This window comes from Staurois parvus, unplaced genomic scaffold, assembly GCF_062004578.1.
Source record: "Staurois parvus isolate SC_StPar_1 unplaced genomic scaffold, SC_StPar_1.0 ptg000761l, whole genome shotgun sequence".
NCBI lineage: Eukaryota > Metazoa > Chordata > Amphibia > Anura > Ranidae > Staurois > Staurois parvus.
The window spans coordinates 605763-677851 of NW_028318557.1; the positions used below are offsets into that span (position 1 = coordinate 605763).

General features: G+C 43.5%; 2 protein-coding genes across 5 annotated transcripts in view; both read right to left on the reverse strand.

The window, feature by feature from the left end:
- Positions 1–7608: 7608 nt before the first annotated feature.
- On the reverse strand, positions 7609–10641 carry MLNR (motilin receptor). The gene is made up of 2 exons (XM_089654376.1): positions 9858–10641; positions 7609–8153 (listed from the first exon to the last, which is right to left on the reverse strand). Exons 1-2 carry the CDS (start codon positions 10639–10641, stop codon positions 7837–7839), a joined length of 1101 nt encoding a protein of 366 aa, XP_089510502.1. The 3' UTR covers positions 7609–7836.
- A 38790-nt stretch (positions 10642–49431) lies between these two features.
- The window catches only part of FNDC3A (fibronectin type III domain containing 3A), a 341321-nt gene continuing 318663 nt past the window's right edge, over positions 49432–72089 (reverse strand). For 3 of the 4 annotated variants that reach the window (XM_089654386.1, XM_089654387.1, XM_089654389.1), the window contains 3 exons: positions 67969–68135; positions 66866–66993; positions 49432–56724 (listed from right to left, as the gene is read on the reverse strand). In XM_089654386.1, coding sequence (XP_089510512.1) covers positions 56410–56724; positions 66866–66993; positions 67969–68135 — 610 coding nt within the window. In that variant the 3' untranslated portion in view covers positions 49432–56409. Of the gene's footprint in view, positions 56725–66439; positions 66784–66865; positions 66994–67968; positions 68136–72089 lie in introns of those variants that run through there. The other variant, XM_089654388.1, reaches the window with a different exon arrangement.

Here is a 72089-nt window from a genome sequence, read left to right on the forward strand (position 1 = left end):
GTGCCAAGTGTAAAGTTTGGTGGAGGGGGGATTATGGTGTGGGGTTGGTTTTCAGGGGTTGGGCTTGGCCCCCTAGTTCTAGTGAAGGGAACTCTTAAGGCATCAGCATACCAAGACATTTTGGACGATTTCATGCTCCCAACTTTGTGGGAACAGTTTGGGGATGGCACTTTTGAGATGAATTAAACTGCGAGCCAGGCCTTCTCATCCATCATCAGTGCCTGACCTCACAAATGCCCTTCTGGAAGAATGGTCAAACTTTCCCTTAGACACACTACTAAACCTTGGGGACAGTCTTCTCTACGGACTAAGACTGGGATGCCATTAAAGTTCATGTTTGTGTAAAAGCACGCATCCCAATATTTTTGGCAATATAATGTATGTGTGTGTGTGGGTATATAACAGATAAAGAAAATATATTGAGCTATGAAACGTATTCTTTCTCCCAATTAAACAAGGTTGGGGAGGTTCAGCCCATAAGTGGTTACAAGTGAAGGATACGTTCCTGGATGTCCTCCGTCACATTCAATGGAATTATAATTGTAACAGGAGATTACATTGAGCACAGTGAAGCGTTTACTGTAGAATACAATGAATAATGAAAAGAATGTGCATTCATCATGTCTAGGCCTGGTTTTCTTTAGTGCCCGGCCAAAAGATGTACACAAGTAGAATCATTTTCCTAATCTATTATTCTATAGAGGAGAATATGTTGTTTGCCTCAACAACTGACATTTCTTTTCTCATCAAGAACTTAACCCTGGTTCACACCAAATGCAGCTCTAAAATCGCGCTACTCAGTGTGATTTTATGTGCGGCTTGCCGACACCTGTGCAACTTCATGCACAGATGTCAATACAAGCAGAACATGAAATTGCCAAAAACAGTGCAGGAACCTTTTTCAAAATTGGTGAAAGTCAGAGTTGCACTGATTTGAACAATTCCATAGGCATAAATAGGGTGTGACTTTGAACTGGCAAATCGCATTGGTGTGACTGGAGGCTTACATGCCTGTCACAGCTGACCCACAGATGTCCCCGGCTTTATATATCATCTTTGGAAACACATTTTAGGTATCTTTAATGTAGATCAATAGACTGTTGCAATGCTTCTATTTAAAAAGGTACCCAGATCTATACTAAAAAAATCCCAACCTGTAAGATATTTGAGGAATTGTACTTAAGGAATTGTAAGAGACCACATACAAGAATATTTGGTGGATTTACTAAAGGCCAATAGAGTGCTCGCTTTGCAAGGGAATTTTCTCCTAAGCTTAGTGAATGAGTTGAAACTATTGACTTCCATCATTCAATTATGAGTAAGCAGAAATGCTGTTTTTTTTATTTTCCTTGCATATGATTGGGTATTCTTTGCAAAGAGAAATTTGACCTCATTCAATAAAATTCCCTTGCAAAATGAACAGCCTATCATCCCCAATGTGTTAGAAAAACTCAAGTGGTACAACAGGTGGTAGGAATCATGGCTTTATGAAAGACCAAGGTGAAACAAATCTACATGTAGAGACCAACAGATCCATTTAATACAACCACCCCCTTCCCCAGTCATCGGGAACCTAGAGAAATGGATGGTACTTCCAGGAATGGTAAGGAATGTGAATTGTTCCCGCATCACAGTGCAGGTACTTGAGATTTGTTCAGTGCTCTAACATGGTGGGAGGGGGCATGTGTGTCCACAGTTCTATGTAAGCCCACTAAATAAACCTGTTGCTTTGCCTTGCATGAGCAAAGCATAGGTTACAGCTATAGACACCAGGGTACCTTTGTGGTTGCAAGAGGAAAAAAAAATGCATTTCCAGCTGTAAAAAGGGTTCTTTATGTATGAGCAGTGAAAATGTGGATCCAGCAGATAAATGACATACTTCCCTAAAGGAACAAAATATAAAGTGTGATATTAAAAAAAAACATATAGTGGAACATTTATCTGATTTGTTTTACATGTAAAAGTTGAAGTTGCACATATATTTTTTAGTCTTAGCATGTGTAAGTGTTTTGACACCTGTCATATAAATGAAGATATGGATAGTAACTACAGTATCTAGATCAGAGGTTCCAAATCTTTCTACAATTACAGACCCCCAATGGATTGCCCAATTGGTAATATAAAACAAACTAGCTACAACTTAAAGAATGGAAGTATGGTTGCTGACAATGTTTTACACATGTCATCTGACACATTGGGGTTGATTTACTAAAACTAAAAGGGCCAGCTTTATAAGGGGCACACTGTGGCCAGTAGGAGTAGAAAATGTCCTGGCATCAGTAACAATGCTCCATCACTGGTGTCTAAGGAGAAATAGTGTCCCATTGTTGGTGTCTGTGAGGAGAATAGTGTCTCATCATTGGTATCAGTGAGAGAAATAGTGTCTCATCATTGGTATCAGTGAGAGGAATAGTGCCCAATTGTTGGTGTCAGTGGAAGGAATAGTGCCCCATCATTGGTGTCAGTGGGAGGAATAGTGCCCCATCACTGGTGTCTGTGAAAGGAATAGTGCCCCATCATTGGTGTCTGTGAGAGGAATAGTGCCCCATCATTGGTGTCAGTGGGAGGAATAGTGCCCCATCACTGGTGTCTGTGAAAGGAATAGTGCCCCATCACTGGTGTCTGTGAAAGGAATAGTGTCCCATCATTGGTGTCTGTGAAAGCAATAGTGCCCCATCATTGGTGTCTGTGAGAGGAATAGTGTCCCATCATTGGTAAATGTGAGAGGAATATTGCCCCATCATTGGTAAATGTGAGAGGAATAGTGTCCCATCATTGGTGTCTATGAGAGGAATAGTGCCCCATCATTGGTGTCAATGGGTAGAATAGTGTTCTAAAATTGGTATCAGTGAGCGGAATAGTGCCCCATCATTGGTATCAGTGAGATGAATAGTGTCTCATCATTGGTGTCCGTGAGAGGAATAGTGTCCCATCATTGGTGTCTGTGAGAGGAATAGTGTCCCATCGGTGTCAATGGGAAGAATAGTGTTCTATAATTGGTATCAGTGAGAGGAGTAGTGCCCAATAGTTGGTGTTTATGAGAGGAATAGTATCCCATTGTTTGTGTCAATGAGAGGATTAGTGTCCTATAATTGGGATCAGTGGGAGGGATAGGACCCCATCATTGGTGTCAGTGGGAGGGAAAGGGCCCCATCATTGGTGTCAGTGGGAGGGATAGGGCCCCATCATTGGTGTCAGTGGGAAGGATAGGGCCCCATCATTGGTGTCAGTGGGAGGAATTATGCCCCATTGTTAAGGTCAGTGGGAGGAGTAGTGCCCCAGGGCCCAGATAAATGCAAGCAAAGGGCCGCTGTTTGGAAACTGCTGGTTTAATATTACAGAGAACCTCTTTTGTTTTTTTTATTTATTCAGATATCCATTCCCATACCCCATCATTTGGTTTTCAAACTCCCAGGGGGTATCAATACTCTAAAATTACGAATCCCCGATCTGGATGATGATACAGTAAGCATGCAAGCTACAGTATAATGACTATGTGCAACACTGAAGAAGCCAATTCTGCTTTTAAACCCCAGCATTTAGATGTTTAAATAACAGTCACCTCCTGGTATGCCATGGCATAAAGCACTTCTTTGGAATTTGGTGCACAGATATTTATCTATAAATATCACTCACACACTAATTACCCCTATAGACTTTGACTAGAATGATTACCACTGACATACTGAACAAGTTGCATATTACCAGACTATTACAGTACTAAATATTACATATTCTATATGTCTCTTTTGTCTAATATCATCAAATTACTTTAACACTGAAAGACAAGACCACTATATTACATTGACACATAAGATTATTTTAGCCCTCTTGGTTGGTACTATACACAAAGACACATTAATGTATTAAATACTGACAATATTACACATGAATTATAATTACAAATAAAAATATTAACACCACTGTTACTTTAATTTAAAAAATGGGCTAATGTATAAAACAATCGAAGAGCCACTGCCCAAAGCAACCAATCAGAATGCTAAATTAATTACCAAAAAAATTTGTACTTGTTTTGTGGTTGTGGTTTCCAATTGTTACACTTTTCATTAACCATACCCATTAATCCACATATTTTTCTTTGCTTTCAGAAAAAAAAGAAAAACTTGAAAGACCAAAGAAGACTACATACCCCATACACATGATAAGAAAATTGTCAGAAAAAATTTGCAGAACCACTGATCGAACGATTTTCTCTTCGTTGATGAGCAGGATGTTTGAACCGATACTGATATTGTGAACGAAAAAATCCAGTTGAACAACAGTGAAAAATGTTGTCGTTTCGCATACGAACGACCGATTTTCTATGAGGTGGTATGACGGTCGTATGAAAAAAAAACTATCAAGCGCTATCACACATGAGCGGAAACAGAAGATGACCCGGATGTTTATGTCCAAGGAATCTTCGTAAACACGAACGAAAAATCCAAAATGTTAAAAGTAGATTGGCCCAATGAGATAATGAAACCAGAATGATGCATATTATATTTTATGTATCACTACTTATGTACATAGGTAATGTAATAAACTATATTATACTCATTGCTGGTAATTGTTGTGTATATCGCTCGTTCTGGGCGTGGCTACAAGGTCACACGCACACTGCATCACTTCCACTTGTATAGAAGAAGTCAACACTACGTATTGCCCCACGAACGATTTTTTTTTTAGATTGGTTAATGTGGGCCAAGATTTCGACCAACAAACGAACGCCTCTCAGTCGTCGGATGACCGATCGGCCAATATTCTAATTGTTTATTCCCACCTTTAGGATGGCGTTGTACTAAACATTCACTGCAGATGAATCACGTCCATTTAAAAACACATGAACTAGGAAGATTCATCTACAGTGAACATTTGTTTAAATTTACTGCTGTATAATTATGTCGCTTAGTCACCACCCCTTCTTGCCAACATTTGGGGGGTTATTTACTAAAACTGCATGAGCCAAAATCTGCTGCAGTTCTTCACAGAAACCAATCAGCTTCCAGCTTTTATTGTTAAAGCTTAACTGAACAAGATGAAGTAAGAAGCTGATTGGTTACTCTGCACAGCCGCACCAGATTCTGAGTGCTCTAGTTTTAGTCAATCTCCCTCTTGGTGTTGTAACACTGATGTGTGTTTTCTAATAGTTACCAATACTCTTTACTCCACTAGTGTGACTAAGCTTGCCAAGTTCTGTCCTAGAGGACTGCTAAGAATTACTAGCACATATCTCTTAGATTGTAAGTTCTTAGGAGCAGGGCCCTCCTAACCCTCTTGTCTTGAATTATATTGTGACAACTGTTGGTGTTATACAAATTCAGTATTATGATATTAATATTAGTAATATAACAATATGAACATTTATAATGGTATATTCGTTATCAGTGCTGTTCTTGGCATCAGAAATTATTACTATCAACAGTGTAACAATGCCCTAAGTGTTTAACTTAAACCAAACATTAAAGTGAACCCTTCATCTGAAATGAACATTTAAACAAAGCCTGGAAATGGTGATAACAAGGCGCCACCATAATTTTCCTCTTTAACATATAAAAATTGTTTATTTAGATATAAAAAAAGTATATAAAAAGAAGTATAGCAAAAAATCACATCCAATACCCACACAATTAAAAAAAATAACCTTGTTTATTATGGTATGGGTTTTGATTTTTAATACTCTTTATATTTCTAAATATTTTTGTATTTTAAAGAAGTAAATTATTGTGGCGTCTTGTTATCTCCTTTTACAGTTCTTGTTTGTTTAATGTGGTTAGAACATGCATTAATAAGCATTGCGGTAACATGAGTGTTACCACAAATGGATGGTGTGAACAGGCCATGAATGAAACCCATAAAACTAGGTACACTGTAGGGCACTAGAAGAATCAGCACAGAAAGCGCACAGTCCCGCACTGAGATGTGACTGTGCCCAATTCCTGAGACTGATCTTCATATAGAATATTCTTCAAACACACAAAAGCTTGGATGTAACTAATCACATGCTTGCTATAATTACAAAACAATTGAATCTTAAAGTAGCAATAGAAAATTTTTCAAATGTTCTTTTTTAAATTTTTTTATGGAAAGCCAAATGTCTAAGTCACACTGAGATGTGACTGTGCCCAATTCCTGAGACTGATCGTCATACAGAATATTCTTCAAAACACACAAAAGCTTGGATGTAACTAATCACACGCTTGCAATAATTACAACACAACAATTGAATCTTAAAGTAGCAATAGAACATTTTTCAAATGTTCTTTTTACATTTTTTTTATGGAAAGCCAAATGTCTAAGCCGCTAGCCCTTGGAGTCCATATTCTATCCACCAATTTCATCAGGAAATGTGCAGCAAGGAGATGTGGGAATATGCTAATCAAACAAAACAATGGCATGTAGACTCAGTTATTATGCTTTTTTGGTCATGTAGTAAGTTACATATTTAGTAGGTGGATATTGTTTGTTTTTATCTCTTTTTATGCTTAGAAGACTATCTAAACCCAAAAGCAAATCCAATCGTTAAATATTGTGGCTGCTTTAGTTTTCTTTAAGGCTGTTGTCACCTGGTGATCTAGCCAGTAAGTCCACTATTTTTCATATGCTTTTAACAGATCAAGCTGCCCAGCAAGGCCTCATTCACATGGGCATACCAATCTGTACATCCATGCAAAAGGCATCTACACCCACACGGGATGCATAGGTGTTCTTGGCATCCAAGTGCAGCCAGTCCCATTTAGGTGTATTGGGATGCAGCAGCTGTATGGACAGGCAGGCTTTTATATACAGAAAAGATATACTATGTCTCTTCTGCATTAAAGTATTCTTACCTGCCTGTTCGTAATGCACACTGAGCTTCACACGCACAGCAATTTCTGCATATGCCCAGATGAATGTACTCCTGCGCATGTTGGGGGAGTGATACCATCTCAGCCAGGCTAATGAAAATGACAAATCTCTGCAGGTTAACTATGCTGCTGTCCAAGAGTGGCTTCATTGCTCCTCCATCCAGAGTGAAGACATCCTACGACAGGAGGGAAAAAAGCCTAAAAAAGAAAACTAATGCATCCAACACATCTAAGGATTGGTAAACTACTTTTGTTTTTGGAATTAGATACACTGTAAGCAATGTCACTTTGATCCACTGTAAGCTATGTTTCACTTATGTTTAGTCCCTTTACTTATATTTTAATAACTAAAAATACTACTCCTATCAACGACTATGTAAACACACGTGTCATGTTTAGAACATTTAAAGTATATGTAAACCCAATAAATAAAATCTCAATGTGAATTAAAAAGTCGCTTGAAAACGTCAGCTTCCCTTAAAATCATTCCTGGTGATTTTGCAATGAAGTTCCTTGTTGAGGTACTTCCTGTTACTGGGTGACAATACTCTGTCCCTGCCTCCTACTTGTCCTTCTGTGTTGTTACGTGGGCTCCTGAGGGAGACTACAAGTGACCATTTCAGCACACATTACCCAGGCACGGTCCACTGTTGTCACCATCAGGAAACCCATCCTGTGAAATGCCATGCAGCCATTGCTGGAGTGTAGACAGGAAGTGGCCGCAAACAGGCCATTGGAGATTAGCAGACATGCTACAAGGTGAAAACAATATTTTATTTCGCAATGGCATTGTTTATGATGCACAGTAATTTAGCAAACTAAATGTCCCTTTATTTAGGGTTTACATCTACTTTAACGTCGTCTTATGGAACCAGAAATATTTACAACACAATACATGGCATTTCATTTTACCCTGAATTTTAGAGATAGAGGAGAGACCTTGTACAGTAATGTCCCTCCTTACAATCATGCAGTGTTACCATCTCCATCAGATTTGGGTACTATACTCATTGTGAGTAAACGTGCTGATCTCTGTGTGACCTCCAGTTTCATCCTTGATGACATTGTAAGCCCGCTCATCAGGCCTGGCCAGTCGGAGAAGCCTGTAAGCCGCAGTCCTGTATTTCTTGGAGATAAGATTGTACAGGATGGGGTTGATGGAGGCATTCAAGTAGAAGAGTAGCATGGCGACAATATTGAAGTACTGGGAAATTCTCATCACCTCCATGTTAGTGGTGTGCACAAAGATAAGCCTCCCAATGTGAAAAGGCAGCCAACAGATGACAAAAGCCAGCACGACCACCGCTTAAAGACGAACAGGGAAGAAAAAAGACACCGCAATCAGGTTCATCGAATGAAACTTCAGAGTTGTCATATTCATAGTACTACATAAAACAGTATTAAACCCAAAACATTTATATATTGCAGCTTATCAATCATTAGATGTGGTGACTGCATTAGCTTTGGGTTTTTTTAGGCCTTTCCCCTCTGTTTTCACCTGGTGGTCTGGCCAGTAACACCTCTTGTATTGGAGTGCTCCCACTCTGGATGAAGGAGCAACAGAGACTCCTGTGTACAGCCTGTGGGGAGGAGAGTGTTAGATTTACTTGCAGATTTAGATACACTAACAAACTGAAGCCAAGCTCCAGCTATCATTTTATTAGCAGTTACAGCTGCTTGTTTTTCCCTTTTGGGATAAAGGTTTTACATAAAAAAAAAATCAAATCTGACCATGGTAAGCACCCCAGTCAGTGGTATATCATCATGTGTCTCAACCTTCTAACTGCTTCATCTGCAGGGCAGCTTGGTTTGTTGAAAAATAACAGATTTACTGGATGGATCAAAAAGGTAAAAAGAAAGGAAAGAAAACCTAAAAAAGAAAACTAATGTAGCCACCACATCGCAGAGTTGCTAAGCCACAATATAATAGATGTTTGCTTTTGGGTTTAATAATACTTGAAATGTACGTCTAATATCTGATTGGTTACTATGAGAAACAGAATTGATTTCTGCTAATGAGCAACAAAGGATAATTAGCACACACAGTTTAGGGGTTTCTTACATGTAAAATTACAAACATTTTTCATTTCTATGGGTGTCATCCTGTGCTTGTTTTGCATTTCAGTAAATGCAACATGTCCTATCTGGGTACATTTCAGGTGGAAATAGATGAGGCAAGGTGATAGAAGTGTTTGGAATTGGAAGATTTATTATACACATTGAACACTGCGCTGAAAATGGATGAATTGATGGTCTTGTTTGCACTTTATAGGACACTTTTTACAAAGGTACACTTTAGTGGTGTATATAGATTAACTGTTTATATAATTGTTTTAGAAGAATTATTTTGACACTTTAGCACAATTTGAAAACCTGGCTGCACTTTATCGATGTATATATATTAATTGTATAGACATTTTAAAAGGTAAATCACTTTGGTGCTTAACATAATTGTTTTTTACACATTTAGTTATCTATTAATTAGAATATTAGAAGGATTTGGGGATTGCATGGTTATACTGTATGCACTTTATATTAGGCTTGCTTTTTATGGAGATTAAAGTAGAACTATAGGCAAAACCTTTTTGCCATTTTGGATGGAGTAAGGGAGGGTTAAAACCCTTGTCAGTTTTTTTTTTGCCATCTGTATCCCTTTGGGGAGATTTGCCTTCATGTCCTATCACATACCCAAAACAGGAAGTGAGAGATAATCCCCATAAATTAAGGGCATTCCTTGGGGACCAAGAAGAGTGGCAGGAGACTGTAGACATGTTGGAGCAGACAGTCTAAGTCTGGGGACATATTATATGAGACAGCTAGGGATCACTGTCATCAAGGTTCTTTTACAAATTAATGCTTCAACTCCTATTACTGATAGCTGGGAGTCAGGGACAACACAAGTATCAAAGGGCCATGGGTTGGGCACCAGGGAACTAGGTAATCTATAAAGATTTGTTGGTGTCACTAAAATATGCCAATATCTAGAAGGGGAGTAGGTTGGACACTTACCTAGAATCTTAACTGTTTGTCGGTGACTTCTTTCCCGATTTGCAGCATTAGGACCTCTAATGGAATTTCTGCTTTTCCACAGCGTTTTACCAATAAAGCCATAGAGAACAGTCAGGCAGAACATGGGGAAGAAAAAGTACACTGTGGTCACCCACATCATGATCTTAAGGTGACCAGATGCAAAAGCGTCCTCTGTGTATCGGCACTGCCAGCTGGTGTTGAAGGGTCCAGTGTCATTAAATACTTCTATATAATCAAACATGTTATAAAGTGGAGAAGCAGACAGGAGTGCTACAACCCACAAAAATACAATCACAATCTTTACCCTCCTCTTGGTAATAAAGACTTTGGCTTTCAGAGGAAAGCAGATAGCTAAATATCTTTCAATGCTCAGTGCTGTGATATGAAGAATGGTGGAATAGGTACAAGCTTCACTAATCAAGCTCAAAGATTTACAAAGAAAAATCCCAAAGATCCAAGGCTTAGACCTCCAAAGACGGTACAAGTCAACTGGCAAGCACAATAAAATGATCATATCTGACACAGCCATGCTGGATAAGTAGAAATTTGTGGTTGTCTTCATTTCTTTGTATTTTTTGATTATAAGAATTGTAATGGTATTCCCTATGATTCCAGCGACCATTATAACAAGGCAGACAGTTGTAGTAGGGATGAGAATTTTGATGGAAAAAATGGAACATATAGTCTCTGTACATGGAGGAAAGAGATTACTGTCATAGAAGTCTGGTGAGCTTTCATCGTCATATACAGAAATATTCTTCATTATTTAGTGCTCATTCATCCAGAAAATCAATCAAAAAACATTTTATGGGGTGTCTTTCCTGGTGGACTTCAACTCAAAAACTTATTTTGTTGGTAATGGAAAAAGCTCTACAATGCAATTTTCATTAATCTTCAATATTCCAAGTACTGGGTGACAACCTGTGATCCAAAAGCATCTTAGAATGGGAACAAAAGACCAGTTGTCCATAGGGAGAATCCAGGTTTGTCACAAAGATTATTTCAAGAGCACTGAAACTGTAAAAAAATGTTGAGCTTGATTCCAAGTGAGCACATTATTTTCAGTTGAAGAAAGTGGGACTATGTGTAAAAAAAGAGGATGCACTCACCAGTCAAATAGTACTTGGCTTCATGTAACTGGTGTGAAGAAGACCATCTCCTGCTAACAGCTGCTCTGCACTTCTTCAGGTCACTGCATAATGGGTCTCTATAACCAACAGACCTCCCAATCAAATGAGGATGCACGCTGTGCTGTTCTGTGCTTTTGTTGGTCTTAACACTGATGCTTATGGTAGCAACAATCTCTCCACCTTCAGCTTTATCTGCTCCTTACAAAATAGGCTTCCTGCTCTGGTGTCTGTGTTTCAGAAACTACAATCTAGTGATGCCACTCCCATTAAAATAACACACAGTAGGAGATGTAGACTGATTATGTACAAGTGCACTCAGCAGCGTTGGATTTATTTTTCTATCATAAACTATCCCAAAAAAAAAATGGCAGGCAACAAGAAATTGTCATCACAACACAAAGGCCACTCTATATTTAAAATGTTGAACTCAGCAGCTCCTTTTATACTTTCTGATTACTTCTTTTCAGGTTTTTGATTGCTCCAGCTGTGATTTGTACTTAGCCAGTGTGGTCTAGGGTACAGCAATACTAGCTGCCTGCTATTGTCTGGCACTGTGGACCATCCTGACCTGCATTCTGGACATACCAGCAGAAAGTTACATATTTGTTCTCTGTTCTTCTTTCAGCACGGCTGTAAATCTAGATGATTGTGGGCTGGGATGCAACATTGCTGTGCCTAAAAAGGTTGGTTCACTTTTTTAGAAAAAAAAAAAAAATTAAAAAGGTGAACTAATGCTGTACATCCTCCCCACTCCCTGCAGTACTTACCTCCATGGGTAATGAACTAACAGTGCCCATGCAGCCAGTGTAGCAGTCTGGGGATCTGAAACCCCTACAGTTCCTTTCATACAGATTTCAGGATGTATCAGAGCGCTTCTGATTGGTCAAATTGGTTACGTGCCAACACTGATCAACTGGAATTGATCTGGTCCATCCCGGAAATCCCGCAGATAGAAGAGGGTAAGAAGCTGGGATTTCTAAGTCCCCGAACCACTACACTGGCTGTATGGGCACTGACAGCTCATCACCCACAGAAGTAAGAACAGCGGGAACTGAGGGAGTGGGGAGGGAGTATGGTATTAGTTCACCTTTTAATTTTTTCTGAAAAGGTGAACTTATACTTGTAAGTACATAAAGCCCAACTATTTTTTTTTTTTTAGTTTTGGAGGGAGTGTTGAAGAAATTGTCATGCCTTGGGAGATTCACCCAATTTGTCCAGGTGACTCTTGTCACTGGGGCAGAATGTAAAGGGAACTCAAAACTATTACAGTTGTCCTTAGAACTGAAGTATTGTAAAAGGGGAATGAGGACACATGTTCTAGTTGCAAATAAGGGGGGAACATCCCTCATTTTGTAATTCCTGCCACTTTTATTAAAGTGTTAGTTCACCTTTACAGAAAATCTGAAACACTGGACTCCTTCCCCTACCACCCCCCACTGTACTTACCTCCCATGATCCTAAGGTGTCAGGACTCCCAGAAGCCGTTCCACTGGTCTGGGGATTTGAAATCCCTGCTGCTTTCTCTCCTCTCTGTCCAGCACCGCAAGGACGGACCAGACAGATTCTGACTGGTCAGCACCATCCATGTGAATCCCTCTAGAAGAGTATAGAACACAGCTACTTTTAATTATCCTCAAACAGCATGCCTCACAGTAAAGTCTAGGTTAGCGGTGGAAAGAAGGCGAACAGCTTGGGGGATCCTATGCCTGCAGACACAGGGGTTCACCCACTGGAACTAGAGTACTTTGGGGGGGAATTGGGGGAAGTACTCCCCACAGTGGCTGGGTCTTCTGGAGAAGTTGCGTGCTATCAGGCTCTGGCCTGCCTGCCTACATGCTGGTTCTGACAGCGGAGAACTTCTCACCTGGTAGCAGATCACTTGCCCAGCTATGTCTGCCTCATCAAAAAGGTTCTCTCTAAGTTGCTGAAGAGGGAACAGAAGAATTTATCCTTTCTTAACCCTTTGGTGCTGGCACCTCCCGGTCCTTAAAGAGGTTTCAGATGCCAGGAGGCGGGGTTTATGATCATGTGACCGTCATGATTGGCTGTCATAGTATTCACATAATCGGAAAGCTCCCGATCGCAAGTAGGGACTGTGCTGGAATAGCCACCAAACCCAATCCCACCACATCTGGTGTCAATGTACCTTTACAGATGTTGAGGGGTAAAAATGTCACTTTGTCAGAACTCTGTATCACAAATAACCAAGAAACAGTATAACATGAATGCATATGTAACTGTAATACAAATATTGAGGGTGTGATGGAACGCGGCGCCCGACCCCGGCCCTTCTCACCAACTCGTGACAAAGAACCAGCCAATCTCACACCACGTTGCCACTTGTGTAACAATGCCACTCTCAGCTGCACCCTGCACAAAGATTTTCCAGCTCGTGGGACCACAATCTATGTGCCAGCAGCCTGAGAGCGATTGTTACTGGGTCAGGTTAATTACACAATTAACCCTTCACACTGCCACAACCGCCTTTTTACAGAGAAGGAGGAAACTCACAAATTCTAGCAATAACACAATGATTTTAGCATAAGCGTCTGTAACACACACTGTCACCCCAGACAGTGATATTCAGATGATTATTACATACAGTAGCACTCTTCAAGAGACAGGGATTCTTAAGTTTACATTAAAAGCTTTAGAGACAGTTTCAACACTTTTCAAAATAGGGTTTATTACTAAAAAGGTCAAAATGGTGCAATAAAAATATTTACAGAAAAAGATGTTAGAAAGATATAAAGAGAACAATAAAGTAAAAGAAAAATAGCAGAAAGGAGTTAAGAAAGAAGAATGCTTGCAAAGTCCTCATTTAGTAAAATCCAATTGTCCGAGCAAAAATGTTGCCTTGACTCTCAAGTCCGTTAAGATGTTTCTTGATTGATGTTAAACGAGAGCTCCCTTCACCAGACCTGTCAGTCCTTTTCTAGGATATTAAAGGGGTGTCGCCTGAGAACAAGTAAACAATCATCCAGTTTGAGGATGGGTTCTAGGAGGTCACCAAGTTTACGACCGAGTCGCAACTACAATTTCATACTAATGTTAATAACTTCCAGTATGTGTAGGTGGTATTCTAGCAACTGACAGATTAAGAAGAATCGCGATCGGGAATGCACATGCGCATAGCAATTCCAGCAGAAGAATTGCCAGTTGTGCGCATGCGCGCAGGAACACGTGATCGCACATGGCAAAGATTGGCGCCAGACAGCCCATTTAAGGAGTGCCTCTGCTCAGGTTCAGTGCTGACTGGTCTTCAGCTCCCCCTGTGTCCTGCTTGTTCCTGTACGATTCCTCCGTTACCAACCTGGCTTGTTCCTGACCTAACTTCGATTACTCTCCTGCTACCGGTTCCTGACTTCGGCTCTGCTCCTGACTTTGGCTTTTCCTTCTGATTCTGTACCGCGCTGCCCAACTGTTGATGACCCTGGCTATCCCATGACTCTGCTCCAGTCTCTTGTCCTCACTGCCTACCTTGCTCTGCTGCACGTCTGGCAATCCACAGAACCTGCTCTGTCTATTATTACGGTGTCCAAATCAGAGGATCATCCGCCCTCCAAAGTCAACATCTGCAAGAGCTGCAAGCAACAACCACTGGCGCTCTGGTCCCCCTGGTCCCGACTCCCTCTGTTCCAACATCAGCGGGGTCAGGGCTAGTGACACAAGTGAGGCCAACCTCGTCAATTCAGTCTCAATTCAGTCGTGACAGCTTTCTTCCCCTTCCTATGTACAAACATAGTCATGTATGACCTTGTTTGGCTTGGCATGAAATGCCCTATTCAAATATATACCTAATGTTAATGAGCCCAGTTCCTGTTGGAAGCTATGAACTGTATGTGAAATTTTGACATGTGGAATGGACATTTTATGGCATGCTCTGCATTCTTAAAGCCCTAACAGGTCAAGTGTGATGGCTGACTGAGTTATTGTTTTATGATAGGGCACAGAAAAGTATCTTTGCAATCTAGACATCCTGTCAAGCCTAATTAGCAGTGTACAGCTCTGGAGCTGGCCTCTATTTGTGTTTTATTTAAGAGAATCGGCTCTTTTGAAGTTTTGTTAGAATTTACAACTACAAATTCAATTTTCAAGAGGAGGGGGGAGGGGAGAAAGGTGATTGTTCTTGAAAAACAAAATGGCTGAAACCTTAACAAGATGGCAGATTCCATGTCTCTATTGCGCTAGTTGTTACAGAGGGGTCAAAATGTTTCTGCACATATATACAGTGGGGCAAAAAAGTATTTAGTCAGCCACCAATTGTGCAAGTTCTCCCACTTAAAAAGATGAGAGGCCTGTAATTGGCATCATAGGTAGACCTCAACTATGAGAGACAAAATGAGAAAAAAAATCCAGACAATCACATTGGCTGATTTGGAAAGAATTTATTTGCAAATTGTGGTGGTAAATAAGTATTTGGTCAATATCAAAAGTTAATCTCAATACTTTGTTATATATCCTTTGTTGGCAATGACAGAGGTCAAACGTTTTCTGTAAGTCTTCACAAGGTTTGCACACACTGTTGCTGGTATGTTGGCCCATTCCTCCATGCAGATCTCCTCTAGAGCAGTGATGTTTTGGGGCTGTCGCTGGGCAACACGGACTTTCAACTCCCTCCAAAGGTTTTCTATGGGGTTGAGATCTGGAGACTGGCTAGGCCACTCCAGGACCTTGAAATGCTTCTTACGAAGCCACTTCTTCGTTGCCCAGGCGGTATGTTTGGGATCATTGTCATGTTGGAAGACCCAGCCACGTTTCATCTTCAATGCCCTTGCTGATGGAAGGAAGTTTGCACTCAAAATCTCACAATACATGGCCCCATTCATTCTGTCCTGTACATTGATCAGTCGTCCTGGTCCCTTTGCGGAGAAACAGCCCCAAAGCATGATGTTGCCACCCCCATGCTTCACAGTAGGTATGGTGTTCTTTGGATGCAACTCAGCATTCTCTCTCCTCCAAACACGACGAGTTGTTTCTCTACCAAACAGTTCTATTTTGGTTTCATCTGACCATATGACATTCTCCCAATCCTCTTCTGGATCATCCAAATGTTCTCTAGCAAACTTCAGACGGGCCCGGACATGTACTGGCTTAAGCAGGGGGACACGTCTGGCACTGCAGGATCTGAGTCCCTGGCGCGTAGTGTGTTACTGATGGTAGCCTTTGTTACGTTGGTCCCAGCTCTCTGCAGGTCATTCACTAGGCCCCCCCGTGTGGTCCTGGGATTTTTGCTCACCGTTCTTGTGATCATTTTGACCCCACGGGGTGAGATCTTGCGTGGAGCCCCAGATCGAGGGAGATTATCAGTAGTCTTGTATGTCTTCCATTTTCTAATTATTGCTCCCACAGTTGATTTGTTCACACCAAGCTGCTTGCCTATTGCAGATTCAGTCTCCCCAGCCTGGTGCAGGTCTACAATTTTGTTTGTGGTGTCCTTCGACAGCTCTTTGGTCTTCACCATAGTGGAGTTTGGACTGTTTGAGGTTGTGGACAGGTGTCTTTTATACTGATAACAAGTTCAAACAGGTGCCATTGATACATGTAATGAGTGCAGGACAGAGGAGCCTCTTAAAAAAGAAGGTACAGGTCTGTGAGAGCCAGAAATCTTGCTTGTTTGTAGATGACCAAATACTTATTTTCCACCATAATTTGCAAATAAATTCTTTCCAAATCAGCCAATGTGATTGTCTGGATTTGTTTTCTCATTTTGTCTCTCATAGTTGAGGTCTACCTATGATGCCAGTTACAGTTCTCTATCATCTTTTTAAGTGGGAGAACTTGCACAATTGGTGGCTGACTAAATACTTTTTTGCCCCACTGTATATATACACACAGTATATACAGGCAGTCCCAGGGTTACGAACAAGATAGGTTCTGTAGGATTGTTCTCAAGCTGAATTTGTATGCAAGTTGGAACAGGAACATTGTTTGAGTGTAAAAGTAATTTTTAAGTTTTTTGGATAGCATAGGGAAGGGTTAACACCCAATTTTTTTGCTGTCTGTGCCCCTGTTCAGAAGATTTCACCTCACTTTCTGTTCCTGTGACAACTGTATTTTGACATTTTTTGGTTGTCGTGGAAACAAGGATTGGTCATAAAGCTTCAGTGGAGACACCTTTTTCCCATGTTAACTCTTGAGGAGTGAATTTCCCTTCCTAGGGGTAGATTTTCTCTCACTTAATGTTGTCTTGCTCCATTTGTAAGTATGAGTCATATGTATGTAACTCTGGGACTGCCCGTATATGTTAAAAAAAAATGCAGAAACTTTTTGAAAAATCCTTGTGTGTAGTCTATTTAGCAAGGGCATTGAAATGTAATATACAATACATGGGATCTACTACACACCCCCTGAAGAAAAGGGGGAATATATCTCAGGAGTCAAATGTCTCCAAGAATTTCTTTAATAATATTAATCTAATATTCCCTTAGAATATAGATTTTGAGATATTAAAATACCAAGTATCTATGCGATACATATATCAATGTAGATTTTTTTTTTCTATTTCTCCTGAGTGGTGCTCTCTTTTCCTATAAAGGTTGGTCGGATCATTTGTTTCATGTCTTGAAGAAGACCCTGTTTGGGTCGAAATGTGTAGTCAAGGATTTTTCCAAGGATTTACAATAACAAGCTGCTAGCATGAGAATACATGATCCCCAAGCATGTGAAACATCAAGATGCAGATAAGTACTTGTACATACCATTTGAATGAAACACAGAGTCTGCATAAGATTTTTGGAATGGGGCCTTGACATCTTTGAACTGAGCTACTGTTGTGTACCTGCGTTAGAAAGATATGGTGCTGGACTGTGTTACAAATCTTCAGATTTTTGGATGATACCACCTAATAGACTATATAGATTTTATGGATTTCACAAATGATACCTAATAAAATGTGGATTTTTTATTTCTTGTGAAATGCTGATAACTTATTTGGTACTGTACGAGGAGATACCCAGTACATGCACTCACTCACCTGACAGGTGGAGATGTGAAATATGCTGGAATTAGGAATATTAGCATATAAACCAATAGGTTCATGACACACACAGACATACAGTGAGGAACAGAAGTATTTGAACACCCTGCGATTTTGCAAGTTCTCCCACTTAGAAATCATGGAGGGGTCTGAAATTCACATTGTAAGTGCATTCCCACTCTGAGACAGATTTAAAAAAAAAAAAAAAATTCAGGAAATCACATTGTATGATTTTTAAAGAATTTATTTGTCTTGCACTGCTGAACATAAGTATTTGAACACCTAAGAAACAGCAAGAATTCTGGCTCTCAAAGACCTGTTACTGTGCCTTTAAAAAGTCCACCTCTACTCCACTCATTAATCTAACTTAGTAGTACCTGTCTGAGCTCTTTAAAGACACCTGTCCACCCCACAGTCAGTCAGACGCCAACTACTACCATGGGCAAGACCAAAGAGCTGTCAAAAGACACCAGAGACAAAACTGTGGACCTCCACAAGGCTGGAAAGGGCTACGGGGCAATTGCCAAGCAGCTTGGTGAAAATAGATCAACTGTTGGAGCGATTGTTAGAAAATGGAAGAGGCTAAAGATGACTGTCAGTCTCCCTCGGACTGGGGCTCCATGCAAGATCTCACCTCGTGGGGTAACACTGATAAGAAAGGTGAGGAATCAGCCCAGAACTAAAAGGGAGGAGCTGGTCAATGACATGCAGAGAGCTGGGACCACAGTTTCAAAGGTCACTGTCGGTAGAACACTACGCCGTCATGCTTTCAAATCATGCATTGCACGGAAGGTTCCCCTGCTCAAATCATCACATGTCCAGGTCCGTCTGAAGTTTGCCAATGGCCATCTGGATGATCCAGAGGAGGTATGGGAGAAAGTCATGTGGTCAGATGAGACCAAAGTAGAACGTTTTGGTCTAAACTTCACTAGTCGTGTTTGGAGGAAAAAGAAGGATGAGTTGCATCCCAAGAACACCATCCCTACTGTGAAGCATGGGGGTGGCAACATCATGCTTTGGGGGTGCTTTTCGGCAAAGGGGACAGGACGACTGCACTATATTAAGGAGAGGATGAATGGGGCCATTTATTGTGAGATTTTGAGCAACAGCCTCCTTCCCTCAGTCAGAGCATTGAAGATGGGTCGTGGCTGGGTCTTCCAACATGACAACAACCTGAAGCACACAGTCAGGATAACCAAGGAATGGCTCCATAAGAAGCATATCAAGGTTCTGGAGTGGCCTAGCCAGTCTCCAGACCTAAATCCAATAGAACATCTTTGGAGGGAGCTGAAACTCCGTGTTGCTCAGCGACAGCCCCGAAACCTGACAGATCTAGAGGAGATCTGTGTGGAGGAGTGGGCCAAAATCCCTGTTGCAGTGCAAACCGGGTCAAGAACTACAGGAAACGTTTGACCTCTGTAATTGCAAACAAAGGCTTCTGTACCAAATATTAACAATGATTTTCTCAGGTGTTCAAATACTGATGTTCAGCAGTGCAAGACAAATAAATTCTTTAAAAATCATACAATGTGATTTCCTGAATAATTTTTTAAATTCTGTCTCTGAGTGGGAATGTACCTACAATGTGAATTTCAGACCCCTCCATGATTTCTAAGTGGGAGAACTTCCAAAATCGCAGGGTGTTCAAATACTTCTGTTCCTCACTGTATCTGATCTCTATCACTTTCGGATACAATGATTTTCCTTAATTTGAGAAAACATGCAGAAGGACATAAATGCTCTAATTGGAATATTAGGAGTCCACTTATACTGTAGTGTGTAACACCACATTATCTTTAATGTGGTAAAAGCATGTCATTGCTGTGTACAGCATATTGCGGTAACATTTCAATGGAACTCCACGTTGTGTTTACTCTAAGTATGAATTACATGTTTATCATCTGTGGGACCGTTCCTCCTGACAGCAGAGATTTTTGTGTTCAGCGGAAGAGATTACATAATATATGTGAAGGTGAACATAATCCACTTTGCGCATCCATTGAAGAAAAAAAAAAAAAAAAAGACAAAACAATTATTTCTAGCCAGCACAAACAGGTACTCTGGCAGGTCTGGCATTTACTAGAAGGAAAGCTCTGTTTGTACATTTATAAAGGCCTGTGTGGTCTACTATGGGCTGTTCAAGTATACATAGTTACATAGTTAGTCTGGCTGAAAAAAAAGACAAAAGTCAATCCAGTTCAACCATTAAAAAAAAAAAAAAGTTATAATCCCATACCCACAGTTGATCCAGAGAAAGGCAAAAAAACCCAGCAAACCATGATCCAATCTGCTCCTGCAGGGGAAAATAAATCCTTCCTGATCCCCCGAGAGGCAATCAAATATTTCCTGGATCAACTTTACCTATAAATGTTAGTATCCAGTTATATTCTGTGTATCTAAGAAAGATTCCAGGCCTTTTTTAAAGCAATCCACTGAGCTGGTCAGAACCAACTCTTGAGGGAGTCTATTCCACATTTTCACAGCTCTCACTGTGAAGAAACCTTTCCGTGTTTGGAGATTACATTTCTTTTCCTCCAGATGTAAAGAGTGCCACCTTGTCCTCTGATGACCTCAGGGTGAATAGCTGTACACAGAGTTCACTATATGAACCACTGATGTATTTATACATGTTGATCATATCCCCCCTTAATCTCCTCTTCTCAAGAGAGAATAAATTCAGTTCCTCTAATCTTTCCTCATAGCTGAGCTCCTCCACGCCTCTTATCAGTTTGGTTGCCCCTCTCTGTACTTTCTCCAGTTCCCCACTGTTCTTTTTGTGAATTGGTGCCCAAAACTGAACTGCATATTCCAGATGAGGTATTACTAATGCTTGCACAGATCAAAAAGGCTGCAAGGGCTGGGGCTGTGATAATAATGGGGGATTTTAACTGCCCGGAAATTGACAGCATAATGATTTGTACCGGGGTAATATGATCTCTCTCTCTCTCTGGAGTCTATACCTCTTTTAATACAAGAGAGGATTTTGCTCACTTTAGAAACCGCCGCTTGGCATTGCAAAGATTTTGACCCCTTTTTAAATATTGGCACCACATTGGCCTTACACCAATCCAGTGGTACTATGCCAGTCATTAAAGAGTCCCTAAAAATGAGAAACAATGGCTTTGAAATGACAGACTCAATTCTTTAAGGACCCGTGGGTGTATGCCATCCGGTCCAGGTGCTTTATTCACTTTTATACTGTCTAAATATTTTTGGGTCATATCAATTGTGAGCCAATGTGGATCATCTGGAGCTGTGTCAATACCATGCCCATTATGGACAAGAGCTCCCCATGCTTCTTTGTATACACAGAGCTGAAGAAGGTATTTAATACATTTCCCTTCTTTGTCCCCAGTCACCCACTCTAGATTATTTTGTAAAGGGCCTGCATGCTCGGACCAGACCTTTTTACTATTAATATATTTGAAGAATGTTTTTGGGGGTTGGTCCTGCTATTTTTTTGCAATCTGTCGTTCGTTTTCAATTGTTGCGGCCTTTATTTCCTTTTTGCATATTCTATTATATTTTGTAATGTTTAAACGATGATAGTGTTCCTTCATTTTTATATTTAATAAAAGATCTTTTATTATTATCTATTGCTTTTTTAACTTTGACAGTAAGCCACATAAGTTTGATTTTTAGCATTTTAAACTTGTTGCCCATGGGAATATATTTTGCAGTGTGTTCACATACAGTCTTTTTGAAGAACTCCCATTTCTGTTTTGTGTTCATTGATGCCTATATTCCCTCCCAGTCTTAAGTCTTGGAGAGCAGCTCTTAGCCTTGGAAAATTAGCTCTCTTAAAATTGACTGTTTTTATTTTTCCCATATGTGCTCGCTGTTTACAGCTAACAATAAATGAAATCATGTTATCGTCATTGCTACCCAGATGTTCTTTTATATGGACATTCGTAATAAGCTCTGCCTGGTTTGAGATTACAAGGTCCAGCAGAGCATCATTCTATGAACTGTACCATAAAATTGTACTGTAGTAGGTTTAAACATTTTTGCCATTTAACTGTTCTTTCAGTACCATTTCTCCAGTCAATTTCCGGGCAGTTAAAATCCCCCATTATTATCAAAGTCCCAGCCCTTGCAGCCCTTTTGATCTGTGCAAGGATCGGAGTTTCCACCTCCTAATTAACACTGGGAGGCCTATAGCAAACTCCAATGATTACCTTTGTAGTACGCACCCCATGTGCAGTTCCACCCATCATACTTCAGCCTCATCACACTCACCATCAACTAGGTTCTCTTTCACACTTGCTCTGAGATCACTTCTCACATAGAGACAGACACCACCACCTTTCCTATTTACCCTGTCTCTCCGAGAGAACATAGCCAGGAATATGAATAGCCCAGTCATGTGAAGAATGAAGCCAAGATTCAGCAATACCAATTAAATAATAGTTCTCTTCATGCACCAAAGCTTCCAACTCACCTATTTTGCTTGGCAGACTTCTGGTATTGGTGAACAAACACTTTAATGCATTGACACCTTCTTCACATGTATTTTGCATATTTTTTATTTTCATACAAATGGTCCACTGGATGCTTGTAACATGGAAACCTTATCTGCCATAGCCTTCCCCCCCCATCTGTCCTCATTCCACCCACCAATAAGTACTGACCCTTGTCTGATCTGTCTACCTCTTTATTATTATTATACAGGATTTATAAAGCGCCAATAGTTCGCTCAGCGCTGTACATTACAAAGGGGGACAGAACATGTGACAGAACAATACCAATACAATGCAAAACATGAGGGGATTGAGGGCCCTGCTCTTTCGAGTTTACAATCTAGGAGATATAATCTAATTCTCCCTCCCCCCCCTCGATCCTAGTTTAAATACTCATCCACCCTTCCCAAAAACCTCTCCCCCAGCACAACAGACCCCCTTTCCATTTAGGTACAAACCATCTCTAGCATACAGTGAGGAACAGAAGTATTTGAACACCCTGTGATTTTGCAAGTTCTCCCACTTAGAAATCATGGAGGGGTCTGAAATTCACATTGTAGGTGCATTCCCACTCTGAGAGACAGAATTAAAAAAAAAAATTCAGGAAATCACATTGTATGATTTTTAAAGAATTTATTTGTCTTGCACTGCTGAACATAAGTATTTGAACACCTGAGAAAATCAATGTTAATATTTGGTACAGAAGCCTTTGTTTGCAATTACGGAGGTAAAACGATTCCTGTAGTTCTTGACCAGGTTTGCACACACTGCAACAGGGATTTTGGCCCACTCCTCCATACAGATCTCCTCTAGATCTGTCAGGTTTTGGGGCTGTCGCTGAGTAACACAGAGTTTCAGCTCCCACCAAAGTTGTTCTATTGGATTTAGGTCTGGAGACTGGCTAGGCCACTCCAGAAGCTTGATATGCTTCTTTCGGAGCCACTCCTTGGTTATCCTGGCTGTGTGCTTCGGGTCGTTGTCATGTTGGAAGACCCAGCCACGACCCATCTTCAATGCTCGGACTGAGGGAAGGAGGTTGGCGTCTGACTGACCGTGGGGTGGACAGGTGTCTTTAAAGAGCTCAGACAGGTGCTACTAAGTTAGATTAATGAGTGGAGTAGAGGTGGACTTTTTAAAGGCACAGTAACAGGTCTTTGAGAGCCAGAATTCTTGCTGTTGCTTACGTGTTCAAATACTTATGTTCAGCAGTGCAAGACAAATCAATTCTTTAAACATCATACAATGTGATTTCCTGAATTTTTTTTTTATTCGGTCTCTCAGAGTGGGAATGCACCTACAATGTGAATTTCAGACCCCTCCATGATTTCTAAGTGGGAAAACTTGCAAAATCGCAGAGTGTTCAAATACTTCTGTTCCTCACTGTATACTATACAGGTGAAACTCGAAAAATTAGAATATCGTGCAAAAGTTCATTTATTTCAGTAATACAACTTGAAGGTGAAACTAATATATGAGATAGACTCATTACATGCAAAGCAAGATAGTTCAAGCCGTGATTTGTCATAATTGTGATGATTATGGATTACAGCTCATGAAAACCCCAAATCCACGAGTCTCAGAAAATTAGAATATTACATGCAATCAATAAAAAAAGGATTGCACATAGAACAATATCGGACTTCTGAAAAGTATAAGCATGCATATGTACCAGTACTTGGTTTGGGCTCCTTTTGCAGCAATTACTGCCTCAATGCGGCGTGGCATGGAAGCTATCAGCCTGTGGCACTGCTGAGGTGTTATGGAAGACCAGGATACTTCAATAGCGGCCTTCAGCTCTTCTGCATTGTTCAGTCTCATATCTCTCATCTTTCTCTTGGCAATGTCCTATAGATTCTCTATGGGGTTCAGGTTAGGCGAGTTTGCTGGCCAATCAAGCACAGTAATCCCACGGTCATTGAACCAGGTTTTGGTGCTTTTGGCAGTGTGGGCAGGTGCCAAGTCCTGCTGGAAAATGAAGTCAGCATCCCCATAAAGCTCGTCTGCGGAAGGAAGCATGAAGTGCTCCAAAATCTCCTGGTAGACAGCTGCGTTGACCCTGGACTTAATGAAGCACAGTGGACCAACACCAGCAGATGACATAGCTCCCTAAATCAACACAGACTGTGGAAACTTCACACTGGACTTCAAGCATCTTGCAGTGTGTGCCTCCCCATTCTTCCTCCATACTCTGGGTCCTTGGTTTCCAAATGAGATGCAAAAGTTGCTCTCATCAGAAAAGAGGACTTTGGACCACTGAGCAACAGACCAGGTCGGTTTTTCTTTAGCCCAGGTAAGATGCTTCTGATGTTGTTTGTTGTTCAGGAGCGGCTTGACAAGAGGAATACGACATTTGAAGCCCATGTCCAGGATCCGTCTGTGTGTGGTGGCTCTTGATGCACTGACTCCAGCCTCAGTCCACTCCTTGTGAAAGTCCCCAACACTTTTGAATGGCCTTTTCCTGACAATCCTCTCCAGGCTGCGGCCATCCCTGCTGCTTGTGCACCTTTTTCTTCCACACTATTCCCTTCCACATAACTTTCTATTCATGTGCTTTGATACAGCACTATGGGAACATCCAACTTCTTTTGCAATTACCTTTTGAGGCTTTCCCTCCTTATGGAGGGTGTAAATGATGGTTTTCTGCACAACTGTCAGGTCAGCAGTCTTTCCCATGATTGTGATTCCTACTGAACCAGATTGAGAGACCATTTAAAGGCTCAGGAACCCTTTGCAGGTGTTATGGCTTAATTATCTGATTAGAGTGGGACACTTTGAGCTGAGAATATTGCACCTTTTCACAATATTCTAATTTTCTGAGATTGTGGATTTGGGGTTTTCATGAGCTGTAAGCCATAATCATCACAATTATGACACATCACGGATTGAACTATCTTGATTTGCATGTAATGAGTCTATCTCATATATTAGTTTCACCTTTTAAGTTGCATTACTGAAATAAATGAACTTTTCAACGATATTCTAATTTTTCAAGTTTCACCTGTAGGTTGCACCCCAATGAAAAGTAAACCCAGTGCTCTAGAAACCCAAATCCTTCCCTCTTACACCTGGTTTCAGCCATGCATTGAGTTCTCTAATCTCCCCCTTTCTTTCCAGGGTTGCACATGGCACAGGTAATATTTCAGAGAATATCACCTTGGAGGTCCTTCCCTTCAACTTGCAGCCTAGTTCTTTAAATTGTTTCTTAAGGAGCCTCCACCTTTCATGTATTCAGTCATTGGTTCCAACATGAACCAAGACAGCTGGGTCATGCCCAGCCCCTCCCAGTAATTTATCAACCCGGTCCACCACATGCCGAACCCTGGCACCAGGGAGACAGCAAACCATTCGGTTGAGGCGATCCTGGCAACAAATTATTCTATCAGTCCTTCTGATTATAGAATCCCCTACTACTACCAGCTGTCTAGGCCTTCCTGCACTACCCTCACCTCCGCTCCCAGATGGTCTGCCCTCCCGGCTGTTAGGGATAGTAGTGACATACAGGGCTGCCACCCCTGAGCTTGCCACCCCCACATCTTCACCCAACTTGGCAAATCTGTTTGGGTGCACAAACCCAGGGCTGGCCTTCCTTTTCTGTAAGCCCCTACCACACCCTCTCAGTACAGTAACCCATCTTCCTACCGGATAATCTTGATTAGCCCCTCCGCCCTCCACATCAATCCCATTAGCTACCTGCTCAGAGAGCAGAAGACCCCTTTCAAGGTTGTCATTCTGCCCAGTGTTGCAACTTGCTCCTCCAGATCTCTGACGCACGTTTCCAGAATGGCAACCCGCTCACATCTGTCGCAGCGGTATCCATCCTGGAGCTGTTGCTCCATTGCTACATACATGCGGCACATTGTGCACTGCACAAAACCTTCCACCGCGCTATTATCGCAGTTACAATATTAACAGGAAATATCAGTTGTCCCTTACAGGTTAGTAGACTCCTGTTATAATCTCCTGTTTCCAACTCCGGCTTTTAACTCCACTTATCAAATGTCCACTTGGTCAAAGGTCCAGCAAGCAAAATACAGGCAAGCTCAGAGCGAGCTCTACAGCAAGTTATATAGGACCTGTATCACCTGAGGCCAATTAACCCCTCCCCTTAATTAGCAGATTGAAGGAAGACAAGGAAAGGAAGAAAAAAAATGCTATTTAAAAAGTGACAGAAAAAGTGATTTAAAAAAGTAAAAGCTTTTAGCAAGACCCAAAGAAGATAATAAAACAACTACAAGCACCAGCAATCTCCAGCAGTCAAAAGTAAAACTCTCCACTCAACTTTCCCATTCTTTTTAGCCATCAGCCAGCAAAAAATGCCAGCACAGATATACAGTAGCTAAGGATGGAAGCTTTGGACTGACCTTCACCTTTGCTCATTTGAAACCCTATCTATGAACATTTAGTAAAACAGTCAATAAAGCAGAGCACTCTTGGGGAAGTGCTATAATAGGTGTAGTACCCTCCGAGAACAGTGTAGGATGATAGGAAAATGTTGTTGGCTCCTCTGTAATCATTAGAACAGAGGTTGTTTAGGGCTGTTCAGTATCTCACATGCTGCTGCTCTGATTGCTTCCCTCTGTATTCTATAGAATTATAAAATTATAGAATTATAGTGGGAGGAAGAACAGAGTAAGCAGCCTGAATATTTATGGAACTCCAGCCAATCCATGGGGAGGTATGCCCAGTAGGTGATTGGAGGGCCCTTAAATAGTATGAAGCCTGAAACAGGGGGAGAGAGCTTCTGGGTCCAGCCCTGCTGGAAGAGACCCCTGTGCATAGGCTCTGCACCCCTGGAGGAGTGCTAGAAGGTGCTACTATGAAGACAGCTAAGCCTTAGGTGGGGGGCCTATTAGAAAGCTGGAATCAAGGTGGGTTTGGAGAAGCTCACTGGAGAGAACCAGGAGAGAACCAGGAGAAAGTGTCCAGCTGTCCAATGGCAGTGTGAGCCTTTATCTCCCTCACTGAACAGTGAATATCAGAAGGAGACAACCGATGATTCTGTGGCTGCGTGAGTAGATTACCCAATGCTGGAAAGTCTGTGACTGTGTGTAGCTTTTGGTCTCTGAGAGAAGTTAGAGATTACATGGGATATTTTTCTACAGTTCAGCAAGATAGGTAACAAGTTCCCAAACTGTTCAGTTCATCAGTTTTTGGGGTATCCCATGCTCCCTTCATCCCATCCAAGTTCAAAGTTTAATATCACTCTAATAAGACCCCTTAGTTTGTTCCTTTGAGCCAGTGGAAGAGGGAAGAAAATGCTGTACACCTGGCTGTGGAGGCTTTAACTGGGGCAATGGAACCAAGTTCACCAGCAGCTCTTTAGGGGGGTGCGCTACACAAGAGAGTCCAAGAGCAGCCCAGGGAAGCTTCAGATGACTGGCACAATGACAACTGCCCATTTGTACCCTATGTTTGGTCCGGCGACATCACAGATGAGATCACAGGCATACCTGCAGTCTGTGCTAGTAAACAGCACCTCCTTGTCTTGCATATTTAAGTTCTGGTTCATACTATGTGTGACACTGGATAAATGCAGATCACTGCTAAGGCACCTAAAAAGATGTTTTCTATGTGCCCTGTTCATGCCACAAGCATGGTGTGATGTGCAGTACACAGCATGTCTGCATTTTTCTGCCGGTCTCATTGGATGGCACCGCAGCGCAATGCAACATATTGCTGTGCAGAGACATGAATGAAATGTCACTATGTGACACTTCTAATAGGGTAAAAAGAAAGATAAAGAAAGTATCATGCATTGTGCAACTCACAGCTGCCTGCACATTGTAATTATTGCTAATGGTCAGGTAGACTGGATTCACACTTTGTGCAATGCATACATGTTATTGCATATATAACACACATTGCTGCATATTTTCCTGCACAGATGTGTGCTTTAGCACGTTTTTTTCCCTGCTTTCTTTTGTATTTGTCTGAAATAATAAAAACCCAGCGTCTGGTTGCAAGCAGGTGCCTGCAAAGAAATGATACCTCCATTTGTAATGTGCTCAGTTTTGTACTGCTCTACTGCTTTGTATTTATTTTGCCCTATACACTGTATTGGTATGGTAGGCTGGTGTATATTGGTTAGTGGGGAGTTAAGTGTTCTGCCAGCCTGCTCCCTGGTGCTCATGGCTCTGGCCTTCATGGTGGTACAATTAATACCAAGGGAAGCAGGCCTTGGAGGCTCAATCTGGTGACTGATCTGTGGAAAGGGTATTGAGGACTTATGCCAGGATGTAAGAGGACTCTGTTCTTCCACAGCCTCTTGGCCAGAACCCAACTTGGGTCCCAGAAACAGGACACATACTATCTTGTTGGCATGGATTGGACCACGGGGCAGGGCACCAAGGGCAACCCTGTGAATTTTGTGAACTGTGGAGATGTGATTGAGCTGTATGCTGAGAGGAAGTTCTTGAATAAAGAATTCTGAAGAATCATGTCTGGTCAGAACTTACTATAGTCACACAAATGGTGTTTGTAAGGTATATTACACCCACTGTGGTGGGGAGGTCACACTAGAACAGAGGTAGCTCTTTAATCTGGCAAATTAGGCGGTCACCTAAGGCCTTGCGCTCACAGGGGCCTTGAGGCTGTCTAATGGAGTGAGTCTCAACAGGGGTTGTGCAGCAATCTGTTAGTCACAGACAGCTGATAGGTAGATCACATGGACACAGGTGCAGGGACGCAGCTGGCATACTATTGGCTGTAGCATGCGGTTTCCCTCCTCCCCTCCTGTCCATACTGAGTGCTTGTATGCGACATCATCTGGAATGGACAGGATAGGAGGAGGGGCCAGTTGGGACCAACGCACCACTGGAGGACTGTTGAAAGCCACCTCTGAAGCCAGGTAGAAGAAGGAAGCCATTACAGTAGTGTGCCCAGCTGTATCCCCCACAATGTGGCCAACAGTGCATACAATCCACCACCCACTCCGACGGAAATATCCTGGACCTTGTCTTCTCCAACCGCTGCGCTCCCCACAACCTCACTAACACCCCCTTCCCTCTCTCTGACCACAACCTGATCACCTTCTCTATCTCCTCGTCCTCCAACACCTACCCCTCCAAATGTCACATTACTACCAGCCGAAACCTCCGCAACCTTAACCCTGCCTCCCTCCACTCTGCAGCTGATCAACTCCATGACCGCATCCTCCCCCTGTGTTGCCCTGACTTGGCTTTGACCGCCTACAACAATGCGCTCTCAACAGCCCTTGACTCACTAGTGCCTTTAACCACACGCAACATCAGACCCCAACCGCTCCAGCCCTGGCAGACTGATCACACCAAAACCCTCAAACGACAAAGTTGTGCCCTGGAGCGACTATGGCGCAAAACCAAATCCCAACAAGCCTTCACCCGCTACAAATCTGCCTTCCACACCTACACCTCCTCCCTCCATGCTGCCAAACAGGCCTACTTCTTGACCCTCATCAAGGCCCTCTCCTCCAATCCTTGCCGACTCTTCTCTGCCTTCAACTCTCTACTCTCTCCACCCAGCACCTCACTCACTGCCCTTGAGATTGCCAATCACTTCAAAAACAAGATTGACACAATTTGCAAGGACATTGCCGCAACTCACACGCCCTCTCAAACCGTCCCCTCTCACACAGCTACCCCCTTATCCCCCCTCCCCCTCGACATAACCCGCAGGGACTTCGTCGCTGCTCAAACTCTCTCCAACCCCCTTCACCCTCGCTCAGCTACCCCCTCATCACCCCTCTCCCACGGCCCCACCACTTGTTATGATCCGCCAGGTGGTGCCTCAGGCTGCCAACTGACAGACCTACTCAGAGCGTGGGGTCTAAGCCCGGGCTGTGCTTTCACCAGAGCCCCTGATGGTGGGGATGGACTTGAAACAGTCCCGGGCCAGGTCATGACCTCCGAGCAGGCCCGCCAGTGGCTGAGGAGACCTTTGGGGACAGGTACCGGGAGAGCCAGATATGAAGAGGATGGCGGCCCCAGCAGGGTAGTAACGGATCGTGGGCCCGTGAGGGTAAGCGGGGTACAGAATCGGTAGGCGAGAGTAGTCGGGTCACACGCAGGGTCAGCAGGGAAGTCAATCCGTAGAATGGTCAGGGCAATCCGGGTCAAACGCAGGAGCAGGCAGAATAGTCAGGACAATCCGGGTCAAACGCAGGAGCAGGCAGAGTAGTCAGGACAATCCGGGTCAAACGCAGGAGCAGGCAGAATAGTCAGGGTCAATCAGGGTCACAAGATAGGTGCAGGAACTCAGGATCACAGGAAGACCTTGCGGCAATCTGTGACAGTGCAGGGCATCTTTAAATAGTGCGCCCTGCACTGTCATTGGCCGGCTAGGACGCGCCCCCGGCTGTCATTTGACGCCTGAGGCGCGCCCGCGGCTCCTACTGCGCATGCACGACGTCCTGTCAGCCGCGGCTCGCCGGGACCTAGTGCCTGTGTCCCGGCGCGATCTGCCGCCAATGCGCATGCGCGAGGGACAGAGCCGCGATCGCGGACCATGGAGCCGCGATCCCTGACATTGCCCCCCCCCAATGGGCACCCTCCGGGAGCCCCACTGATCTCTCCACCGCGGGTGAGCACGAAAAAACTCCCGGATGAGCCTGGGCGCGTGGACGTTCTGGGCAGGTTCCCATGAGTTCTCCTCAGGGCCATACCCCTTCCATTTTATCAGGAACTGTGTCTGGCCCCCCCTCCTTCGGCAACTGAGGATAGTCTCCACTTCATATTCCTCCTGGTCACCTATAGTGACTGCCTCGGGAGGTCTGGATTCACGGCCCGGGAAGGGATCCGGTCTGGATGGCTTCAGGAGAGATACATGGAAGACAGGATGTATCTTGAAGGTCTGCGGAAGCTCGAGTTCGTAGGCCACCTCGTTAACTACTCGCTTTACCGGAAAGGGGCCGATGTACTTGGGTCCCAGCTTCCTTGAAGGACATAGCATTTTCAAGTTGGTTGTTGCTAGCCAAACCTGATCCCCTGGATGAAGCAGTAATTCTCCTCTTCTCTTTCGGTCGAATGCCCTTTTACCGTCCTCTTGGGCTTTAGCGATGGCTTCCTGAATCGTCATGTTATTGACAGAAAAGAAGTTCAAGATGTCTTGAGATGCTGGTACCGGATTCTCAGGCATCAGATCAGGGAGGAATGTGGGATGATACCCATAATTGGAAAAGAACGGGGATTGACCCGTGGCTGAGTGACTCGAGTTGTTGTACGCGAATTCCGCGGAAGGCAGCAACGACAGCCAGTCGTCCTGAAGGTAGGATGTGTAGCACCGTAAGTAATGTTCCAGCGTCTGGTTTGTCCTCTCAGTTTGGCCGTTGGTCTGTGGATGGTAGGCGGATGAAAGCGACAGCTTGATTCCCAGCGATTTACATAAGGCGTTCCAGAACCTGGAGGTGAATTGGACCCCCCGATCTGATACTATATCTTCGGGAACACCATGAAGCCTAACCACTTCCTTGATGAAGATCCGTGCCGTTTCCGGTGCTGATGGGGTCTTCTCCAGGGGCACGAAATGTGCCATCTTTGAGAAGCGGTCGACGATCACCATTATTGCAGTGTAGCCCTGGGATGGTGGAAGTTCGACCACGAAATCCATGGCTATCATTTGCCAGGCCCGCTTGGGTATGGGTAATGGACGTAACAATCCCCATGCCCTGCTCCTGGAGGGCTTGTTCCTTTGACAGGTGGAACACGTTCGGACGTACTGCTCACAATCCTTGATCATGTCTGGCCACCAGAACGAGCGCCGTAGCAGATCCAGAGTCTTCGTTACCCCGAAGTGGCCCGCCATAGGGTGGTCGTGGCCCTAGGACCAAGGTTTGCACTTCTTCTGGGACCATGATCCGGTTTTCCTTCCAAAATAGCCCACCGTGGCTCTGGAGGGGTGATTCAGACGGAACTGGTAGTCCTACAGAAGCATCGAGAAGCCGGGAGCGAAGTTCCGTTTGTAGAGCGAGGAAACTCCCAGAAGGTAAGATGGTGTCAGGTACCACAGCGTCGTCGGGGTCCTCAAACATGCGGACAGAGCGTCTGATTTAGTGTTCTTAGTACCGGGTCGGTACGTTATATGGAATGAGAATCGAGAGAAGAAAAGCGCCCATCTCGCTTGGCGAGGTCTCAGTCGTTTTGCCGTTCTCAAATATTCAAGGTTTTTGTGATCTGTGAATATTAGGATTGGGTGTGTGGCTCCTTCCAGTAAATACCTCCATTCTTCAAGAGCAGTTTTAATGGCCAGGAGCTCCCGATCTCCAATGTCGTAGTTACGTTCCGCTGGAGTCAACTTCCTGGAGAAGAACGCCACAGGGTGCAGAAGTTCCTTGGTACCATTCCTTTGGGACAAAACCGCCCCTACCGCATTTTCGGAGGCGTCCACTTCCAACACATATGGGAGAGAAGCATCTGGATGGCAGAGAATGGGAGCAGAGGTGAACAATTCTTTGAGCTTTTCGAAGGCTGTCTGCGCTTCGGGAGTCCACTTAAAGCGGACCCCTTGTTTCGTCAGTTGCGTGATCGGGGAGACCAGACCGGAGAAGTTCCTAATAAACTTCCTGTAAAAGTTGGAAAAACCGATGAAACGCTGTACCCCCTTTTTGTCGGCGGGTATTGGCCAATCTAAGATCGCCGTGACTTTCTGGGGATCCATCGCGACCCCCGCGGAAGAGAGAACCAGTCCCAAGAATGTGGTTTCGTGCTGTTCGAAACAGCACTTTTCTGCCTTTGCGTATAGCCCGTGTTGACGCAACCATTCTAATACCCGTATCACGTGACCCCGATGAACCTCCAGTGAAGGGGAAAAAATTAAGATGTCATCCAAATAAACCACCACAAAAATATCAAGAAGGTCACGAAAAACATCGTTGATAAAGTGCTGAAAGGTCGCCGGTGCATTACAGAGCCCGAACGGCATCACCAAGTACTCGTAGTGACTGAATCTCGTACGGAACGCCGTCTTCCACTCATCCCCCTCCCTGATACGGACAAGGTTATAGGCCCCCCGCAGGTCTAATTTAGTGAATATCGTTGCTGATCTCAATCTCTGGAGGAGCTCGGGGACTAGGGGTAAAGGATAACGATTCTTTACCGTTATTTTGTTCAGGTCACGGTAGTCTATGCAGGGCCGTAACAATTTGTCCTTCTTCTCTACGAAGAATAACCCGGCCCCGGCTGGGGATGTGGATGGACGAATAAATCCCTTCCGAAGGTTCTCATCAATGTATTCCCTCAGTACTCCTGATTCTGCTTCGGACAAGGGAAAGATACGGCCGAATGAGATTTCAGATCCGGGTAGGAGGTCTATGGGGCAGTCGTAGGAACGGTGCGGAGGGAGAACGTCAGCTCCTCGCTTACTAAAGACGTCTAAGAAGTCATGGTAGGCCGGGGGAATAACCTGGGATAGATCGGTGTCACCATCCAAGCACAGGAGGAACCGGGGAACCACGGATCCTGTGACGTGGCAGTGACTCAAACAATAGGGTGAGCAAAATTGAACTGTTCCCTTTTCCCAGTCAATCTGGGGGTTATGGGCCCTCAGCCAAGGGAGGCCCAGAATGACTGGAAAAAGGGGGGATGCGATGGCATCCAAACGGAGGAACTCCTGGTGATGGTCTGCCATTGTGGTGAAAATGGGTGGTGTCTCCTGGTCCACCACCCCTGATTTTATACGGGACCCATCTGCCAAGAAGATGTTGAACCCCCTTTCTTTGGTCTGGAGAGGGATTTTTTGCCGGTGGGCAAAAGTCAGATCGATGAAGCAACTACAGGCTCCTGAGTCAACGATTGCGGTCACCGACAATGTTCCTCCGGGGAGCTGTAAAGTCACAGGAATGGCCAGGTAACTCGACTGATCATCCCTTCCTGCGGGTAGAGTAAAAGAAACGGGCGTGGACTTACTCATTTTAGCAGGACAGGAGCGCACCTGATGACCAGCTTCCCCGCAGTACAGACATAGGTTCTGTGATAGTCTCCTTTGACGTTCCTCGACCGATAAGTGGGAACGGGCCAATCCCAGCTGCATGGGTTCCGGGTTGTCCCCTGTTTCCGTGCTTCGCGGATGGTTCCCTGGGGTTGGAGCTGTATCTTTGGAAGGAATCCATGCCACCCTTTGACCCTGACTGCTCCTTTCCAGCCGACGTTCCCTTAGTCTACGGTCAATTTGAATGGCCAACTCAATCAGTTTTTCCAGGGAGTCAGGTAGGCCTACTCGTGCTAGTTCGTCCTTGAGAGACTCAGACAGCCCGATGCGGAACTGGTGACATAAGGCCGCATCGTTCCATCTGGTGTCTCCCATGCAACGCCTAAAATCGGACGCGTATTCTTCGGCTGTCCGGCGGCCCTGCCGCAGGGAGTATAGAGTCGCTTCTGCGGAAGCAGCTCGCTGAGGGTCGTCATACAAGACGGCCATGGCCCGAAAGAACTCGGTCACGGAGTCAAGATGGGGGTCGTGCTTCTCCATCAGACGGTGAGCCCAATCCTGGGGCTCATCCTGAAGGAGGGAGACTATAAACCCCACCTTGACGGTCTCAGTGGTGAACGTGCGGGGTTGTAAGTCAAAGTATAGGGTGCAGGCGCTCCGGAAGGCTCGGAAGCGGCTCCGGTCACCACGGAATCGTTCCGGCAGAGGAACGCGGGGTTCAGGAGCTAGGGATGTGGCAACCGCTCCGGATACCGGGTTAGCGGGAGGTCCTGCAGGTGGAGGACTCTGAGCAGGGGGAGTCAGGGGGGCTAATGACTCCATGCGGTCCTCCAGTCGGGCGCAGCGACTGTGGAAGTTCTGAAAAGCCTGGGTCAAGGTGGCCAGGTGCTGACAAATATCCTCTAGGGACACCGGTCCACTTCCTGGCTCTGTCATGGCCGCAAGGTACTGTTATGATCCGCCAGGTGGTGCCTCAGGCTGCCAACTGACAGACCTACTCAGAGCGTGGGGTCTAAGCCCGGGCTGTGCTTTCACCAGAGCCCCTGATGGTGGGGATGGACTTGAAACAGTCCCGGGCCAGGTCACGACCTCCGAGCAGGCCCGCCAGTGGCTGAGGAGACCTTTGGGGACAGGTACCGGGAGAGCCAGATATGAAGAGGATGGCGGCCCCAGCAGGGTAGTAACGGATCGTGGGCCCGTGAGGGTAAGCGGGGTACAGAATCGGTAGGCGAGAGTAGTCGGGTCACACGCAGGGTCAGCAGGGAAGTCAATCCGTAGAAAGGTCAGGGCAATCCGGGTCAAACGCAGGAGCAGGCAGAATAGTCAGGACAATCCGGGTCAAACGCAGGAGCAGGCAGAGTAGTCAGGACAATCCGGGTCAAACGCAGGAGCAGGCAGAATAGTCAGGGTCAATCAGGGTCACAAGATAGGTGCAGGAACTCAGGATCACAGGAAGACCTTGCGGCAATCTGTGACAGTGCAGGGCATCTTTAAATAGTGCGCCCTGCACTGTCATTGGCCGGCTAGGACGCGCCCCCGGCTGTCATTGGACGCCTGAGGCGCGCCCGCGGCTCCTACTGCGCATGCGCGGCGTCCTGTCAGCCGCGGCTCGCCGGGACCTAGTGCCTGTGTCCCGGCGCGATCTGCCGCCAATGCGCATGCGCGAGGGACAGAGCCGCGATCGCGGACCATGGAGCCGCGATCCCTGACACCACTGCTCTGACCTCCTCTTCCACCCCACCCTACATTCCTCATACTGAAGCTCCCCCCACACTCCGCACCTTTGACCTTACTACCATCGAGGAAGTCTCCAAGATCCTCTCTGATGCCCACCTCACCACCTGCCCCCTCGACCCTATCCCCTCACAACTCCTACGACCTTCCTCCTCCTCCATCCTACGCTCCCTCACCCACATCTTCAATCTCTCCCTCTCCTCAGGCACTTTCCCCTCCCCTCTGAAACATGCACACATCACCCCCATACTTAAAAAGCCCTCCCTGGAACCCAATGACCCAAACAACCTCAGACCCATCTCCCTGCTCCCATTTACATCTAAACTCCTCGAGCGCCTAGTCTACACCCGCCTATGCTCTCACCTCAACGACAACAAACTCCTCGATCCCCTACAGTCCGGCTTCCGTCCCCTACACTCCACCGAAACCGCCCTACTCAAACTCTCCAACGACCTGCTAACCGCCAAAGCTGATGGCCACTATTCAGTGCTCCTACTCCTTGACCTCTCTGCGGCCTTCGACACAGTCGACCACCCCCTCCTCCTCAAAAAACTACACTCCCTCGGCCTCAGAGATTCTGCTCTCTCCTGGCTCTCATCCTACCTGTCACAACGCTCCTTCAGCGTTACCTATAATGCTACCACCTCCCCCTCTCTGTTGGGGTCCCTCAAGGCTCTGTCCTTGGGCCCCTTCTCTTCTCCATCTATACCTCCTCCCTTGGCCAACTCATACACTCTCACGGCTTCAACTACCACCTCTATGCCGACGACACACAAATCTATCTCTCAACCCCCCACCTCACCCCCTTGGTCTCAGCCCGAATCACACACCTACTGAGCGACATATCAGACTGGATGTCGCTCCACTTCCTTAAATTGAACTTCTCCAAAACCGAGTTTCTTGTCTTCCCCCCAGCCCGGACACCACCCCCCATTGATTTCTCCGTCACATCCAACAACGCTACCATCAAACCCGCCCTGCAGGCCAGAGTACTGGGTGTCATTCTGGACTCCAACCTATCCTTCCAGCCCCAAGTCCAATCTTTAACTAACTCGTGCAGACTCCACCTCCGCAACATCGCCAAAATCCGCACGTTCCTAACCCCAGAAACCACGAAACAGCTCATCCACTCTCTCATCATATCACGACTCGACTACTGCAACTCCCTCCTCACTGGCCTGCCTCGCCGCTGGCTATCCCCGCTTCAGTCGATCCTGAATACGGCTGCCAGACTCATTCACCTTTCCAACCGCTCTGTCTCCACCACCCCCCTCTGCCAATCCCTCCACTGGCTTCCGATTGCGCAACGGATCAAATTCAAAATCCTAACGCTGACGTACAAAGCTGTCCACCATACTGCCCCGAACTACATCACTGACCTAATATCCAAGTACCACCCAGCACGCACACTCCGCTCCTCACAAGACCTCCTTCTCTCTAGTTCCCTGGTCTCCTCCTCCCATGCCCGCCTCCAGGACTTCTCCAGGGTGTCACCCATCCTCTGGAACTCCCTGCCCCAACCCATCAGATTATCACCTACTCTCCTCTCCTTTAGGCGCACCCTGAAAACCCATCTCTTCAGGGAAGCCTACCCCACCCCCTGCTAACTTGCCAACCTCCTCCACTCTTCCTACCACTCTATCCCCCACAGCTATCTCCTCCTGTGCCACCATCCCCTCCCTCCTAGATTGTAAGCTCGAAAGAGCAGGGCCCTCGAACCCCTCGTGTATCACATTGTATTGGTATTGTTCTGTCACATGTTCTGTCCCCCTTGTAATGTACAGCGCTGAGCGAACTATTGGCGCTTTATAAATACTGAATAATAATAATAATAATAACAGTCTGTCCCATACAATGTGCCCTGTCCCATGTAATATTCTTTGATCCATGCTATGTGCCCTGTCCCATGTACTATTCTTTGATCCATGCTATGTGCCCTGTCCCATGTACTATTCTTTGTTCCATGCAATGTGCCCTGTCCCATGTAATATTCTTTGATCCATGCAATGTGCCCTGTCCCATGTAATATTCTTTGATCCATGCTATGTGTCCTGTCCCATGTACTATTCTTTGATCCATGCTATGTGCCCTGTCCCATGTACTATTCTTTGTTCCATACAATGTGCCCTGTCCCATGTAATATTCTTTGATCCATGCTATGTGCCCTGTCCCATGTAATATTCTTTGATCCATGCAATGTGCCCTGTCCCATGTAATATTCTTTGATCCATGCTATGTGCCCTGTCCCATGTACTATTCTTTGATCCATGCTATGTGCCCTGTCCCATGTACTATTCTTTGTTCCATACAATGTGCCCTGTCCCATGTACTATTCTTTGTTCCATACAATGTGCCCTGTCCCATGTAATATGCTTTGTTCCATACAATGTGCCCTGTCCCATGTAATATTCTTTGTTCCATACAATGTGCCCTGTCCCATGTAATATTCTTTGTTCCATACAATGTGCCCTGTCCCATGTACTATTCTTTGTTCCATACAATGTGCCCTGTCCCATGTAATATGCTTTGTTCCATACAATGTGCCCTGTCCCATGTAATATTCTTTGTTCCATACAATGTGCCCTGTCCCATGTAATATGCTTTGTCCCATACAATGCGCCCTGTCCCATGTAATATTCTTTGTTCCATGCTATGTGCCTTGTCCCATGTAATATGCTTTGTTCCATACAATGCACCCTGTCCCATGTAATATGCTTTGTTCCATACAATGCACCCTGTCCCATGTAATATGCTTTGTTCCATACAATGCACCCTGTCCCATATAATATGCTTTGTTCCATGCTATGTGCCCTGTCCCATGCAATGCACCTTGCCTGGCCTGTGAATCACAGAAGAGAGAGGCCTCGAAGAGAAGAAGCACGGAATACACTTCTGCAGATGCCTGAGGGTGGCATCCCTTAAGAACAGAGTAAAGCATGTATCAACAAGGTGACTGGGGAGAATGACAGGACTTGGGCCGGTGGTGTCTGGCACATGCTCCACATTGCCCGCTCAGAAATGTTGTGCAGTTTAACATAGGTGAAGAGGAAGGTGCTGCCTGGATCACCATAGAGAGAAGCAAGTAAGTGGCAGAGAGTGCTGCCTTAACACCACCTCATGCATTTCCATGCAGTTTATCAGCCCCCCAGGGAATTGAAGAACATATCACTGCCTTCCTCATGGACCTGCCCCACATGATGTATATATTGTATACGGCTTCAAAACACTGGGAGATGTACTACATGTTATCTATGGTATTGCCATTCATATCTATAGGGAAAGAATTTAGATTGCAGGCAGGCTGTGTTTTCTGCTTAGATATGAACACTGCTTACAGAGTGTAGAGGGCCCAGTGATTACTGTGACCCCCGTTCCTGGGGAATACTGTATGAAAAAATGGCCCTTGTACTGGGGCTCCTGCTGCACTACAAAGGTTTTTGCCTAGGACCACAGGTGGCACTCACCACCTCTCTCCAGTGCTCTGGGTTGTGGGCAGACCCTTGATTTGATAACCCCACTTACAATGCAGGACTGATGGTTCAGCATTTTATATGATGATGTCACAGCTGCAGGAGCAACAAAGAGAATAGGCTTTGAGGGACTGGTCCCAATAAGGTCTTGTTTACCACCCCTCTTTAAAGTGATCCACAGTGGATTGCTTTTCAGAAGCATATGACAGGTGGCTTGGAGGCTATTTGTCACCTCCTGAAGGCCTGTTCACGAAGCCTGAAACACCACACTACAGATGTGTGCATTATGTGGTGTTGCAGGGTGGTTGTGGTGCAATCCCATGCACTTGAATGGGACAAAGATTTTGTGTATTTGCTCTAAGTATAAAATGTCTGCAGAACATTTACAGGTGTACAGCTGTCAGCATACGAGGGTTCTATTGGGCCGCTGCTCCTGGCTGATAGGTTGATAATTAATAGAATGCACAGAATGACTACCTGACTGTGTTCTGCACATGCACTTCCAGCACGTTAATGCCTCATCCAGACCAGCATTGTTGTTACTGAAATGTCAGTGAGGAGCAGCATGGAGTCCTTGTAAGCTGCTTGCTATACACATGTAAACATTGCACAAATGTTTTAGGCATGTAACAAATACACAGGATCTTTCTGCAAGCAAAATCATGCCTATGTTGCATATGTCAGTGTGAATGAGCCCTAAAACATTTTTTTTTATACAGATTGATGAAGCATTAGAACTTCTACAATGCTCTTTTTTCTCCAGTGCATAAATGACTCAGATCAACAATGTTATTTATGCTGAGCAGAAGCAGCAGCAGGGGTGTATTTACCACAAGGCAAACAAGGCATTTGCCTAGGGCAGCATTTTTCAGGGGGGGCAGCACTGCCCCTTGGAAGAAGGGACACACACAGCATGGGGACCTGGTGGGTTCCGAGAGATGCTGTGGGTTTCATGACAGTGTATGCACAGCCCGACTCTCATCCCTGGGGATGTCCGGAGCTGTGAAGGCGAGTGTCTTTCTCTCTCTTGCCGTGGGGGATGGTGGCTGGTGTATAGGGGGCAATGGTAGTGGAAGGCTCAAGTGGAGGTCAGGGGTGTTCTCAGTCAATGTCAGACTCTTTTTGCCAGGGGGCAATTTTTGTGTTGCCTAGGGCAGCACAAACCTAAATACACCACTGAGCAGCAGCAGCAGTAGCCAATGGGTTCGCTGTATGTTGCCTGCAGGTAAACATTAGCACAAACATTTACATACAAACAGCAGAAAACCTGACCAATGTATGGCCTTAGATGCAGTGGTGTCCCATTTTACACTGCTATATACAACTAGACTAGTATACAAACTGTATACAGAGAATGAGCCCTTAGCTTTAGGTACACTTATCTCATAGAGGTTATCATAACGACTGCAGGCAACCAATCAGAAACTCTCAGTGGGAATTTTAGATGAAATGTGGTTCAGTTTAAAATGTTGGACATTTTCCCTGATATTCAGAGCTGCCACTCGCATTCCATGAGTCCCGGGTGGCCCATATGGGAACAACCTCCAGATCCTCATCTTCCCTCAGGATATTTTTATTAATACTTTATTTTTACAATGTCAACAACATACAAGTCTGAGAACTTGCAGCCCGCTGAAATTTATTGAGAAATGTAGTAAACACAAATGCCAAAACAGAACATGCAGAGAAGATCAGATTGTAAACAGTGGAAACGAAATATATTCAAGAAGCCCAGCTAAAGGGGATGTTTTCCATGGATTCTGATTGGCTTTGTGTTGGCCTAGAACAACACAAAGCCAATCTTTTGACCCACTTTTTATTATCAAGTACATTTTATCACAGCTCTCAAATGTCCTTTTTTGGAGGCAATCACCCTTTTCCCTCCTTTTTTGCACTTCATTTAGGTTTGTTGTATTGACCTATATATAGAAAATGGCTAAAGTGGTCCTCACAAAAAATTTAAATGTGAATTAACTCCAAATCTCCTGGCCAACTCTCTAGACCAGGATTCTCCAAACTATGGCCCTCCAGGTGTTGAGAAACTGCAAGTCCCATTAGGCCTCGCAAGACTGACAGCCACAGGCAAGACTCCCAGTGGCAGAGGTATGATGAGACGTGTAGTATGTCAACAGCTGGCGGGCCATAGTCTGGAGACCCCTGCTAGACCCTACTGTATTTAGCAGCCATGATGCCCCCATACTACTGTGTAGTGGTCCGTGCACTGTACACCACAATACACAGCCCTGGAGTGAGTATCTCTCATAACTCTTGCAATGGCCGTTGCTCATCAGCCAGTGCAGCCATGTGACCTTGCAGACCAATGAGAAGTGCATGTAAAGCTTCTTTTGGTAAAGCATCCCAGAAGAAAGAAGCACTTTTCATTGGTCATTGCAGTCATGTGGTTGCATTGACCAATGAGCATTTGCCATTGCAAGCATCATAATGGATACGGACTCCGGGACTGTGTATTGTGATATTGTGACCACTGCACTGGCAGCATAGCCCCGCCATGTGCATTGGGATCTGAAGGGGGGGGGGGGCAGGATATTTGGAATTAGTTCACTTTTTGAACTTACCCTTTAAAGTGGTTGCAAACGCTCAAGTTTTTTTTACCCTCATGCATTCTATGCATGAGGGTAAAAAACCTTCTCTGTGCAGCAGACCCCCCAGCCCCTCCTAATCCAGCAATGTGAACTGGAGTCTTGGCTATCCTAGGACTCTCACTCCTCATTGGCTGAGGCAGTAGTCCCGTTTTTGTCAATCACAGCCAGTGAGCCAAGGAGAAGAAAGGGGGGGGGGGGGCACAGCTACATGTGTGAATGGATACATGGAGAAGCGGATGCCCCCATGGAGGGCTGCTTGTTGTGTTGGACAGAAGGGAGGGGCCGGGAGAACCTGCAGGGGACCCAAGAAGAGGAGGATCTGGGCTGCTCTGTGCAAAACCACTGCACACAGCTGGTGCGTATAGCCAGGTTTGTTATTTTTAGGAAAAAAAAAATGTAAGCCTTTAGTATCGATTTAAGATTGATGACACACAGGTGACTTTGCTATTAGCAATTCTGCAGCTGACAAATTGTCATAGCAGTGGCAGGTTCACTAAGTGTTCATCTAGACTTGTGGTTGGGAATTAAAAATGTGTGAGGAGCAGGCGGGGGTGTTCACATGCTGCTCTTGCTATACTTTGCTTTGTGCTTACAGCAAAAACTATACCTTGTGTTGTGTTCAGTGGGCATTACTGCAGCCGAACGCAAACCATTCATGGTGTGGCATTTACAAGAGTAAAATAGTGAGGAGGCATCATAGCACCTCCCCATCACTTGTCAAATGCCTCTTAAAAGCACCCTGAACATGGATCACTTTTCAAAGGTGTGGCAGCTTAGATGCAACATAAACAAAGAGGATGCCTGTTTTGTGAAACTTTACCTTTAGTGTTGAACCTTCCCTGAAAAACATCAGCAAAGTTCCTATGACAAGGACCTCTGTCTACGGCCTTAAAGCTGTAGAGTATATCTGCAGTATGAGATTTTTGGCTCTGTGCCTGACTGCTAGTTGCCGGAGGTTTGGAGAGAGGCTTGGTTATGTCAATACTGTGCGGGAGAGGAAGCGGTCTTGAGAATCTGTAGTGCATGCATCTTCCTGCTTCTGCATCATTCATTCTGTGATTCTGTCATTTCAAATCTCATTTCTGTTCTTTGCAAATCTGCAGCTTTCATTATAACAGCTGGTAGCGATCTTGCCATGAAGGTCCTGGTTCAAATGCTGTCTCTCAATTGCTCTCCTGTGCTGTCACCCTGCCAGACTACAGCTATTCACAAATTTGGATGTAAAAAAAAAAAAAAAAAATCTGCAGACTTTACAATTGATTTTAGATTTCATAGAATTTTATTGCAGGATGTCTCTTTAGACTAGCCTCAATTCTTCAGCATTGGATCTGAGGAAAATAATTTTCTTTTATGGAGGAAAAACCTTTCTTGGGATTTGTCCAGGACTAGACTTAAGTATTCCAGCTAATGAGAAGGCTGGAGAGCAGATTTGTTTAAAGGGATCACCCAACCACAAGCCTGGAGCAACTGAATCTATGGCCACGGGACAATTCAAACAGCTGGAAGTGAGCCAAATAACCTGTGACCTGGATGGGCTGAGTTCTGAGAAGAGCAAGAAGAGGTGCTAGGACCTTTGTGAATAATCTGGGAGCAGAAGATAGGCCAAAGGGCAGTGAGACAAACTGAAAGTGATTGTCTACCACTGCAAAGCATAGAAAGTGCTCCTCCTTGCCAAACTGCACTCCCTTGGCATCAAGGACGCTGCTCTCTCCTGGTTCTCCTCCTACCTTTCCCAACGCTCCTTCAGCGTCACCTACAACACTGCCACCTCCCCCTCTCTGTTGGGGTCCCCCAAGGCTCTGTCCTCGGGCCCCTCCTGTTCTCCATCTATACCTCCTCCCTTAGCAAACTTATTCACTCCCACGGCTTCAATTACCACCTCTATGCCGACGACACCCAAATTTACCTCTCCACCCCCCACCTCACCCCCTCACTCTCTGCCCACATTGCCCACCTCCTAAAGGACATATCAGACTGGATGTCGCTCCACTTTCTCAAACTTAACCTATCCAAAACCGAGCTCCTGGTCTTCCCCCCACCCTCTCCATCACTACTAACAACGCCACCATCTCTCCCACCCCACACGCCAAAGTCCTGGGTGTCACCCTGGACTCCCACCTCTCCTTCCTACCCCACATCCAACTGCTATCTAGATCTTGCAGGCTCCACCTCCGCAACATCTCCAAGATACTCACATTCCTCACCCCAGACACCACCAAACAACTCGTACACTCCCTCATCATCTCACGCCTGGACTACTGCAATTCCCTTCTCACTGGCCTACCCAAACGAATGCTATCCCCACTCCAGTCGATCCTAAACTCAGCGGCTAGACTCATCCACCTCACCAACCGCTCCACATCTGCCTCCCCCCTCTGCCAATCCCTTCATTGGCTCCCGATTGCCCAACACATCAAATTCAAACTGCTAACTCTGACCTACAAAGCCGTTCGCAATGCTGCCCCAAACTACATAACTGACCTGATACCCAAATACTACCTTACCCGTGTCCTCTGCTCCTCACAGGACCTCCTATTCTCTAGCTCCCTGGTCTCCTCCTCCCACGCCCGATTGCAGCACTTCTCCAGGACTTCCCCCATCCTATGGAACTCCCTACCCCAATCCATCAGACTATCGCCTACCCTCCTCACCTTCAGGCACACCCTGAAAACCCTCCTCTTCAGGGAAGCCTACCCCAACCTCACCTAACACCCGACCTCACCTAACAACTATCCTCCTCCACTCCTCCCACCACTCCATCCCCCACAGCCATCTCCTCCTGTACCACCTTCCCCTCCCTCCTAGATTGTAACCTCAAAAGAGCAGGGCCCTCAAACCCCTCGTGTATTGTATTGTTACTGTCTTGTCTCATGTTCTGTCCCCCTTGCTACTGTACAGCGCTGAGCAAACCCTTTGGCGCTATATAAATACTGTATAATAATAATAAATAGGAAGCAGTAGATAGGCATCTTGTATGTCTGTGGACTCCATGTATTCTCTTTTTCTCAGAGAGGCAATTACCGACCTTGCAGATTCCATGCATAATTTTGGAATCTAAAAGGTATTTATGGAGGGATTTTAGGATGAATACCCCTGCTGGGCTATGGTACTGTGAACAGATTTGAATAAAATCCTTTGAACCCGCATAGCGGAGTATGTAACAACGCCCTAGGACAAGGAATGGCTCAGGGCATTTTGGAAATTTGACAGTCCTTGAACAGCCTTTGGTTGATTTGAGATAAAGTGGTGAGGGTGGTAGTTTTGAACTCTATTTTGTGCCCCCCTTGAAGCAACTGATCAAACCAACAGATGTGGGATGTCTGTGATCCAGAGAGAGGTGAACTATAACAGATATCCACCCACTCTTAGAAGTGAGGGCACCCATTCATTGTGAAGATGGCTTTGGGTAAGACTTGCTGGGCTTTCTGACCCAATTCTTGCATTGCAAGGAAATAACCGAACTTAGGTTTGCAGACTTAAGCCTGGGTAGAGTAATTAGGTGCTCTGCATTTGCAGAGGTAGAGGCTTCTTCTTGGAGTGGTTTTTGGATCTTCCACTGTGGAAATAATGCCCCTATTCCAGGAAGCTTCAGTTTGACATACTGAAATTGCAGTGGGAGTTGGTCGCAGGGCTGGGCTTGCCAAAGAAAATAGCCTTTAAGAGTGTCTCAAACTTTCTATTTGCAGAATCTTTGAATGAAGGAACATCTTCAATAAGCACAGTGAGTAGCTTGAGACTGAGATGGTAGGATCAACTACAGCAATAGACCACTGTTGTATTAGTTAACTCTCTTTACACTGTATAGAGTTCAGAAAAGATTTTAGGATGAGTGAAAAATCCTTTGAGTTATCCAATGATCATAGGTCACTCATTCTAACTACTCATGAACAGGGAACGTCTGAGGGTTTTACACGTCTCCTCATACCCAAGGGGGCATGGCAAGATGGAGGAGAATCAAACTGCACAATGCTAGGGCTTTTGTGGATGGCAGCTGTGAGCTTTTCCACATTAGTAAGAATGTTGCATGATGCTCTCTCTTCAATAATATGGTAATTTCAGGAAGAAAAATCTTCTGCAGCTTCCTCCAATACTGTGTTAATTTTCTCTTCATTTCCTTCCATGTTTGCCTTGTCTAGAGCAGGCATGTTTGAATCTAAGGTAGAGAAATGGGAGTAGGATAAGAGGTGTGATGCTTTTGAGCTCTAGGCAAAGATCAGCATATTAATGCTGGTATTTGTCTGAGGAATTATGTGATACTTAAAGTTCTGCTTTTGTCAGGTCGTTTTAGACTGTCCTGTAACGAATCCTTGTTCTGAAAGGGTAGGAGGAAGCGCCTGAGAAACATATAGGGGCTCTAGGAAGAAATGGTGGTAAATGTGTGACCAGTGGTGTGATGTCACACCTGGTCATCCATCAGCATATCTCCCAACTGTCCCTGATTTGGAACAAAGTCTCTCTGTCCAACGTTACTCCTCATGTGTCATGTGTTTACTCCTCATTAGTTTGTAAATGAATAGAAAACTGAGTAGTGGTTAATAATTCACCACTTTAATTCATTAAAGTGGTGCCAAGGGATAAAGGAGGGGATGGGGTGTCTGATCATGTGACTGCCGTGATTGGCTGCCACATGATCAGAAAGCTCCCAATTGCAAGTAGCAATCGGGAGCTCTTAGCCGCCGGTAACTTTGCTGGATAAGCTCGGTTTAACATTAGGTACGCATATTGCAGCCTCCCGCCTAGAAGACCCATCCACCCGCCTAGAGGCTGCATACACTCTGTTCCAAATTATTATGCAAATTCTATTTAAGTGTCACAAAGATGAAATATTTTGTTTTTCAGTGTAACTCATGGATGGCATTGTGTGTCAGGGCTCTTTTGATCACTGAAAACAATCTCTGACACCTGTGATAATTAGATTGGCCGGTGAGCCCAATTTAAGGAAAAACTACTAAAGGAGGGTGTTCCACATTATTAAGCAGAGCACCATTTTCAAGCAATATGGGGAAGAAAAAGGATCTCTCTATAAGAGGGAAATAGTTCAATGCCTTGGACGAGGTATGAAAATATTAGATATTTCTCGAAAACTTAAGCGTGATCATCGCACTATTAAGAGATTTGTGGCTGATTCAGAGCACAGACGGGTTCGTGCAGATAAAGGCACATTGAGGAATATTTCTGCCAGATCCATGCATCGGATCAAGAGAGCAGCTGCTAAAATACCATTACATGGCAGCAAACAGATATTTGAAGCTGCTGGTGCCTCTGGAGTCCCACGGACATCAAGGTGTAGAGTCCTCCAGAGTCTTGCAACTGTGCATAAACCTTCTATTCGGCCACCACTAACCAATGCTCACAAGCAGAAACGGCTGCATTGGGCAGACAAATACATGAAGAATAATTTTCAAACAGTCCTGTTCACTGATGAGTGCCGTGCAACCCTGGATGGTCCAGATGGATAGAGTAGTGGATGGTTGGTGGACGTCCACCCTGTTCCAACAAAGCTGCGACGTCAGCAAGGCGGTGGTGGAGACATGTTTTGGGCCGGAATCATGGGAACAGAGCTGGTCGGCCCCTTTAGGGTCCCCGAAGGTGTAAAGATGACCTCTGCAAAGTATGTGGAGTTTATGACTGACCACTTTCTTCCCTGGTACAGAAGGAAGAACTATGCTTTCCCTAATAAAATCATCTTCATGCATGACAATGCACCATCTCATGCTACAAAGAATACCTCTGCATCAATGGCTGCTATGGGGATAAAAGGAGAGAAAGTCATGGTGTGGCCTCCATCCTCCCCTGACTTCAATCCTATTGAGAACCTTTGGAGCATCCTCAAGCAAAAGATCTATGAAGGTGGGAGGCGGTTTACATCCAAACAGCAGCTGTGGGAGGCTATTCTGACATCTTGCAAACAAATTCAAGCAGAAACTGTCCAAAAACTCACACGTTCAATGGATGCAAGACTTGTGAAGCTGCTATCAAATAAGGGGTCCTATGTTAAAATGTAACGTGACCTGTTAAAATGTGTAAAAAGTTAAAATGTTGTTAAAAGTTTGAATGAAATAGCTTTTGATTTCAGTAAATATGCTGCAAACACAACAAAATGACAATTTTCAGTTCTTTACAACCTATAAAGTGTTTTGAAGCTTACTGTGCGTAATAATTTGGAACAGTGCATTGGAAGTGTTTTATGTTTAAAAAAAATACTGTTATCATTAGGAGGTTTGTTCAATAAAATTTGAATTGTACTCTTAATAGTTGATAACATGAGAATTATGCTGACTTATTTACATCAATTATTTAGGTAAATGAGAAAAATATAATTTGCACAATAATTTGGAACAGGGTGTATATGTGTACAGCTGGTGCAAAGGAGTTAATAGCATGCAATGTCAAGCAGCATTTACTAAAGGTAGCAAAATGCTTTCTTGTAAGAGGTAAAGACTCCTGAGGGCAAGTAATTATTTTGCCCCTGTACAAATCATTAGTAAGACCTTATCGAGAATATGCAGTTCAGTTTTGGACACCAGTTAACAAAAAGGATATCAGGAAACTGGAGAAAGTACAGAGAAGGGCAACCAAACGGATAAGAGGTATGGAGGAGTTCAGCTGAGGAAAGATTAGCTAAACTGAATTTATTCTCTCTTTAGAAGAGGTAATTAAGGGTGGGGGAGGGATATGATCACCATGTAAAAATACATAAGTGGCCCATATATTGAACTTGTTGAATAACCTTAAGGTCAACAAAAAGGACAAGGGGGCACTCTTGGTATCTGGAGAAAAAAAAAAAAAAAAAAAAAAAGATTCAAGGCCTCTTCATAGCTGTGAAAATGTGTAATGGGCTTCCTTAACCCCTTTACGCCAGCCACACACAAATGTGCGGCCTCCTGGCGTCTGGGCCTAGACGCCGAGCGGCCGCACATTTGCATTCATGTGTTACATATGTGCTGAGAGCGCACGCCCTGTGTGCTCCCAGCACACGTGCGGTACTCACGGAAAGGTCCCGGTCCGCTCTTTCGATCGGGACATTTCCCGATCATGTGACCGCCGTGTCGCGTCACGGCGGTCACATGATCCCTAAACTACGCCCCACTCGCCCCGCCTCCCAGCATCTGAAACTCTTAAAGGGCCAGGAGGCGCCGGCGGGAAGGGGTTAAGGACATGGTACTTTTCAGCTTTTTTTTTAAGCTGTCCAATAATTTTATTGTTAAAACACAATTAATCTTAAAAAAAACCCCCAAAAAACAGAAGTGTACACTAGAAATAATTAGAACAAATCAAAAAAGAATTATACAACTTTTATTTTCCACGGTTTGTAAAGAATTTTGCTACATAGTTTATGTATATTTATATGAGATTTTACACTTTTTCCTTTATGAAGTTCAACGTTGTACAATTTATAGTGACATGTTTCGTAGTGTACCTACAACATTTTAAAAAGTTTAGCTTTTTTTTTTTCTTTTTTGGAATGTACAGTGTATGAGGTAAAATTAAGGTTACATTAATTTTTTTCCTCTTTTTACCTGCAGAATTCTGCAGTGAGACTTAATGATAAATACACTAATAAATGACATTTACTATCAAAAATAGGAATTCAATTTGAATTTTGCTATGAAAAAACAGGTCACAACGGATTCACCTCCGGGTGACACTAACTTTAGACATTCAACCGCGTGGAAATTTCAGGGCAATTACACACAACCTCATTTATACTGGCCTGACATGGCACATACAGAAGGCTCTAGAAAAAAATAGATTCAATATATTGTAGTCATCTTTGAGAACATATTAACTGATACATGAAAAGGTGACAAAGGAAAAAAGTAAACACACGTCACAGTTCAATAGACAGAGCAATATTACCACTAGAAGACCTAAGGTCAAACATCCGTTAAAACAAAAACAGAATAACAAAAGAAAAACAAAAACATTCTAGTAACACATTATTTGACACAAACAATTACAATACATGCCCATTGCTATTGTAGAAACAGTTCTTGAAAGATCTTCATAACACAAAAACAGCCGCTTGTTGAAACCGATAAAGAAGTGTTTACTGTAATTAAAAGAATATTAATCCCAACTAAATGAAAGATTAGTGAGTGACTACTTTCAGACATAATAAATTAAAAGAAAAAAAAAATGAAAAAAAAAAAAAAAAAAAAAAAAATCACAAAAATGTGAGTCGGAATAGACAATGTAAGCGTGAAATTTTTTTTGTTAAATAAAACTTTTTATATAAGCCGGCAGCTGTGTGATACCTGTGCAAAGGTAACATCATACTTCAACCTGGCCGTTCGAGAACTTACAGAGGCAAGCTCAAAAAACAGGAGAAAGTGCATCTTTGCGACACTGACTACATGCAGTCAACAATTTGGTACAGAATCTGGACAACATAAACATTAAACATTAGTTTTCATTTCCAAAATAATTAAGCAGCTTAACAAGATTTCTGGTGCAAATTACAACATTTTGCAATTTAGGTTCTGGTGAAAGAAATACACATAATTATTATTTTTAAAATGAGGCAAAGAAAAAGAATAAAGGCTACACTATATGCTCAGTGTTGATGGGAAGGATAAGGTCGGCTGCAAAGGCAGAGATACGGTAAGACTAGTGGTAGCCCCTCTACATACATTGTAACTAGCTGAAAGTGCTGAAGTATACCTGAATTTTCAGAGTCTGAAGTTAAGCCTCATGCCCTTCAAGAAACCCAAAGAACGAAGTCCCACAGGGAGCCCAGGCAAGGAGGTAATGGTGAACGTTTCTGAAAGAAAATTAATAGTTGGAGTTTCTGCTGCTTAAAACAAAGAAGGCTCCTGATTGAAATAACGGCCATTTTCCAGCCTTTGCCATTGAGAGCATTATCTAAGGAACCGTTTATAGTAAAGTAATACCTTATTTGAATGAATTTGAATTTACCAGCTGTGAGCACCATTGCCAATATTTAACTGTCTGTAGGGCAGTGTTTGTGTACCAAGCTAGTGAACATTCCCTCAGCTCAAGACTTCTGTGTAGGACAGCCTTGTGAGAATTTATGCATTCCCCCGAATTAAAAACGCATATTTTGGAGATGACAACATCCTGGCAGGCCATACATTGTAAACATTTTTTATTCAGCCACAAAAATGAGACCAATGGAGGAATCCCCCTCTCCCTTCCCGCAGGGACATAATATTCTGACAGTGGCTCCTGCTGCTGTCAGAATACACTGTTCAGCGACAGCAGCCAATTATAGGGCATCTAGTATATGCTAGAGCTCCTAAGAGAACACATTACTCAGCTTTCAGTAAGTGCCCAAAACAAGAGGCATAGGATGTGTCCTATTTTCTTGCTTCAAACAAAATTCTTCAGAATTTCTATTTTCTTGCTTTACACCAACACCTACGGCCAAACAGCAGGTATGCATGAAGAGTCCATTGATCCTCATTAAAGGATAAGTTCACTTTTTGCTAAAAACAAATGCACATTTTTTGGCAGGTAAAAAAATGTGCATTATTTTTTTTTACAGAAGCCTGTAAAGCATTGCAACATTGATCAGCAGATCGCTGATACCCTGCAGACCTGTCAGTATATTTGCTTGCCCATACGGGATGTACAGGAAAGCAGATATACTGACATGAAAAATCAATGAACTACCACAACACTCAAGGTGTTCTTGCTGTGTTTTCCTGCAGCCGGTGGTCAAAACGTTTCTATCCTGAACGCAATTCTTCCGCATTCAGGAGAGGGAGGTTTAAGCTCACCTAAACTCGACAGCTCCTAAACTCTGCTAAAAGTCTATGTGTACATGGATACATAGGTTTTTATGGAGCTGCATTTAGGAGCTTTGGAAAACAAAATGCCAACAGCTCCTACACTCAAATTTAGGAGCTGCCAGTGTACATGAAGCCTTAATCTTATGCTACAGAGAGATTTTGTCTTGTTTAGGTAATTTCCCAATTGGCAGAACACTAATTTCAATGTGTTTCAAAGCCAGGGCCAGCAACAGTCTAAGGGTTCCTTTTGACAGGCTTTAGTTATTTTCACAACAGCTTTCTCCCCATAGAATTCTAAGCTAATGCAAAAGTGAGTGAGCAAGTCAACCGCAGGTCATCTGCACCTGTATTGAATTACAATCATCAAAAGCACCCTACATTTGCCAACTGAAGCCTGCAAGTGCTGGCCTTAACTCACTCAGTAGCAGCAGATTAAAAATGCCAATGTAGTATGTTTATAGGAGTGAAGGGACCCGATTGGTTGAAATATTCATACACTTTATTTTATTCAGGATGTCTACTTGAATTACTTTGTTTAAAAAGTCACTTTACTTGTGGGGTACTTTGTGGTGTGGCTGGTACCTTTTTAATGGTCTTTGGAAGTCTTCCATGACACTAGAAACCTAAAGGTGTCTTATTTAAAGCAAAATGCTCAAATAATGCTGTTTAATTACAAGAAACGTTGGAACCCGAGGTATAAGCTTTCCGTTACATTTCGGTCCAGTGTTGAGGGGCTTTGGGCTGTGTTGATGAATGTCTAACTTGCATTTAAACCCTTTTAAGCTTTTTTGTAGTCCCATAGCTTTGTATAAGGAAAGAAGCAGTTCTGACACAAACAAAATCAACATAGGCCCACAGCACACTGATTGTACTGAATATCTCCAGCAATAGAAAAAAAACAGTGCTGACCTCCCAGAGCTCAGCATACATGAATGAAGGGTCCTCATACATGCTAAAAGTACATTTGAGAGGAGTGTTCAGTATTTACACCAATCAGCCATAAAACTATGACCACACACGAGTAAAGTGAATAACACGGATTATCTTGTTACAATGGAATCTGAAAGTGGGTGGAATATATTAGGCATAAAGTGAACATGTTGTCCCTGAAACTGATGTGTTGAAAGCAGGAAAATGGGCAAACGTAAGGATTTGAGAGACTTTGACAAGAGCCAATTTGTAATGACTAGTCAACTGGGTCAGAGCATCTCCAAAACTGGAGCTCTTGTGGGATGCTCCCAATCTGCAGTGGTGAGGACCTTCCAAAAGTGGTCCAAGGAAGGAAGACTGGTGAACCAGAAACAGGGTCATGGGCATCCAAAGCTCACTGATGCACGTAGTGAGAGAAAGCTGGCCTGTGTAGTCCAATCCAATAGAAAAGCTACTGTAGCTCAAATTGCTGAATAAAATAGTGCTGACTCCAACGGAAAGGTGTCAGAACACACAACACATCGCAGTTTGTGTATGGGGCTATACAGCCACAGACTGGTATAGGGATGTCCATGCTGACCCTTGTCCACAGTCAAAAAGTGCCTACAATGGGCACATGAGTATCAGAACTGAACCATGGAGCAATGGAAGAAGGTGGCCTGATCTGATGCATTCAAGAATGGTTTAGGGTACAACACAAATTTTAGGTGTTGTCTCCAGATCCCAGTCCAACATATGTGAGATGTGCTGGAAAAACAAGTCCAATCCATTGGGGCCCCACCTTGCAACTTATAGAACTTAGAGGATCTGCTACAGATGGCTTGGTGCCAGATACCACAGCATACCTTCAGAGGTCTAGTAGTGTACATGCCTCAACGGGTGGTCATAATTTTATGACTGATCGGTGTAAAGGTTCCAATAAGATGATTTTTTTTTTTTTGTACAAAATCCTCCCTCTCCACTGTGACTAGGTTGGCAGTGCCTTTTTTGCCATAGCTAGGGGAGAAGCTGGGGACAAAGCAATTACAGCAGATTTCCCAACTTGTCAGATTACACTGTTATGTAGTGTTAAGTCCCTGAAAACAGCCAGATAAGGGGTCTATTATCTCAGATTTGTGGAAACCATTATGAACAGCCATAGAGGTGTCTACTATAAAGAAATGGACATTTATATGATATCAGTGTACAAGCTCAGAGCAGGATCTTTCAGAAATGGGACAGTCTGTGACTAGGACGTGTCCCATTTGCCAACTGTTGTCTAATGTCTATTATATTAAAGCTGCCCAACTGACACATTTATTGACAGCAGGGATTTTATTTTGACTAAAACCATCTAGTTATTAAAAAAAAGAAAAAAAAATTTTTCTTGATCACACCCGTAGGAGACTTTCACTAAGCTGTAAAAATGACAGTCGTCAGTTTCCTCTAATGGAATTACTGCATAAGGAAGAGAGGTATGTATAGGTAAGGTATTGCTCCCATTTAGACCACCTTGGTTTAAAAAAGTTGCTTACTTACCATTAACAATATTAAAACCTCTTTCACATAAACCAGTTCATGGATATAATTTAAACATGAATTACAGGTATAAATTGTTTTGACCAATGTAACTATGCATATAAGACATGTGTGGGATCCCCCTGGAAGCTGGAAATCGCTGTAGTAGGCACTGCTGCTACAGTGATCTCCAGAAGCTTCTGGGTGCTCTGCTGAGTGGCTGCACTACTGCCTAATCAATGTAAAAGTGTTCTCTGACTGGGCGAAGTGGAGAGGCAGGGCAGTAATGTCATGCTCTTGGCACGGGACCTGGAAGCTAGTGGAGATTACTATAGTACTGGTGTCTACTACAGTAATTTCCAGCTTCCAGAGGAATCCCACAGGTAAGGAATCTGCATAGTTACACTGGTCCAAGGTGGACCAATGTTAATGTAAAAATATACATTCCTGCAATTCAGCTTTAATTTCTGTGTTGTTTCCCTCAAATTAGTATTGTTAGCACAGTTATTATCTCCATTCCGTGTCTCTGCTTGATGTCACTTTCTTGCCGTGCCCCGATACTTCAAAGATGCACACAAAAGGTAAGCAATGTTTAAGGTGAATGATCAGGCCTGGCTTTAAGGGTTAAGTCAAGTACACATGGGCTGAATGTCGGCAGCATCGGCCGGTTCAATAGAAACCGGCCAACATTCAGGCCCATGTGTACGGCAGCCAAGCTGGCTTCTGTTGAAGGGGCATGACCGAAAAAGGTCTGCTGATGAGCTCCAGATCAGCACTCTCATCCAATGGCTGAGAGGGCTGACATGAGTGTTCTGGCAGGGCAGATGCCCCCCCTGTCAGAACACAATAGCACAGCAGGGGGGGGATCACTGTAGTAAGATCAGATAGTTAGCACAGCGGCTCCACCTGAGCTGTCAGTTATTTCCGTTCAGCCCGCTGGGTTGAACGAAAAGGAACTAGTAGTGTGTACTAGGCTTTAGACTTAGGACTAGGAAACAGTGTTAGTCTTAGGCTGTGTGTCAACGTGATGGTACCCTCAAATAAGCAAATGACCAACAACTATTGCACAACTGCAAAGAGCCATATCTCTATAATCCTTGCACTGCATAATGTCCATTCGCCAGAAGCAATTGTTTTAAGCAGCAGAAAGTGCCTTATGACACATCTTTTGTTCAAAAAGATGCTTCATCCAGTTTAGATAAAAGGGTTGTTAGCCATAGCTTAAAAAGCAAGTAAATGTAAACCTGCGTAGTCTTAAAAAGGGACAATGCTTATCCCAAATTGCAAGGCATAATGTATCTACTGAAAGATTTCTGATTAGGCAGATTTCACCAGTTGTGCCATTTTCACACTGTTAATATACATATATAGGCAAGGCATAATGTATCTACTGAAAGATTTCTGATTAGGAAGATTTCACCAGTTGTGCCATCTTCATACCGTTAATATATAAAATAAATACCTTCTATAAGATTAAAAGCTTGTTTATCTATAATTTTCTTTTTTTATCATGAATCTGGCATGATTATTTAGAATTCCAGTTTTTTTTTTGTTTACTGCCTGAGTTAAACCTCCAAAAATGAATCACTGTATTCAGATTAGAAGATACCCTGCTACCTCCTATAAGTGGCAATGTACCAGGTGGCAACAGGGTAGAATTAAGACAAGAGGAGGTAGAAGTTCAATGCCAATATCACTTTCCTAACACCCCTTAATCATTTTATTTTTTTTGCAGCACTTGAGGTGACCTTTAATTATAGCTCACTCTACATTTCATTCTTGCACAAAACAAAACTTTAAACGGTGAAAGTGAGAATCGCTGGATGTATGTAAACATCACACCAGATGGCAATTGTAAGAGCCGAGGTCTTCATGACCTAGGATCATATATGATGGTAGAAGCACTGTGGCAGAAAAAGGAAACAACATGACATGCTACGGTAGTCTGGACATTGTGCTAGATGCCACCATGTTTTTGAAAAAGAGAACTCAGAACAAAAGATAAATTCTTTCCTTATAAGATGCAAAGTAAAAAAATAATGTACGTGATTCAAGGTGGATGAACTGGCTTTCCTTCACTTTATGACAAAGTACTGGATGATGAAGGCAATCAGGATGGAGAAAGTAGCAAAAAGCACAAGAATGACAGCAGCGCACTGCTCATCACTGAGCGTCCTTGTTGTCCTTGTGGGTTCAGTAATGTCTTTGCTGGTGTTGGATTGGGACTCGATCCTGTGGGAAATGAAAAGGACTGTGGCACTATAAGGACCAGTTAAGTCCTGTGGTCCGGCAGCATCTTGGCACTGGCGAATGGCACATACACGAAATCGGTATTCACAGTTCAAATTGAGGGCAGAGTATCGGTAAGATGTATTGGGTCCCTTGTATGCCTTGGAGAAAAAAAAAAAAAAAGATAACGTGAACCAGAAAGCTATGCGATATCAACTCAACAGACACTTGAAATATGCTGCACATTGTGGTCTCCTTATAAAGTATCAGGCCTACCCAATCTGCATGACTTGGGCAATTCTTGGAGGATAAGTCAAACAAGGGTACACATATCTAGGAGAATTAGAAAATCATAGTTCACCTCGAAGGTATAAGATTCAGTTTGTCAGAACATCTGTGTTAAATTTTGGATGAATCTTTTTGTTCTCTAAAGATCCAGCAAAGAAAAACTTGCTCAGTAAGTGTAGTCATATTCTAAGCTCATCTAATATGCACAGGCTAGTGAATATGCAGGTTGGGTGGAAAAGTCCATACTACGTGCATCTCTATGGTTAGAGAAGCTCAAATTGTTTAGGATGGGAATCAGTTGGAAGATTAACCACTTCAATACCGGGTACTTTTACCCCCTTCCTGCCCAGACCAATTTTCAGCACTCTCGCACTTTGAATGAGAATTGTGCAGTCATGCAACGCTGTACCCAATTTAAATTTTTAACATTTTGTTCTCACAACTAGAGATTTCTTTTGGTAGCATTTAATCACTACTGTTTTTTTTTTAAATTTTTTATTAAATTAAGGAAAAAAGACCGGAAATTTTGAAAAAAAAAACCCCCACATTTTTCTTCATTTCTGTTATAAAAGTTTGCAAATAAAGAATTGTTCTTCATAAATTTCAGCCAAGATGTATTCTGCTACATTCGTTTGGTGAAAATAACACAAATCAGTATTTATTATTTAGTCTGTAGGAAAGTTATAGAGTCCAAAAACGATCGTATATACAGTAACTGAAAATCGATCAATCCTAAAGTACTGACAGCCAATCTAATTTCTTGAGGCTCGAAAATGTCAGGACAGTACAGATATCCCCCATATAACCCCTTTTTGCAAAGTAGACAGTATTTTGTAAGAGGCATGGTGAGTTTTTTGAAGTTGTAATTTTTTGTCATGCTTTTTTGGGAAATTAAGAGATTTCATTTTTTTTCACATTTTTGTTTTTTTACAAACTGTCACCTGTGAAGTACAGCATCCTCATATAACTGGTGTGGTGGTGATCAGAGACACTGACTGGTGACAGTATAGAAAAAAAATTAATCATTTATTTTAATCTTTTATTTTTTGTCCTTTTACGATTTTGTTTTCTTAACACACTGTGACCAGAGTAGTATAATGTTACCATAGTAACATTGTGCTACTCTGGGGAGGTGACCCCTATTTTGTTTTTTATTTTACACATTGATTGCTTATAGCAAATAATTTATTTGCTGTAAGCAAGCATTTAACTGAATGAAATCGATTAATTCAGGTTTTTTTGTTGTGATTAGCTGTGATTGGACACAGCTAATAACATGACACAGATGGGCTGTGATTGGCCCTGTCTGTACACGTGATCACTGTGACCATTCACAGCTAATGACACAATTGTATGCAAGGGATGGCATGAAAGTAAACCATCCATTGTTTACAATTTTCATGTGACCTGCTGTGATTGGTCACAGCAGTCACATGGGACTGGCAACAGGCCGGTACACAGATCTGTCCTTGGTTATGTCTAAGGTACACAGCCTGAGACAGATCTCCCCACAGCACGGGCACAATCTGGAAAGACGTCATATGACACCAGCCCGGATCAATGAGAGTCCCGCTCGGCCGTCATTTTGCTATTGGCCGGGTGGAAACCGATTAAGGTAAGAAACTTGTGGGTAAAGTGGAACTACAGGCAAAATAAAAAAAGAACCTATATGCTAAAGTCCATTCTTATTAACTTAGCAGTTGTTTGGTTTTCCACACAACCGTTAATACTTGTTTATCTTGCCAGATCCATTATTTTTCACTTGCTATGAAAAGGGTGAGACAGCTCTTCAGTCTGCAGTGAAACTGTGCAGCAGCGTTTCACGCTATGGATAGGGTAGTCTAAGATGTAGGTTTAAATGGACGTTAAAGTATATGTAAGACCTCATTTTGTAAAGCAACCCATTCAGTTTAAAATAGAAATGAAAGTCAAGACATTTGTGCATACATATAAACAAATATTATAAATATCTTTGTTTTTTCCTTTTTATAAGTGATCACATACCCACTGTTCTCAGCTGCATAAGGAGCTTAGAGAGCTGGGGAGGAGAAACACTAGTCTTTCCAATGAATGGCTGTGTGGGAAAGGGGGGGTGGGTCTCAACACAAGCCTGATCATTGGAGGAGAGCAGGCTGAGTTCCCAGCACAGCTAGAAAATAGGAAAGCAGAGGAACTGGCAGGGATACCAGGGATTTCACACAAAGGAAGCAATAAAAATAGAACAGGATACTTTTTCATACATGTGCAGTACATGATACAGCAGGCACATATCAGGAATATGAAATGTTGGGTGCACATATTCTTTAAGTAGGCAATGACCAAAGCCTAGCTGAAATGGACACTAAACTCTGGTTTAAAAAAAAATCTTAAAAAAGTACCTTCTATTGCTCTCAGCCTCCTGTATGAAGGAATGTAGTCACCCTCACTTGCTCACTCCCAAGGCAGACTAGTGATTGTGGACTGTGGGATTTGTAGTGTGCATAGGGCAGTGCACATTACCACAACGTGCACTGCTTGTTTCAAAACACATGGAAGTCAGGGGGAAAAAGGAGAATTTCAGGAACTCAGAGGAAGTTAGAAGGAGGCAGAAAAACACCGTAAGAAATGATTTCATGAAAAACAGATGACAGGACTATTTAAAGTAGCAGATGTTTGGACTATTTTTAGAGAAGAATGATATTGTTTAGTGTCACTCTAAGCCAGGGGCGTCCAACTCAATTTCATCGCGGGCTGCATCAGCATAGTTGCCCTCCAAGGGCTGGTTGTATCTGTAAGACTAGATGTTCAGAACACCCCCCCCCCCTTACATAAGATGTCAAGAGTCCCTCCCCACCATCAGATATCAAGAACCCCCCCACTACCATCAGAAGTCAAGCCCACTCCACCCCCCCTTACCTCAGATGCAAAGAGCCTCCCTCCACCATCGGAAGTCCAGAGGCCCCTTCCCTCCCAAATCACAGTGCACCCCCCTTACCTTGTGATGCTGCCGTGGAGAAGCTGGGGGTGGAGCTGGTAAGTGCAGGGTCTGGAGAAGGACCAGAGGAGGGCTGGAGTCAGCTGCCAGAGTCTACTGAATGCAGAGACCAGGGGAGGCGAAGATGAGGGGATGCTGCAGCTACACAGATAGGCACAGGATCTGTAGGAGATCTGTCTTCCTCTCTGCTGCCAACTGCTGAAATGGGGGGGGGGGGGGAATCAAGCCTCTCCATGATGCATGGAAAAATGCAGGATCTGTAGGAGGAGTTGTGTCCTCCTCTATGCTACCGTCTGCTGAGACAAGGTGGGGCGGAGATGAGGGGCTGCCGCAGATGCAGGAGCGGTACAGGGGGCCTCATGACATGGTCTAGCGGGCTGAATTTGGCCCGTGTGCCTTGTGTTTGACATATGTGGTTTAAGCGAACACTTTCTGAGCACTTTTACCTTTGGAAAACAAGTTTAACCTATAGGAATAAAAGCTAATAATTTTAAGCACCCCCAGCAGTCCTATAAGGTAATTCCCAACTATCATTTTTGTTGAACGGTTTACATTGCATGTACAGTACATATATAGAAAAAACAAAGTCATGTGAAGAAATAAAAATGTATATACTGAATACGATCACTAGGCTTTATGCACACGGGGTGTTTTGATAATGCTGGTAACATTAGCTGTGTAAAGTCACATTAAAAACGTGAGTTTTTCAGTTTTAGCATTTTGGCATTAGCGGAGTTTTCCCGAGTTTGCGGTTTTTAGCGGTTTTTTTTTTTACCACGTTTTTCAGCGTTAGATCGGTTTTACAGCTAAAAAAACTCTTCTAGAAACCCACTAGTCCTGGGTATTTTTTCCAGCCAAAAAACGTTGATTACAGTATATGTGTGCATGGACACAGGACAACATGCTGGTGAGTTTGCTGGTTTTGGCTTCTGATGTTTTTTTTTTTCTACAGCCAGTAGCTGTAAAATCGTTCAGTGTGCATGAGGACTTATGGGTATTAACCACATACAGTTACCAGAAAAGATTTTTTATTATAGTGGTTCTTTGAGGTGATATGGCGAAGTTAGGTGAAAAGAATTCCACCCAGCTGATTTCCACACTGCCTTGGGTATTGCAACAACAAAGAGTCTATATCTGCCATTCTAAAAGCACTATTTTCATTATTCAGCATTAAATACCTACAGTTCTGACCATTAGTGAAACTGCCAGCACAGACAACTTGCTTGTCTTAAAAAAAAATATTAACAGCTTTCATGCCAGACACATCATAAGGGTGGCGTGTGAAACAATAGGAAGGATTACTCCATGCCCAGAATACTCGTGATGTTTCAGGGCACAGACAAAATGTTCCTTCACCACAGCCATATTTTTGTTTTTGCACACATACTAAAATGTACATTTTAGGCCTGAAGATTAGTTAAACCCCTCCAAGCAAACCCATAACCCCCCCCCGCCAGTACCTTCAACCTTTATAGCTGCCCAAATCACTTCCACCGGAAAAGCCAATTGTCTGCTAAAATTTAAACATCTAGTTTTTTAAATTCCGTTCTCCCAGCTGCCATTTATAAACAAGTGGTATAGAAGAACTATCACTTCATACATTACTCCAGCCCCCTAGGGTACAAAGTACACTTAGCACTTTTTTCCATCTTTTTAGAAGCTTTAGAAGCGGAGATCCTGTATGTAACGGTGCACCCAAAGCTCCGCCTGCCAATTTCTAACCAAAACATTTCAAGGACAGGGATGTACGATTGACATTGCTTGTGATGTCCGTGCACTTTTTTGACACAAGCGTCATCACTCTGAATGGAGGGAGTTTAACACTGAACATCATATGCACAAACACAGCAGCGCTGTTCCTGTATCCTCTTCCTTGACGACTGAACCCCTTGGCAATAGCCATTCGACAGCCGGAATCAATAAAAGGGGTTTCAGAGAGGCAACAGGGAAGACAAAATTTCACTATATGCGGACGACGCCTTACTATTTTTAGCTGATACTGATCATTCCCTGGTCTCCCTCATGTCCCTGATTCAGACCTTCAGCTCTTATTCGGGTTTCCTCAAACTGGGACAAGCCTGTCCTTCACCCCTTGGATGTTCCTCACCTGTCCACTGAACACACTCCAAATCAAAATAGTACCCTTTTTAAAAAATATTTAGGAATTTGGGAGTAACCTTGTGTAGAGGATTATTTAAAGCATAATCTTACCCTGCACTTTACTAAATTAAAGCTCAAGCGAAAATCTTGGTTGAAGCTTCCCCTCTTGGTAACAGGAATCAGCATTTTGCCAGCTGGAGAACCGCATGCCATGATAACCGAACAGAAGCGATACTTCTGACCAGATTTTCTAGGTATAGTTTGCTAGAGCAGTTGGAATCTGAGGACGCAGATAAATATTCTCCAGCTAGCACTCTGTCTCTTATGAAGAAAGTTTGGAAGGAGATCAAATTTATTATGCGATATGAGGGGATTTCAACATATGTGCTGTTGTGGGAGAACGTCTGCTATGTGGAGCTTCGTAAACTCAAGGGGTTTGATTTGTGGTACACCAGTGGAATATGGTTAATTGGCCAACTATACCATCAGAATGTTCTTTGATCCTTCAAAGACCCGTGGGAGTCCTTTCAGTTACGAACTTGTAGATTATTCCAATACTCCAATTCCAAACAACAATCTTAACATGCAAATTATGCCACTTATTAAGTCTCTCTCAGAGGCCCATTAGAAAAAGGGGTCATTTCTTCACTGTACAGGCAGCTTCTGGGAAATTATTTAGAGGCCTTGTCCTGCCCAGGTCATCATGGGTGGGAGTGGAATCTGGGAGACATTCCTGCAGTTAGTGCCCTCTGTCTCTTTGTCATCTGCACAACTTATGCAGCTGTTCATATTTCACAGGGCTTATAGAACTCCATTAAAAGTTATTTCAGTGGGGTCTCAGACCTACCCCGGAGTGTCCGCGCTATCAGGGTTCCCCTGCACACCTACTCCACATGTTGTGGAAATGCCTGAAAATTATCCGGTACTGGTATAAGTTGCTGAATACTATTAATCTGGCTTTCCAAACAAACTTAAGAGTTGGATCCTAAAACTTGCCTCTTAGGATGCTTAGATGAGGAGACTATTCCACAAAAAGCTAGAGTCTCGATGAATGGCGCTTAGAGGCTAACTACACCTAATTGAAAGAGCAGTAAGTTTATATGAACAGGGGTACTCCGAACAAATTCTGTAAATTATGCAAGTCACGGCTGGCGACTCCCCCTTCTCTCTCATCTTCCTTAGGCTATTGTAAGGATGAATATAAACCCAATCGAATGTGATCACTTCCTTTCTTACATGACTATATTGTGAGTTCACCGAAGTACAGTGCCTTGAAAAAGTATTCATCCCCCTTGAAATTTTCTACAAAGAAGAATGGGCAAAAAGTTCACTCCACATGTGCAAAACTGGTAGAGACATACCCAAAAAAAGACATGCAGCTGTAATTGCAGCGAAAGGTGGTTCCACAAAGTATATACTCAGGGGAGCTAAATACAAATGCACGTCACACTTTTCAGATATTTATTTGTAAAAAAATGTTGAAAACCATTTATCATTTTCCTTCCACTTCACAATTATGTGACACTTTGTGTTGGTCTATCATATAAAAACCCAACAAAACACATTTACAATTTTGGTTGTAACATAACAAAATGTGGAAAATTTCAAGGGGTATGAATACTTTTTCAAGGCACTGTATGAAGGCGAGAGCAACAGCTATGCTTCTTTGCTTTATTCACTCAACCTAAATACGCAGGCAGAAAGGTGCTTAATGTGTCTCCCCCCCATGTATGTTTTGTGTGTCATCCTGTTAATTTAATATATTTAAAAGCTACAAATCACCTTTGTGTACCTTTGCTTCATCTTCATGTCCTCATTACATAGGTTAGCTATTCATTTCTTGCATGTGAAGCCCATATTAATATGATTAGCTGCACAGGAAGTCTCATTTTGTAATTTAATATAGCCTTGTTTGCTTTGTTACATTAATAGAGTTAGCAGTGTGATCTTTTTAAAATTTTAAATCTAATAAAGAAAAATCCATATCTTCTTTCAACAGCTTTCTGTCTCCTATCTAATATAAATGTCTAGATTAGTAATAAAACAAATTAGGATATCTATCTATCTAAAGAAAAAAGGTATCCCTTTTCCTTTACATTAAAAGAAAGCTGATATATTAACTGTACAAAAGGGAACCCTTTTAATGAGTCAAAAAGGTGGCAAAATGCTGATTGCACCTTCTGGAAGTGCTAAGGACCTGACGATTATGCTGGCCTTCTGCCTTTAATACTTTGAGCAACAGATGCAAGTCAAGCATGCAAATAAGAACTTCTATCCACCTTCTTGATCTGCATGTGTGGTTTGAGTCAGTAACTCAAAGTTATAAAGCCAGTTGGTTAGAGTAACAGCTAGGTATACATTATCAGAAATTGGTCAGCTGTCTTGATTCTTTCAAATACTACCATGGCTTCTGGCAGCTGAGCAATATCTGATTAAAAACACACATAAAATTAGCCTGATTCTTTAAACATAGTGTAAGGGACCGCCCGGCGGTACCACTAGCACTCCACTGAATAGGCGTCCCCAGCGCACGGAATCTAAGTCCCAGGGTGCTTGTTCACCAGGGCCCCTGATGGTGGGGATGGACTTGGAGCCCCCCGAGACCAGGTCGTGGCTACTGGGTACGTCCGTCAGTGGTATGCGCCAAGGGCTCCCATGGGAAAGAGTCTGATATGAGGAGGTAAGAAGACCCCACTGCGAGGGATGGACGGATGGATGAGCAAGGTCAGACGGGCCGGGTCGGTAACGGAGAGGACGGTAAGGTACAAGGCAGCGGGCAGAGAATGGTCGGGTCACACGCCAGGTCAGCAACAGCAGGTCAAATCCAATAGGGGGCATTCAGGAGAGAGGTCAGGCAAAGCAAGGGTCAGGACAGGAGAAATTAGCAAGGTCAGGTACAATCCGGGTCCAAAACTTACAGGGCACAGGTTCGCAGATTCACAGGATGCAGGAAAGACCAGAAGGCACTGAATGACAGCTCAGGGCCATTTAAATATCCCGCCCTGCGCTGCCATTGGTGCCCAGCGGGCGGCCGCGGCTTCTACTGCGCATGCGCGAACTCGAACGCCGCGGCCGGCCCGGACCTAGTGCCCGTGTCCCTGCAGAGGGCGGTGCACTGCGCTGGGACCATCGCGGCGGGGATCATGGGGATCCCTGACACATAGCTACTGAATGTACTCAGATTTCAAGATTTCCAATGCTCTCTACATTTTTTTTAACCAAAAACCTAGCTGTTAGGTTGAGCTGGTGCTGCTACTTCATACAGAATCTGCCCTGACCTTAAACATGGAAACATAGGGTTGATCACAACTTAGGAAGATAACGCTGCCTTGCAAGTATGTATTGTAAAAGGCATTTCACTGGCTTCAGGGAGATGCTTGTTAGGACACAGATCTAAAGTTAAACAGAGCCAGTACTTGGTTGACAAAACTGAAGCTGGGTACACACGGTCTGAATATCGTCGGGTTCAGTGTGTACAGCTGTCCTTCGGATAGAAGCCTGTCTAAGGACCGGCTTTTGGTGAAAGGGACAAGCTGGAAAACCATCAACCAATCAGCATTTGCAGCCTCGCAGTGTTTTATATAATACTTGATTTATCTAGTTTTGCAGTTGTACTAGAAGACAACTGTTGTGTATTTGCCTTTAGTTTTGTGATATATTACTGTACAAATAAGAATTGTCACTAAACGCATACGTCACTTTTTATTAATTGCTAATTACGAATTATAGGATTATGTGATATAGTGACTTTTGGAGAGTTCATTTCACTCATAGCCCTGAAAGGGAGGATAGAATATTTTATAAAAGGACCTTTTTTTAGAATGTACAATATAAAATGTGCCTAGGCTTTAATGTACAAATAATAAAATGTTAAAATATTTTGAATATAAGATATACACTCACCGGCCACTTTATTAAGTACACCTTGCTAGTGCCAAGAAAATATCCCCCACACCATTACAACACCACCACCAGCATGAACCACTGATACAAGGCAGGATGGATCCATGCTTTCATGTTGTTAAATGCTAAATTCTGACCCTACCATCTGAATATCGCAGCAATCAGTCTGCCCATTCTCCTCTGACCTCTCACATCAACAAGGCATTTTCATGCACACAACTGCCACTCACTGGATATTTTTTCTTTTTTTTGGACCATGCTCTGTAAACCCTCGAGATGGTTATCCATGAGAATCCCAGTAGATCAGCAATTTTTGAAATACTCAGACCAGCCCATCTAGCACCAACAACCATGCCATGTTCAAAGTCACTTAAATCCCCTTTCTTCCCCATTCTGAAGCTCAGTTTGTACTTCAGCAAGTCATCTTCACCACATCTACATGCCTATATGCATTAAGTTGCTGCCATGTGATTGGCTGATTAGCAATTTGTGACATCCTCCCAGAACTGGCCGGCCGCAGTGTAGCGGTCATTTGGATATCTGCGGTCGGCAAGTGGTTAATATAATCTTTTAATTACGGTTCAAAATGTGCATGTGTACACAAGTCTGGAGAGCATTGCATGTAATCTCATTCCATTGGAGCTCACCAGCCAGATGTCTTTACATGGAGCACATGCTCAAAGCTTTGACGTGAATAAGCACCTCAGAAACTACAACTATCCTAAAACAACAACAGCCAACACATTTTGGGAGAGAAACCTGAACTGAATTTATTGGTAAGCTGTGTTTCAGCAGTTGTTCACAATAGCAGCCACAAGACTGGTTCTATATATCTACAGGGGCTGGAGATAAAGGGTTTTGCAATGTTACAGTTTTGTGTTCCAAAAAGGTAGGCGAGATCCTCTGTTGCCCAGGCTTGTGCTGTCAGGAAGGATGAACTGCCAAAACGGTGATCCTTAGAAATAAAGTTAAACTGTACTAAAGTGTGTATAACACCACGTAATGATTTATGAGCAAGGGGAAAATGCGATTCCTACCTGTTTGAAGTCAGAGTCTTTTCCAGCCATCATCTGTAGAATATAGATCACAGGATCCCCCTTCATTGGAGGCAGAGACTCCCATGTAACTTCACAGGTATGCTCATTTATTCGCTCTAGCCGTGGTGCTTGTAGAATATACAGAAAATGTAATCAGTTGGTATAATACAAAGCTGAAAAAGGATTACTTATCATGAATGAAAGGAAACCTGAATTTATTTTTTGCATTTCATATCACTACAACTAGTAATTTGCACCACCTGCTGGAAGAGCAATGTATGAATGAAAAACTAAGCTGAACTGTAGTTTCTTTTACTACTGTGCCTTGGAAAATTAAAATTCCCAGAAGTTCAAGGGTTTCTTTGTTTTAAGGTGAGGAAGACAGGATTTAATCACCTGCCAGACCAAGCCACAGAACACAAATAATGAACCATAAGACCACCAGGTGTCGAAAGCTTGCACCCGCATTTCAAAAACAAGGATAAAATCTACTCTGAGTGGAGTTGCTGTTTAAAGAAGAAGTACAGCCAAGCTCTTTTGGCCATACTTCTCCTGTGGATCACAGGAGTGCAGTTCGTTCTGCACTCCTGAGACCCGTTTCCATCGGACAGCGGGCTGAAGCCTGCTATCGGCTGACTACAATCAGCCGGTCTAGGTTTGGGAAAGATCCTGATATTAAAGTCGGAATACACCCCAGAGTCTGGAGCGGCTCCTGGTTTCAGTCAGCCAGCCGCTCCCTCCCCCTCCACAGTCCAGCGCTCCAGTGAGTGCAGGGAAGGTGGGGAGCCCAGAGCAGACAGCAGTGACTAACAGTCACCGCTCTCTGCTCAGAGTGGCTGTGAGAACGATCATGTGATCAGCCTTAGAGTCGGCAGGGGAAAGATCCAGCATCGGACCGATGCTGCATCCACCAGAGTGGCTGTGAGAACTCAACGATCATGTGACCACTGAGTTCTCAGCCTTAGAGCCGGCGGGAAAGATACAGCACTGGACTGATGCTGCATCCACTTAGGTAAGTATGATTTGGGGAAAAAAGGAATTCTCATACTTCTCTTTAAATTTAACATTTGCCACAAGTATGCTTTGTACATTAACACACTTACCTTTCAAGGCAGGAGGAATAGATTTTGGAGTTGTGAAAACATATTCAGGAGAAAAAGGTCCTTCACCAGCCTCATTGCATGCCTGAATACGAAACTTATAGGATGTGGACTCGTTAAGTCTCTGTACTTTGTATGTGTGACATGGACCTCTGTATAAGGATATAAACCTGGAACAGAGATTAACACACATTTCTAGATTGGTTTATCAATATGAAGTCACATTATGAAATATAAGCAAACTTTCCTAACTGATCTGTGATTACCATAAAAGTGTAATAGCCACACAGCTCAGAAGATCTGACATGCAAATAGAAACAATGAAGCCATTCTGGGCCCCCACCCTTTTTGCCTCTCACTACTGGTCTATAAGAGAGATAAATGAATTTATAGGCAAATAGGGAGCAGTGGGAAGTGTCACGATTGCGGCGTCAGACCCCAGACCTTCTCACCAAACTCGTGACCGAAGGACTAGCTAATCTAAAACCGCGATGTGACATGCGTAACAATGCCACGCCCAGCTGTACCCTGCACAATGATTTTCCAGCTAATGGATACAGATTGATGTACTGACAGCCTGAGCGATTGTTACTGGGTCGGGTTAATTACGCAACTAACCCTCCACACTGCCACCACCTCCTTTTTGGACAGAGAAAGAGGAAACTCGCGTTATCAGTTATAACACTATAAAGATTGAAATAATCGTCTGTATAAAACGGTCCGCAGGCCAGTTATACAGAGGTTTAAACAAACAGTAGAGTCTCTTCATAGGCAGGGATTCGTAAATTGCAATTAGGAGCTGTAGAAACAGTTCAACACTTTCAGAAAGAAAGATTTATTACTAAAAGGGTCAAACAGGTGCAGTAAAAATATTTACAGAGAAGATGTAACTAAAATATATATATAAACATACAGAGAACCATAGCACAGTAAAGAGATATCAGAGAGGGGTGAAAGGGTTAAAGTACTTGCCAAAGTCCTGAGTTTAGCAGATCCAAGTCAGAGCAGGAGGGTGCCTTGATCTCCCTATGTTACGATGGAAAAATGGGTGAATTCTTCAACTGACCCCCTTAGGCTTGACAGCCTGCTTTAAAGTTTACCAGCAGGGGGTGGTTCTGAAGTAAAAAGACCAATCCCCTGTTGAGGGAGGGATCGTCAGGCGGAACCCTAAACTGGAGCCAACATCTTTCATAATTCATATTCTGGTCCATAACTTTCCAGCTGCACAAGTGACATTCCACCCGCGGGTATATTATTATGCAGACAAGTCTGAGGATTATCTAGATATGAATTATGAAATTATATGTTGCACGGTTCACGAGTTCTATGTTTCGGCTCCCCTGATGGTCCGAGATAATTCGAATGACCCATCAAACTGTTTGCCTGCTCCTAGCCAATCTGACGGGATGTCTGGTTTTTATGTAAGTCTCTCCTATTCCAAGATATGAAACATAGGGGTAAAATTGATCTTTTAAAAGTGTTATCTGGTGTGGGCTTCTTGGGAATGCCTTGAACTCCGGGGAAGGCTCCGTTATCTTTTTACGAGGTGTGAAATTACACAGGTTCTCAGGACAGTGGGACTCCAGCTCTCCTGAGGGGGGGCTTTGTAGCTCTGGACTCCCTGCTGCTCTAGCCTGCCAGTGACCCACAACCAGGTGTCACGGTGGCGGAACAGAGAGGAAGGGGGAGGATGAAGGAAAAAGATATTTCAAGACAGTTAAGCCAAGATGGAGGTTGAAGCCAAAATGATTGAACCGCGTCCATCTCTGATGTGCGCGTTTGCGACAGGAAGTAGAAAGTGGGACCAAGCCTAACTTAATTTCCTAAAGTTGCAATTTACCTGAGTTTTGGGGCTACTGGAACACTATACAGGCAAGTAGGCAACCATCTCTAGCAGCCTGATTTATCATAGCTGATGTAATTTAGCATTTTTTATTTCCTCAGTGCCTTAGTGGATTGGTGCACTGAGCTACCGCTAACAAAGGGAGCAAGTTACTGTAGTCATTGGCCAGTATCACAGTCTACACCATCCTTTTTCAACAAGGATTTCTAGGTTCCTCAAGGGTGCCTTGGCAAAGTTTCTAAAAAATAGCCCCAAATTGTACCATAATAATGTACAAGCCAATGGGTGGACTAAAGGATAAGTTCACCTTTTTGACAAATATAATAAATGCACATTTTTTTGCAGGTTAAAAAAAAATGTCCATTTATTATTTTTGTCTGCAGGAGCCTGGAAAGCATTGCACCAGTGATCAGTAGATCACTGATGCCATGCAGGTCTCCTGCAGACCTGTCAGAATATCTGACAGGAAGCTTCAATTAACTATCACGGCGATCCACAGCTGCCAGGACTTGTAGGCACTCATTTACAGAACTCTGTGAATGAGTGATGCGGCAGTGTAGGTGGAGCCCCGCATGGCCGCAACGTTTTCAAATCCTCATATAGTACAAGGAGAAGTTTCCCTGCACTATCTGGGGGAGGAAGGGGGGCGTGGCTGGTGTGACCGCAGCTATAGGTAAAACGCTAAATGCTATGGGTAAAGCTAAAAATGGGTGGAACATATAACATGTTCCCAAAGGTGAACTTATCCTTAAGCCATAGATTTTCATTGTGCAGCATTATAGCCTTGGGTGCTGTGTGCACCAGCTGCCAAAATTCTAACAGCCAATGATGTCATTGGTTGAAAAGTAGGGTTATCGGGGTCCTGCACAGCATCCTCATTTGCCCCTCCCTTGTCCCTCTCCGTCAGCACTGGGGTCATATTAACTGTGTGATGGAGAGAAACAGAGAAGAGAAACATTGGAATACTAATCAGTAAAAGTGTGCAAAGGTATACTGCTTTGTAAGAATAAATCACCTCCAATGTTGGGTGCCCAATGTGTGTGGATGCTGCTGCGATATATGTAAAACTATTTGTTTAGCTCTTTACTTTTTAGAAAGGGGTACTTTAAGAATGTGCAGAATTTTAAAGGGTGCCCCAACATTGTGTAGCATTTTAAAGGTTGCCTTGAGTGAAAAAATGCTGAGATACACTGGTCTATACAAAGCTCAAAAGAGAAGAACCACTCACCACGTAAAAGCCTTTATATAGTTTACTGAATCTGATATACAGACTGCAACCCCCCCGCCGCCCCCCAACACTTTTCACCTGGTCAGGAACTTACTCATTGGGTCAGTATATGGGTACGCTCCTGATTGAGTGAAACATGTTAAAGGATCTTTATATCGGATGGATCAGTCTGTGTGTTGTTAGATTCAGTAAACTGTATTGAAGCTTCTAGATGGCAAGCGATTCCTCTCTCTTTCTTTGGAGCTTAGTATAGACATCACTGTAGAGTTTGGCGTTTTATTTCCTAAAATTGTGGTCCTTTGTTAAATCAAAATGCTCTTCCTAATAAGTTTTCACCAGGTCTCCTGGCCCCTCAAGCCTGTCGCAAAAACGAAGCCTGTTACCGTGTGTGTGTCACCAAACGCTGCTTCACTGATGAGAAGTCCCTGGCTTCTCTGAAACAGACACTTCTGGAAGTGCCCCTCTCCTTGTCTTCAGCAGCACTCAGCACTTTTCTTTGACCACTACATCATTGCTGTGTTCTGTAGTGATGTGTAGGTCAGGGGAAGGTCTGTTTTACAGGTAACAGGGTTTTTGATGTTTAGTTTTCATACCAGGGTTAGGTTTATATAGAAAAAGACATGGGCTGCCATTGCAGTTTTTGCTTTTAAAAAAGGTCATTATAGCGCAAGCTCACACAGCATTGTTCCATACTTCTTATTGGGAATGCATAGATTTTGAAGAACACTATCTTTTTTCGTTCTCAACTAATTTTTATAGTGCCTTTGTCTGCCTAATGTATGATGGTTGTACAGCAACTCTTCAAGTGAGAAAAAACAGAAAATGTCCTCATTTAAAAACGAGGTGTGATAAATCGGGACAGTTTTCAGACTGGTTGTGATTAAATGGATGGCCAAAATTAAAATGGCCATAGTCATGTATAAACTCGGGTTGGGGGTGCTGGTTCATAAATCAGAATAGTAACTAGAACCAGCAAGGCATGGATATGTATGGAGCATGTAAGTATACAATGCATCTGTATATATCATGGTTTCACAGAGGGAAAAAAGTGTC

Coding starts and splice junctions, on each gene's coding strand:
- MLNR (XM_089654376.1), bottom strand. CDS start 10,641: ATGAAGAATATTTCTGTATATGACGATGAAAGCTCACCAGACTTCTAT. Junction 8,154..9,857: donor ACAAACAGTTAAGATTCTAG/GTAAGTGTCCAA, acceptor TTCGTCTTTAAG/CGGTGGTCGTGCTGGCTTTT.